At 35.7% G+C, this 71,851-nt stretch overlaps 7 protein-coding genes and 1 pseudogene across 8 annotated transcripts; 2 read left to right on the forward strand and 6 right to left on the reverse strand.

Annotated features, from left to right (window-relative positions):
- LOC132162317 (DNA (cytosine-5)-methyltransferase CMT3-like) overlaps positions 1-724 on the forward strand; it is a 12,332-nt pseudogene extending 11,608 nt beyond the window's left edge.
- A 3,471-nt stretch (positions 725-4,195) lies between these two features.
- On the reverse strand, positions 4,196-9,937 carry CBR (NADH:cytochrome B5 reductase 1). Its single transcript, XM_059572083.2, has 9 exons — positions 9,604-9,937; positions 7,908-8,049; positions 7,599-7,689; positions 7,403-7,480; positions 7,182-7,262; positions 6,932-7,021; positions 5,962-6,027; positions 5,337-5,423; positions 4,196-4,534 (listed from the first exon to the last, which is right to left on the reverse strand). Exons 1-9 carry the CDS (start codon positions 9,710-9,712, stop codon positions 4,442-4,444), a joined length of 837 nt encoding a protein of 278 aa, XP_059428066.1. The 5' UTR covers positions 9,713-9,937; the 3' UTR covers positions 4,196-4,441.
- A 748-nt stretch (positions 9,938-10,685) lies between these two features.
- On the reverse strand, positions 10,686-11,156 carry LOC148583360 (uncharacterized). Its single transcript, XM_088511379.1, has one exon. The coding sequence runs from the start codon at positions 11,154-11,156 to the stop codon at positions 10,686-10,688; it is 471 nt and encodes a 156-aa protein (XP_088367505.1).
- Positions 11,157-15,741: 4,585 nt separating this feature from the next.
- On the reverse strand, positions 15,742-17,841 carry LOC132161871 (alpha/beta-Hydrolases superfamily protein). Of its 2 annotated transcripts, none has more exons than XM_059572082.2 (4): positions 17,294-17,841; positions 16,712-17,052; positions 16,364-16,560; positions 15,742-16,264 (listed from the first exon to the last, which is right to left on the reverse strand). In XM_059572082.2, exons 1-4 carry the CDS (start codon positions 17,718-17,720, stop codon positions 15,943-15,945), a joined length of 1,287 nt encoding a protein of 428 aa, XP_059428065.2. In that variant the 5' UTR covers positions 17,721-17,841; the 3' UTR covers positions 15,742-15,942. The 2 variants fall into 2 exon arrangements, with proteins under 2 accessions (XP_059428065.2, XP_059428064.2); XM_059572081.2 differs by having other exon boundaries at positions 16,712-17,067.
- Positions 17,842-18,192: 351 nt separating this feature from the next.
- VAR3 (zinc finger (Ran-binding) family protein) lies at positions 18,193-24,976 on the reverse strand. The gene is made up of 5 exons (XM_059572080.2): positions 24,477-24,976; positions 24,251-24,368; positions 20,375-20,658; positions 20,152-20,250; positions 18,193-20,048 (listed from the first exon to the last, which is right to left on the reverse strand). Exons 1-5 carry the CDS (start codon positions 24,929-24,931, stop codon positions 18,308-18,310), a joined length of 2,697 nt encoding a protein of 898 aa, XP_059428063.2. The 5' UTR covers positions 24,932-24,976; the 3' UTR covers positions 18,193-18,307.
- A 7,187-nt stretch (positions 24,977-32,163) lies between these two features.
- On the reverse strand, positions 32,164-33,562 carry LOC148583361 (uncharacterized). Its single transcript, XM_088511380.1, has 3 exons — positions 33,143-33,562; positions 32,711-32,942; positions 32,164-32,618 (listed from the first exon to the last, which is right to left on the reverse strand). Exons 1-3 carry the CDS (start codon positions 33,560-33,562, stop codon positions 32,164-32,166), a joined length of 1,107 nt encoding a protein of 368 aa, XP_088367506.1.
- A 3,070-nt stretch (positions 33,563-36,632) lies between these two features.
- LOC148583362 (uncharacterized) lies at positions 36,633-37,675 on the reverse strand. Its single transcript, XM_088511381.1, has 2 exons — positions 37,364-37,675; positions 36,633-37,283 (listed from the first exon to the last, which is right to left on the reverse strand). Exons 1-2 carry the CDS (start codon positions 37,673-37,675, stop codon positions 36,633-36,635), a joined length of 963 nt encoding a protein of 320 aa, XP_088367507.1.
- A 21,843-nt stretch (positions 37,676-59,518) lies between these two features.
- Positions 59,519-62,426, forward strand: LOC132162093 (Peroxidase superfamily protein). Its single transcript, XM_059572343.2, has 3 exons — positions 59,519-59,833; positions 61,016-61,364; positions 61,953-62,426. Exons 1-3 carry the CDS (start codon positions 59,609-59,611, stop codon positions 62,369-62,371), a joined length of 993 nt encoding a protein of 330 aa, XP_059428326.2. The 5' UTR covers positions 59,519-59,608; the 3' UTR covers positions 62,372-62,426.
- Positions 62,427-71,851: the final 9,425 nt, after the last annotated feature.

The raw sequence follows: 71,851 nt of genomic DNA on the forward strand, positions 1-71,851 counted from the left end.
TCTCCAAACCCTTGACCATTTGAACATTTCCTCTATGATCATTGTCCATTGAAATTGAATGAGAATAATTATCAACATGTTTGTAGGATCTTTAAGGAAAATGGATAAATTCAAAGATTTATATGGTGTTCGTGTTTCTCCTGAAAATAAATTTGAATAGGAGCCTAACATAAAGAGGGTACTTGGAGTTAGGAAAACCTTTGGTACCTAATTATTAAATTAGTTTTGTTAATGGCAATTCAACAAAACCCTTTGGATGTTTATGGCAATTCAACAAAACCCTTTGGATGTTTATGGCAGGAAGAATTGTACTCATAGTTGTTACGTGAGCAGAGCTTCACAGCCAAACGATCTTACACCCTAAAAGAGATAGGGTACTAACAATACATAAAAGTGCCACACTTAAGGGCTCTCTAGATTATTACAAGCTTTTTCGGCCTGTTAAAGAGATATATGTTCAAGTTGAGAATGTGGTCTTAGTTCCAGTTGCTCGAGCTTTGGGCTATGTCTTAGGTTTAGCATGTCAAGCCTCTAGTATTCTCGATGAATCCTTATTCAGGTTGCCTCCAAAATTTACAAATATTTTGGATTTTATTCCTCTATAATATTAGAAGGTGATGTTGATACTTTATGGGAAAGGGAGATATTGTATTTCAACATTATTTATGTGATTGTAAATGCCTTTGTACACTCAGATTTATATTCTTATCACTCTAATATCTAGCATTGTTACATAAACTCAGTGCAAACCAATTGCGTATTTAATGTCTTTCTCCCTTTGGATAAAAATGCAAGTATTTGTTAGTGTTAAAAAAGTACAATCTCACTAGAAAATAAATACCGCAAATCCGATTAAATCAATATCCCACTTATATCGCCACTTAAATAAAATTTAAAAAAAAAAAAGAACTATAATGAATAATTTATTCTTCACAAAACCCTTTGTATCACCTTGCATAGGAAAAATAAGGGAGAATAGAAATTAGGAATAAATAAATTACATAATAAAAGTAAAAATAAATTATAAGTAGATAAAGCATAGTTAGGCTCATAGGCTTTGATAAAGAGAACAAGAAAAAAGAATGCTAATATTTTAGGGTGTAAAACTTTGAAGATTCAAATATTTGACATCTAATTTGAACAAGACTGATTCTTGTTTCAATGAGAATGAATCTCTAAGTGTTAGTGGGGTTTACGTACAAGAAGAAATTAGCGGTCGAGATCAAATTTAGAACAATCTTGTTTGAACATGTAACATGTTGTTTGAACAAGAATGACATCTCCACATGTCATCACACGCAAAAGTAGTCGGCAAAAATCAACGATTCATATTTTCACATGTTTGAGTTAGATGATATTTGACACTTAATTTAATATGCATGCCACGTGCTTGTTCGAACAAGGCATAATCTCGTTCGAACGAGATCAATTTTTTTAAGTGTAAAAACCAAGGGTTTAAAACAAACAAAAAAATAAGGAATATCATTTCCTTCATTTTGTTTTGTCCAAGTAGAGGGAGAGGCCGAGAGTGAGTGGGAGAAAGAGAAAGATAGAGAGAGAAGCTAAGAGAGAGAAATGAGGCCTTGAAGAGAGTTTGGGGAAGAGCTTAAAAGTGGTAAGACTTTCTACCATTTTTCTTCGTTTTCGTTGTTAGTTTTTAATGTATTGCTATTAATATTTTGATAGATGATGATTGTTAAGAGTTTGGTGAGTTTTATGGAGGGGTTTTTTTTTTTTTTTTATGGAGTTGTAATTTGTAGTATTGAAGTGAATGGTTTAAATAATATGGTATTTTGATGTTAAAATTGTTAGTGTTGTTTAGATGTTGAAGTTGTTGATTTGGGTAATTGTAGGATTGAAGTTGGGATTGTGTTGTTTGGATGTATGATGGTGTGTTGTGAATTGGAGAAAATGAGGAAAGTGAGATAGGGTTTGACTAAAAGGTTTGGTTTTTAGTACTTTGTATGCTATTTGAAGGTGAAGTTTTGATTGATAATGTGTTGTATAGATTGGAGAAAGGTATTGGTAAAAAATAAACTAGAGTCGATGTTTTCACGTCGAAAAACACTAGGAATTTCAATCTTGTTGAAATAAGGGTGGTTCTTGTATGAATGGGATTGTCAGAAAATGTCTCGTTCAAAGTTTGTCTAAACGAGATTGCCATAATGGAAAAGTAAAAGGTTTCTACAAGGAAAAATAGAATTTTAGGGTTTTTAGTGAGATAGGTTTCGTATGGGGGATTCGAGAAAATTTAAATAGGCTCTTAATCCATTATGAAAATGGGATTGGTACATTGAGGATTTGAGGAATAAGACTCAAACTAAATAAGACATAAATTAATTTAAGGACCATGGAGAGTATGTAAAGTACTGAAGATTTAGTTTGGGGTCTAACCCTAATTTAAAATAAGAGAGAAATGTTACATAGGGGTCCAAACAAGAATGATGGCTTTGGGAAATTAGTTGAAGAGATTAAGGAATTCAAGCATCCTTTGAAGATAGGGTTTTAATGGGACATATTAATTAAGGAAGTTCTGTGACATGATTGAAGGTCAAAGTGATCTCTACTTGACATCTGAGTTCACAGTGCTCTCAGGATTTAGAATCAATATCATAAGAAATTCAGGGAGTTACAGTCATTCTTATTGATAGTATTTTTGAATTAAAACAACTCCCATAGTTAGTACATTATACATACACATCCATATGAAGTTTCCCACTTCACTTGATCAAGATAAATCATCATGGTTGATGTGTAACAGTCTTCGCAAATTGAATGCCTAATTCCATTACCGATTACAAACAATAAAAGGTTTAAGACTACAAGGTTTATGGCCTAAGATCTTGTGTGATAATCTCATTACTCATACCATATACCATATTCAATGTAATCTAAGCATTTACGTGCACAAACAATGTAAATAATAAAATTAACATGTAAAAAGGATCAAATTCCATATGCTCAATTAAATGGATCAGTGAATAATAACTTTATTTATTACAAACTGGAATGTCATTCAAAGATAAAAAAAAAATTGGGATTTAGAGCACAATCCCCAACATTGTATTGAGTGTTTGATGAAATGTCTCTTTGGTTGTGTTGTAATATGCTTGTTTGATGAAATTCCTTGAACGTCCTCTAGAAGCCTCTATATGCATTTAGGAGTGAGACATTTACGACAGTCAAAATTATCGGTGTGTTGAGTGATCACAAGTAGCATTGTAAGAACACCTTTCTCAAAAAGGAATCAAAGTCTTTTATTCAAAGAATAAGAAATTTCCTACCGAGATAGATTTTATGTATTGAACTATTGTTAGTCTCTAGCTAGGGAATTTTGGTAAAGATAACCAAAATACTTATGTATATGGTGAAAAGAGTTTTACAAGTACGAGAATAAAAAATAAAATTAATTACTCAATGATGAAGATATGGAGAATTAAAGTGAGTGTCATCATCTTCAATTCTGCTTCGAAAGATTTCGTGTAGGAATCAACAGTCAATATTAAGAAATATCTATGAGATTAATTGACTTTAAGGAAAGAAAATACAAATTAGAGTGCAATTACTATTATTTAGTGGAATCAATTGTAATTAAATAGTGATTTGTGATAGTCAAGCCTATTTGTTTTCCCAAAAAGGTTTTCTATCAAAACAAATGGAGGCTTAATATCAAAAACACACGCATATATAAGCGTGCGGAGCGCACCCCATGGATGACTTGCAAAACACACACGTATATGCGCGCGCACCCCATGGATGACTTGCTGTTTTCTCCCCTTCCATGTACTAAAACCCAAAGGTGGGTAGGAGTAAACAGGTCTCCCCATGTGTGCACTATTGCACTTCAAGACCATCAATGGGGTGGGCAAATAACTGCAAAAGCCATTCCAATAAGGATTTTTTTTTTTTTTTGAGCAAAAATTCCCATGCGTGCTAGGTTGAAAGTTTGAAATGGGGGTTCAGAAATGAACCAACGAATCAACCCGACCCTTAACTTGCACATGACTGCATCAAACGGCCTTCTTAATTCCCTCCCTCACCTTGCATACGACTGTATCAAACTGAACCAAGGGAGAGTGAAGACTCCGACAGAGTATTTTCCCCCACTGGTCCCTGTTGGCTATGTCATGCCCAACGACGCGCGACCCAACTTCTGAGCCAAAGGTGTCGATATCAACTTATCTTGGAAGAAAAATTTCCGATACGGTCGGGTTGGTGACCACCCTTGCTATCATTGGATATTTTGAGGTTACAAGCAAGATAGTTGCTTAGCAAAAAAGAAAACAAAATGAAAGCAAGATAGTTTATGACTCCCTCTAAGGCTTAACAGTGCCATTTAATGCTAGAAATTAAAATATAAAGGATAAAATGTCTTTCATTTCAACCCATGGAAACAATAAAAACTGGTCCGAACCAAAGTGAAAGACCTTGCAAAAGCGGATCAGAATTGGAACTGCATCTCAGGGGCATATCCAAGGGCATCAAGGTGAGCACTCATGGCCTTGTTCATGGGTGGTGGACCACACCTCAGAACCTGAGGATTAAAGGATCAAAATTAGCTACTATCCATGGTTATGTAATCTGCTATCTTCTTTTTCATCACAAAGTATAACCAGCACAGGATATATAATATGCTTGAGATATTTCAAGGAGCAAAACGAGGGGGGTATAAGGCAACCCTCAGAATTAGTTCAGCCTGATTGGAACTAAATCTAAAATAAAATCAGATCAAATATATATATATATATATATATATATATATGTGTGTGTGTGTGTGTGTGTGTGTGTGTGTGTGCGCGGGCGTGTGGGTGATTACCAAGCCATGCCAGTGGTAAGTTTTGGCATTTTCACAATATTGTATATTAATTTGGTTGTGATGACTTATTTGCAAATTATTGCCCACCTCAAGTTGTTTACCAAATTTTGTGATTTTATTGTGCTGAGCCACATTTATCACTTTTTTTCTGATTAGATCATGAGAATCATAGGGTTTATGCATGCGTGCCAGCAAGCAAAAAAGAGAGAGATGCCTGTCATCTCCTACACATTTTTTTGGCTCAATACCACAAGTTGATTTTGGTGAATCCTAACCAACCAAAAAGGAAAAACAAGAAGTTTTGACTTTGTTAGAAAGAGAGAGGGGATTTGGTAGGAAGGGAGAAGGGGGGAGCAAGCATTTACAAGGTTGAAAGTCCCAAAATATTTAGGAGGGATAAATTATTTTCAGAAACTCTGAAAGAAATAACAAAACAAATTTATAACTAAATTTTGGGGGCAATATATGTGGAAATGCCAAATTTAAACTACTTTTTGTAGGAATATAAAGAGGTCCTTACCTGAATATCAGGTGCCGGTGCAGGGCAGTGGGTTTGAATCATTTCCTTTGATACAAAGCCAACACCGCCATTCCATACTTCAGGAGGCTGAGAAAGTAACATTATTCAAGCAGTTAGTTCAAGATAGAAAATCAGCTAGGCTGCTTGAATCATGAGATTGCATGCATTACAGCAGCCATAATACTGCTGCCAATGATACCCATAAATGATTATTACTTTTTTCAAAACATGAAAAACAAAAGCAAAAATTTAAATATCATGGCTAATTAACCCGTCAGGCAAACCGTTGCAAATATAGAATACATTCCAGGCATTTCAGATGACAGGGAGATGCAGCATTTAGTGCTCTTAAAATCAAAGACAAGAAACTCTTTCATGTCAAAAAATGATGCCATGCCTCGGGGCCAGGGGGGCATTATGTATACCTATTCTAAGCAAATGGTTTGGTAAAGTTAGCTATAATTCCACTATCTGGGGAATATGGATCACCGGCTATCACACAAGAAAATGAAAAATGAAGAATAAAACTGAAAAGATTTCATGCTCTTGCAAAACCACACGAAACAATAATAACCACAAGGAGGAAGAATAACTTAGGGACAAACTGCATAATTAGGAAACAAACCTGATTCAAGACATAGTAGACTTTAAAGCGGTCTGGGTAGTTAGTAGTAAGACCATCCAATTCTTCCTGCATATATTTAAGATTCAATCATCAGTTTTATTCGCATCAATGACAAATTTTATATCTTGAGATCTTTCACGTCTTAGATCTTATCTATTTTAGTCCCATTAATAGTCCACATAAACTTCATACTCAGAAATTCAAGCCACGACAGTCGGCAAAAGTGTTAACTTAGATAAACATCAACTGAACCACAAGAAGTTGCTTCAATAGTTGAGGGGGCATTCACAAAGTTCAACTACGATGATTTGAAAAACTTGAATCCAATGAACTGAAACAAGGCCCCTTTTATAGGAAAGGCAAAAGAGAATAAGCATTTACTTAGAGATGCAATTGAAAGGGCTCCCATGAATGAATCTTTCTTCAACAATTAGAAAACTTAGTACACAAGAACAAACATAATCAATAAATCTCGTCCTACATATTCACTCCTCTATCAACATATATACGACCAAATTTATTCAAGGATGATCCTGAACTATGTTGAATGGATTTAGCTACGATTCTTGGGACTAGACAAAAATGATATCAGTACATTCTTATCCGGGACCCCAAAATACAATTATGGACTTAGCCAGGCATATTGGGACTAAAGAAAACTGTCAAAAATATTCAGTTCTTATTCTTAACCCCCAAAAAGAATAGTCTGTGTAAAGTATATCATTTAGGAAACAGTAATTCATTACACTGAAATCCCCTCTACAAAGTGGCCATTGTCTCACAAGGATCTGTTAGGTCCACTGGCGGACTGAACATGCTACCTTTACAAACACAAGTTATAATAGGACATCATTGTTTGCCCCACATAGACTCAATTGAGTCTCAAAAGCTCAAGTATTTCAATAAAGTTAGGAAAATACTGAAGCAAAAAGATACAAGGACACATTATAGAGAGCATAACAATAATTACCTTTAAAAGAATATCCTCATATGTAACATTGGCATAAATAAGGTGCACCTTCGTTGTGTCTTTGGGGTTTTCTAATATGGCTCTAGCAACCTAGAGTGAGAGTAAGAAAGAAGCAAAATATGTTATTAATACCAAAACCTTCTGAAAGATATATATAGTTTTTTTGATAAGTACCAAAACCTTCTGAAAGATGATAGTACCAAATCTTAAAATGAACAAGTACGCAGAAAAAAATAATTTCCATACGTACTTGGAACATTGGAGTAATTCCAGAGCCTCCAGCAAGCATGCCAAATGCTCTAACTTGGCCGGGTTGATACTTGAAGCGGCCCTGATAGCAGTATCACTTTGTAAACAACTTCTAGATTTGGGAAAAAAGGAAGCAACCTTCTAGAGGGGGAAAAAGGAAAGAAAAAGAAAAGGAAGAAGCCAAAAGTGATTGGTAGATAAATATACATAAAGAAACTGTACCTTGGGTCCCTTTACAGAAAGATAATCTCCATCTCGCAACTCACGAAAATGGTGTGACATCCTTCCTTGTGGATACATCTAATTACAGGAAAAAGCAAAGCAGAAGAGCAACTCAAAAGGGTTGAAATCAATAGCCATGTAACATAATCCAACAGAACAAAGTCAAATTTACCAATAAAAAGTTTCAAATATGAACCTTTATAACTAGCTCAAAATATCCGACATCAGAATCCAAAGTAGTTGGCGTATATGGTTTGATAACGTCTTCACCTTGGCTGTCCTTGCCTCTGTTTTAGAAAGGAGCTACTGATAAGACCCAAAAACATTGATATATAGAAAGGAAAAAATTACGAACATCCTGCTGATTGATATCACTGACGAATATTTGCTGAGACAAGTGCCCGGCAATCATTTAAGAAATTATGCTATTCGAGTTAAGGACCTCATAAAGTTAGGAAAAAAGAAGGAAGTTGAACTTCTAGAATGCAGAGAAATAGAACCAAACCTGCAACTTATATGTTGTCCAATTGGAAGACCCAGAACTGCAGTTGGTGCAGGAAGTTCAAACTTGAACTTCGCCACATTATGGCTCAATTGTGTGCGCTTTACAAGTTTAAACTCCTTGAAATTCTCAGGATCTAAGCAGCCTGTGAGCACAAACCATGATGTGGGACACAGAACACAAATAAATGTATATGGTGCAGAACAAAATGACTTCAGATAGAAGCAGGGCCAAATTAGTCTTCCCAAAAGGGCAGGGGAAGCAAGAGACAACACAGTTTATATGTGAATGAATAGATCCATGTGCAGATGAGCATCAGCCAACAATCATGTAGCTTGCAAAATATGGTAATTTTAAAGGAGGGAAATAGTTGCTATGCTTAGCTTCTATAGCATAGAGACTGTTTTATACATTTAGGAAGTATTTAACCAGATATAGATAATAAAATGAGCTGTGATCAGCGATTTTGAAAAGACAAAAAAATAAGAGATCAATGAAGGATAGAGGATACATGAAAGTGGGGGTACAAAGAAGTCAGACAAGCCAATCTTTTCCATTTTCTTTTCTTTTTCCTTTCTTATTTCAATAAAATTCCTGCCAAGCCAACCATTGAGTTGATCCAGCTTGGTTTGATTGGAAGCGGATAGACATAACTCAAGCGTGAGCTTGAGCTGCCCTAAAGATCAAACACAGCTCTGTATGCCATTACATAGGGGTGATTCTACAAAGCTCATTCCATCTTCTGTCATATATCACTTGTAAGTATTATACCTCAACTATCAAAAGCATAAACTAGAAAAATTTGAAAGTGCTCAAGGTACGCTTGTGCAACTATCATGCCTTACGCTTAAGCCTGACATGTATTATTGGCAAAATGGACCTGAATGAGCGTCTTAACAAGCCAAGCCAAGAATGCTCACAAGTGGTTTAGTTGATTACTAGTCCTTCAAGATATCATCACAAATATCAAATATGACTCCCTTTACAATTCCGTTTCTTTCAGGAAACTGGAACTAATAGAGTTGAAATTATTTCTCCCCAAGTATCAAATATATAAAATCAGCTTTACGAAATTCCCAACTGACCAATAATGAGAAACAACTCACTCATAAGTGCATCGGAGGTAAATTTATTAAAATCATAAAGTTTTTTATTTTCAGGATCCAAGTGACTAACTTCTGCAGAATGCAATAATTAAGTATTACCAATTCATAAAGATGCATCCAATGACAATTACAAAAACTCAAATAAACATAATTAAATAATTAAAAGAAAGAAGCAAATATAATCAACCTCTGATTCAGTTATAAAATATGCACCTAAGGATGCTGATCTAATGCATTTAAACATTCTTCATACTAACATATAGATACCATCGCCAGGAGAAAAAGACTTTGTAAGCACATTCTAATCAGATTTTTTTTAAAAAAAAAAAAAACCTGAAGACTATTTTATAAAGCAGAAAATAATCTTATTAGCCGTTTCTACATCAAAATCACCCCTCCATAGCATTAGGGGAAAAAGGAAAAGTATGATTATGCAACAACCCTGATTAGAATGAGCGTATTTCACAGAAATGCACAATTCGTAGCTCCTCCAAACAAAAAACATTAAAACAAGACAGAAAGTCTGTACTAAAAACATTCAGCTATCGATGACATTTCATCTCAAGAACATATTTCGAAGAAAAAGATCATACCTTTGGGTTTCTTGGAGGAATAGAAATAGACAGCACCAGCCCCAATGGCAACAAGAGCCACTGCTGCACCCACAAGAATCTGGGTATCTAGTGTCTGTAAGAAATCCATGATATGATGCTCCCGATGGTGCAGAGCAGATTTAAGGGAAATATCAGCAAAAACCAGCTGAATTAAGAAATGGGAAAATTCCTGGGTCTCTCCTAATCCTGGTTGCCCTGACAACGACTGGGGAAGAAAAAAAGAGAGTGAAAATGACAAATTTGGTAGGTGAGAAAGACTGTGTCCGGCGAGCGGAGAGGAGAGGGTGGGCTTAAGACTATCAAAGGAGTCTGGTGCACCTACCCACCTCTAGTGTGCTGACGTCATAACCCTCATATTAAAAGTAAAAATAAAATAAGATTTATCTAAAAAAATATACTAATAAGAATTAATAAAAGCATAACCCAACTCCACTAGAGCATTAATAAAAATTAAAGTGATTAATACTAATAAGACATATGTGAGTATTTTTTAGTGTTTGATGGACAAAAATACTAGTCAAATTAAAAATATTGTTCCTTCAAATGAAAAAACTTAGTAAATTATTTTTCGATTTTGAACGAATTAAAAATATTGTTCGTTCGAAAGATCGGCACAAGTGCAAATAAAGCAATGAGATCAACCGTTTTATTCCTAATGTATTGAATAAATAATTAAATAAATTATGTCATTCCAATTAAATCATGAATGTTATGAATGTTAATTTTTCTTTTTTATTTATTTATTTATTTATTTATCTGGAATGTTATGGTTAATATTCATTCAACAATGAAATGATGCCCATGCCTCCTTATTGACATTAGTTGACCCAACAACCCACGCTACCTAAAACGGCGTGTAGCCAACGGTTTTGTATCAGCCGCACGTTGTTTATATTTTCTATGAAATATAATAATAATAATAATAAAAAGAAAAGAGCAATTGAATAATACTCTTTATTTTATTTTGGGTAAAGTTCACGTACTCTCTCAAAGTATTACCAAATTGACAATATTTTCTCAATTTTTTTTTTTTTTTTTTTTTTTGAAATTGGATTCCATAATCATATAATAATAACTTCTTGCTCAGCAAGAACTGTTTCAATAATACAAACAGGAAAATCTGTAAACCAGATCTGTAAATCATTTTGATGCAAACCCATTTTTGCGAGTTGGTGTGCAGCCTCATTGGCTTCACGACGCACATTTTGGACTTTCCACATAATTCCACACTTCATCAATTCTTTTGCATCTTCGATTATCTGTCCTTGAGGTCCCATACTGATTTCTTCTTTCGTCAGTGCTTTCACTACTTCTAAGGCATCCCCCTCTAAAATGATCTTCTGCCATCCCATATCTTTGCCCAATTCAATTGCTTCTCTTGCCACTAGTGTCTCTGCCATCGCTGGATTAGAAATGTGGTAACGTGATCCACATGCCATTGCTACAACTGATCCCCCATAATCTCTGGCTATGATTCCCAAACCTATCTTTCCATTGGTTTTATCCACCGCCGCATCCCAGTTAAGCTTCATTGTGTCTTCCGGAGGTTTCTGCCATCTTTCTACAATGTGTTGCCTACCATTAGTCCTGGAACACTGTTTCTCCTCTCTGCATCATCACATGCTTCCACTTGCTCTCTTGCCAACCGCACTAACGCTGATGGTGATAAAAATTCCCCTCCGAACACCACCTTATTCCTACGTAGCCATAATTGCCTAGCTACTGTCACCATGAGATGCAGTTCATCCTCATCCAACCTCTGCAAAAGATTGTTTAAAAGGTCCAAAAATCCTACTTCTCCAATATTACACTTCTGTAGCTTACCCTTACATTCAGCCCAAACATCCTGGGCAGAGGGACAACTCCATAAAATGTGCCCTGGTGTTTCCGTTTTCCTTCCACAAATGATGCAAAGAGGATCTGGTACTGTTTTTTTTCCGATACAACTTGTCTCTAGTCGGCAGTATGTCACTACACGCTTTCCACAGAAAAAATTTGACGACCCTGGAACCTTTTATTCCCCAAATTTGTTTCCATAGAGCTTTTTTCTAGTGTATCAACGAACAACTACCATCGTCTCTCCCAAATCTCTCTGAAGCCAAATGATATGCACTGCGTACAGTGAATAACCCATTCTTCGTATGCTCCCAAGCCAATCTATCTGTCCCCCTTCGAGGACTTACCCCCATACTACAAATCATAGCAGCTTCCTCTACATTGAAAACCTCTTTCACTAAATCAGTTTTCCACCAATTTGTGTTTTCATCCAACAATGCACTGACCTTAGAGTCTCTACTAATAATACTCACTGTTGACCGAGCTGCATATGCTGTTGGATATGGCAACCATGGATCATCCCATATTCGGATACTTGAGCCATCCCCCACCCTCCATATAAGTCCTTCCTTCAACAGTTTTTTAGAGTTCCAAATACTCCTCCAGGCATAAGAAGGCTTGCGCCCTATATTTGCATTCATAAATGTGCCATTCCGATAATATTTGTCTCTCATTACTTGGCCAACCAGAGATTCAGGGTGTTGAATTAGCCTCCAACCTTGCTTTGCGAGTAAGGTCATATTAAACCATTCCAAATCACGAAATCCCAACCCCCCTTCTGCTTTCGCCTTCCCCATCTTTTTCAAGCTCATCCATGCTATACCCCTCTGTTTCTCCTTGTTTCCCCACCAAAAATTTGACATCATACTTGTAATATCCTGACATAAAATTTTAGGTAGCTGAAACACACTCATTGTGTATGTGGGAATTGCTTGTATGACCGCCTTTAATAGTACCTCCTTGCCGGCTTGTGACAAAAACTTTTCTCAAATTTTTAATTGTAATAATATCCTCTCTAAACTGAATAGAGATTTCCGGCAGACATCTGACCTTTTTTTTTTTTTTTTTAATTTGTTTTATAAATTGAAGAAGACAGTATTAAAGGGGAATCCAAATTTGAGGTATTAGCACCAAATTTAGGATGATAAAATCCTTTTTAGGTGATACCATGACTAAAGGGTTAACCTTCCACCCCTAAGTTTAGTTTTAAATCCAAAAATAGGTTTTGAGGCATTAAAAACTAAACATTAACTCATAAAAATTTAACCAAAAAAAAAAACATAACAAAATTTATTATTATTATTATTATTTTAATATTTGTCCAATGCTAGCATAGTAGGACTCCCTCCCAATGGAGTAGAGATTTTTGGCAGCCTGGGGTCATCCCAGCGTCTGCCAAAGTTGACGTTGTCAATTATTATTATTATTATTTTTTAATTGAAGAAGAGAGATATTAAAAGAAAATCTAAATTTGAGGTATTAATATTAAATTTAAAGTATTAGCACCAAATTTGAGGCATTAACATCAAATTTAGGATGATCGAATTCTTTTTGTATGATACAATCCTTAAAGGGTTAACCTTCCGTCCTAAGTTTTAGTTTTGAACCCAAAAACAAGTTTTGAGGCATTAGAAATTAAATATTAACTCATACAAATTTAATTAACAAAAAAAAAATAACAAAAAAATTGTTTATTATATTTTTTAATATATGTCCTACGTTAGAGACAGCCGCATAGCAGGACTCCTCTAAACTATCAAAACATTGTCAATGTCCCCTCAAGACTAGCAATAAAACAAAAATGCCCTTATAGATTTTTCAATAAGACAGAAATACCCCTATAAATAAAAAAAATGATTTTTTTTTTTAAAAAAAGGAATATTTTTAATTTAAAAATAATATTTTTTAAAAAAAGAATTTTTTTTTAAAACGAAAATTTTTAATTTTTAATTTTTTTTAACGGAAATTTTTATTTTAAAAAAAAATTTTATTTAGTTTTAAAAACGAAAATTTTTATTTTATTAAACGAAAATTTTTCTTTTTTTAAACGTAAATTTTTATTTAAAAAAATTATTAAACAAAAATAAAAATAAAAATCTAAAAATTTTCAATTTTTATATAAAAAAAATGATCGAAATTTTTTTTTCTTATAAAATGGATTTTTTTTTTAAAAAAAAAAAACAAATAAAAAAATTTGGCCAACGTTTGGATTTTTTTTTTATTTTTTTAGAAGGTTTTAGTATTTTTATTTTTATTTTACTCATGGTCATTTCGTTATTGGAGGGAATTTTGACAATTTTTTGTAGTTTGGGTGAAACATTGTCACAATTGAAAGTTTGAAGATGACATTATCAATTGAATGGTAGTTTAAAGGGGTACGTGAACTTCCTCATTTATTTTCTTAGACAAAGTGCATATAGCCTTATGGCTCTTGGAAAAGCCAAAGAAATGAGAAAGTGAGTAAAGAGAGTTTGTACGTACTGGCGTTTAATCTTCTGCGTATACATCAAATATATATACAGTAATTATATTACATAGTTTGGAATTAAAATTACAAACTTGTGGTGTCCTAACAATTTCACATTCTATAATCGGTCTATTATTCCTACCATCAATTTATGAAGATATCAGTTAGTCGTACACTTAGATTCGACTCAACTAGATCAGATCATGTTGGATTGGCCAAGAGTGGATTGCATTCGGCCGACCTACAGGTTTAGTTGACTATCCGTCCAAATAGAAATAATTCGATAAAAGCTTTTTGGGTTTCGTTTAGGGGTGTTAAACGAGCAACCCGTTGGCGAGCAAGCTCGAAATCAGCTCGTATAAGTTCTGCTCGATTATTAAATAAGGCGTTTCGTGAACATAAATACTGACTCGAATATTAAATAAAGCAAGTTCAGCTCGACTCGATTAGGCTTGTGAACAATTCGAATAAGGCTTGAATTGGTAGTTATTCACATAGTTGCTCATATTAATATTAAAAATTGATTTTTTTTTTTTTTTTCATAGCATCCTTTTATTATAAAATAATGCATATCCTTTCTCTTCAAAACTAAGTGTCTTACTGTCTTGACTCAAGCTCTATACTTAGCTATCCACGCTAAGCAAATGTTCATATGCAAGCTGGCTTCTTGAACTGTTTAAGAGTACTTGAAGTTAAAATTTATAATAAAAAAAAATTAAATATACGAGTCGGCTCGGCTCGACTTATTATGAGCTTGAGTTCGGGCTTGATTTTTTGGCTCATCATTAAGCTCGGCTCGAGCTCGAGTAAAATTTAAACGAGCCGAGCCCAAATAAGGGAAGCTCGCTCAAGCTCAACTTGTTTAAACCCTATGAAGACTCTCATTTTACTCATGGATGACTCACAAATGTCACACCCCCAACTTCTATATAAGTCATAAAAAGAAATTATTGCAATTTCACATGAAACTACTACTATATATATACTTCTACACTCTAACAAATAATACACCAGAGCTTCTAACTAAATTCACATATAAAAATCAAACAAATTGTTACTACAACATCATAAACTACTATTGTCTTTTCTAACAATTCAAAAGATGTCACGTTAGAACTTCTACACATAAACAAAATTGACTTAACACAAATCAGTCTTTCAAAAGTGAATGGCCTTTTGCCAACCTCATGGATAGAAATATATATAAGAACGCATACGAGTTGTCTTTATCATCCTCCCCAATAACCCTTTTTGTTAGAGCTTAGAAGTTCTGATGAAAAGAGACTAGAAAGAAAAAAAGGAATCAGGACTAAAGAAAGAAGAAACCCTAGATGTCCCTAAAAGAAATAAGTATTTCTAGAAAACAATAAAGGATATTTTGAAATAGGGTTTTAGATGTGAAAACAATGGAATTTAACATCGGAAATGAGCTCACCCTAACGGATACTTAGTGATCATCACAGCGTGCACTCTAGAAAGAATTTTTTCGGATTGGGGTCAACTTAAAGGGGCGTTTTACTGTACAAGCATTTCTAATTTTTAGTGGGGTCGTTTGCACAGTAAAACATCCCATATGGACACATTTTATTAGAAGGCCTCTATTTCAAGCGTTACTAAACATGATTTTTTTTTTTGGTAATGGTTATTTGTGCGATTCCAACACATGTAGCAAAAGTTATGACCAAATTACTGTCAAAGTGCGTAAACTTTGAACGAGTCATTTACTCGTCGGAATGAACATGGAAGCACATGGAGAGAGCATATGTTAGCTTTAGTGATGCACAAAATCTGCTTTATTGTACGCTGGATCCAAGTAAACCTCAGAAATGAAGTCACTGCAAGCAATGGGAGCCACTCCCGCAAACAAAAGTATCACAATTAATCCGTTGAGACCCACAAAAAGAAGCTACAGAATTCAACTTCTGATTTGTTGTACTAATTCATGTCATCTTCTTTCCAACAAAAATGCTTTTCATGTATTTTCTGAACAACATTCCAGACTGGTAGGAATATTATCAGCGAGAGATAGACGCCCATGTACGCTCTAGAGATCCAGCGAATTCCTTCTCTCTACCATGGATGACACTGCCATGGTCACCATTTTTGATGACATTAACCTCTGCCTCTGGAGCTTTCATCTTGATGTTCTTGGAGCACTCCAATGGGACAACCTGGTCCCCATCACCATGAACAACACACATTTTCACTCCGGCCTCCGCCAAAACTGTGAGACACCCATCCACTACTTTCGCTCCACCACATATCACATTATGCATCGTATGCCAAGCTGAATGATGGGTGTGTCTACTCAAATCCATAATCGTGAAGTGGAGATCCCTGGAGAATTGGAAATTAAAGAATGGTGAATCATAAGAAAACAAAAATCAGTTAAATTTTCTCCCATTTCAGCCAGGATATATAAATGTGGTCTTTTACCTTTTCCAAGTAAGCAGCCTCAGCATTTTCTCCCATGTCCTGTGGTTTCGGCAAAAAAGAAAACATACACATCGACCCAAGTGCTCATACCATGACATAAATGATGAACCAAACGATAATGGCGGCCACAATCTCCTCCCAGCAACTTTATTAAGCACCATTAAACTTTCTCCATCTTTAGAAGGACCAAAGTAAGGCTAACCCAGAAAAAAACAATAATTAGTTATGATGTTGGATGCATGTCACAGAAGAAACTATTATGTGATTACTGCCAATAAAAATAAAAAATAAAAAAAAAATAATTGAAACATAGAGAGCTATGTATAGTATATAATTTTATGCACTTACAGGTGCTACGAGGGTGATTGATTTGACAGAGTTTGAGTACTTGGCAGCTAAGGCTAGAGCAATTATGCAACCCATGGAGTGTGCAACTAAATGAAAAGAATCCAACTGAAATGGACGACTCACAGACTTTTCAATCATTTGGACATGATTATTCAAAGTGTATGAACAGTCCCTTGGCTTTGGGCTTCTTCCAAATCCCAAGAGGTCAACAGCAAACAACCTATAATTGTGGTCAGAAAGATTTGGAAACACTGTTTCTGTCCAAAATAAGGAGGAAGAAAGGAACCCATGCAAGAATATCACGTTCTCAGCAGGCTTTCCCCTACAATCTTCAATCATTGCTGTTAAACATAAAACTATAAACACATTAGTAAAATCTTACCATCCATTCAATAAAAACAACATAATTTCCCCCGTGTTGTACTCTATTGACAGCTTGGTCATTCTTCATACAGACCAGAAAAAAAGCAAACATAAAATTTGTAGCTTTGTCCTCTTCCATTTCCTCAGCAACCAACAGCACAAATTTCAATTCAACAAACATAGTGAAAGAAATAGACAAATGGGTACTTCTCAAATTACCTTTTGAAGGCTCCCTCACTATAACATGAAGTTTCTGATCACCCTTTTTCATCCAAGAAACACAAGATTCACACCCACACTCAGACCACCTATTTACCTCCACTCCACCACCTCTTTTCTTGGAATCTTTGCGTTTTCTTGGGAATCCAAGAAACCCCATTTCCCTGAAAACATTTTTCCTTGCATACAGAGTCTCTGACATTTCACCTTCTAGTTTACCTTCTCCATCATGAATAAGCTCTCTCCTCCTCTTTCCACAATAGCACGGGGAGGCGTCTCCTTCAAAGTACTCATCAAGAATCCCATACAATATGCAAAAAAGAGTGTCAAGAAAATCAAGTACAAGGAAAACAACAACGCTAACAACTGACATGAGTTTTCCGGCAGATTCTCCAAGCCATTTCCCTGAGAAAACTGCCGGAACCATGATGATGCAGAGAGAGCGAGAGGAAGGAAGAATTGTTTTGGGGTAGGCGTGATTCGTGAAGGCCCTGATAAACGCTGAGCCACGTCGTAGAATCCAATGGCGTATTACCTACCAACAAGGAAAGAATCTGGTGGAGGAAAAAGAAACCATTAATTTGCGAGGAAGCTGCTAAGTGGTCCTCCGCAAACATCCAAAAGCCATACACTGAGTCCCTTTTTTTAGCACAATCGATCAGTCAAAATTAATTGATTATATCGTTTTTGTTTTTCTTTTGGCCTGATAAAGCATTGTATTTGTATATATTCATATCAAATTATTTGTTTGTTTCAAGAACATCATAGAAATGACCAACTTTTTTTTTTTTTTTTTGAGTTTTAACGAAATTTTCGAAAAACTTGGAGAGATTTGAGATTTGACACCTTATGGCACCTGGAGACGATCTTTCAAGCCAAATAACTAACCATACAAGGTGTACAACAGAAAGTTTCCAAGGTTTTTCATTTCTAGTTTTCTTTTAAGATAATTCTCGAGGAACAAGATTTGGCCACATAATTAATCGTCTCCCAATACAAAAATTCAATCTTCTTTCAGCTACCGTCCTCTTCCTTCTTCACTGGATCAGAGCTCACAATTGGTAGATTTCTTCTGTACTGAGGAGATGTCAACCTCCTCTCCAATGGCGTCTTCCGCTTACTCACAACAAACCTGTTCACACCCTTTCGCATTGGCATTATTGATGGGAAATCCTCATCAGGAATCTCACTCAGCTCTGAGATGTCCTTAATCTGGGCAACACGCCGGAACCACCTCTCTGCCTTGGCCTCCTCTGACATGTCCAGGGGATCTGGTTCCTTCACTGCTGACCCCTCCAAACTCTCTCCCGTCCACCTCTCTCTAATGTTCCCATTTTCAGATGGTTCCGGCAAACTTGTCGAATTCTGTGTCTCACTCCTATTCTCCTTCCTGGGATTCCAACTGCTCACACTGTCATTAGACTGGGAATTAACATAACTCTGTGTTGAATGTCTAGTGGATTGTTCCCCATGAACAGCACCTGTCTTGTTCTCACTCAAGTTCTCTCCAGGTGTTGCGTTCCAGCTCTCCATACTGATGTTTTGATTTCCTGTCTGCTGAAAATTGTCCACATCAAGCGCCCTGTTCCTAGCATCATATGACTTCTCCGGTAGCTCCTCTGCCACGGCAGAAACTGAAGAAGTTTCCTCAGCAGCTTTATTAGGCAAATCTGCCCCTTCTGGCTGTTGTTTGTCCTTGTTAGCAAAGTAGTCAGGTGGAAAGGGTACAAATGGGACATAATTGGTACTGCTAGCTTGCTCCATAGCCATACGTCGCTTGTAAGCAGGAGAAGTCAAAGAACGATCCCTCTTCTTACTGACCACAAATCTGTTCTCTCCTTTACGCATTGGCATGATCTCAGGGAAGTCCTCATCTGAAATTGCACCAGCGAGATCTGTAACATTGTGCAGCTCCGCTACCTTCTTGAACCATCTGTCAGATTTTTCAGCTTGTTCTTTCTCCTTATCCTTGCTCTCAGTCTGACTTGTTGGGTTCTCAGCATGCCGTATGCTGCTTCCCGATTTATAAGGCTCATTGCTCCCAGAAGCATTGCTCGTCCGCTCAATAGTGTTGGAAGCAACAGATTTCTGGTCGTCTGTCACTTCCTTCTCACTCCCCTCTGTTTTTGACTTTTCAGGCTTCTTGGCAAACATATCAGCAGACAACGGGACAAAAGGAACGTAATTTGAATTGTTTCCTCTGGGGGGTCCTTGCTGTAGAGAAGCAGTACCAGAGATATAAGGGGGACTATCTGATTGAAGGTTCTGTCCAGCAGTTACACTCTTATTATTAGATTCAGAAATGACAGATGTACGGCCAAGAATCTCATCTAAACTTCTACTGATTGTCGTGTTTGGACCTGCATTTTCAGAATTATTACCCTCAGGAATGCCATCACTACCCAAGTTTCTTCGGTATTGAGCATTGGCCAACCTCCTTTCCAAAGGCGTCTTCCTTGTGCTTACAACAAATCTGTTAACTCCTTTTCTCAATGGCATTATTTCAGGAAAATCTTCATCTGCTATGGCACTGCTCATATCAGAAGTACTATCCAGCTGAGAAACCTTACTGAACCACCGCTGCGCCTTCTCTTCATTGGCAGCCAACCTGCCATCAATGTCAACCTTATTGGTACTTTTCACAGTTCCATACCCTACTGATGTGTTGTTGGTAGTAACAGGCGAGACTCCTCCAGGCCGCTTACAGTCACACCTTAAGCAGACCATATTCCTCCCATAATTAAAGAAATCACATCTGAAAATGAATAAGTCAAAATTGAAGTTTACCATTTGCATTCAGAACAGATGGGCCAACCAACAAGGCTGAGGAGAAACAAAACAAAGAGGGCAATACTCACTGAGGACATTCCCACTCCCCTCCAGTCAACTGTCTCTTTGGTCGTGCCTCCTCACATTCAAGGCATTTCATGTTTCTCGCAAAATTCATGAAACTACATCTGCTCGACAAAGATGATAATAGAAAACAGCTCAGATACATCAATTCACAAAAATATCAGTCAAAAGAACTAGAAAACAACTTTCCCTAATTCAAGAAACTTTATGCCATAAAAAGGATGCTACCTTGAGCAAATCCAATCGCCTCTTTTCATTTCAACTTTTTGCCCTACAGGCGTCAGTGTTTGTCCAAATCTATCAGGGGACTGATTTTGCACGGTCCCAAAAGAGTTGGACTCTGAAATGCTATAGCTCAGCTTGGAAAATTCCCTCAATAGACTCCGGACAGATGATTCTACACGTTCTTCATTCTCAAAATTATTTCTCTCTGAAGAAACCGATGGATTGCTGGCATAACTCAATATAAATTTCATCAAATCAACAGTGAGCGCTTTATCGGTATCCAATACCTATAAATTCGCAAACAATTGAAGAGCATGGAAAACATTACTTTTAGTGATTGTGACTATGAAATACTTTTAAATTTAAGTATTTGTGTCAAAAACCTAAAATGAGAACACAACTATAGAAGTGGAAAATTCGAATTATTAAGTTTTTAAATAAGAGAAAAGGATAATCACAATAGATGTATAGCGCATAGCATCTTTCTATTTTTCAAGTCATCTATACTCGAAATCATAAAGTCACTCAAGTATAGGAACACATAGCATCCATATATTTTTAGCTTAAGAGTCACTAGTATCTCTATAATTTTTAGAATTTCTAGATATGGGCTTTACATATGAGCCGTGATTCATGTTGTGGGTTTCATATGTTATAGGTTTTATTTGTGGGTTATATTATGTTATTGATTTTTCTTAATCGTAGCTTTAAAAATTCTTTACTTTAGACTTAGTGGTCAAAGCCCATAGAGTCCAAGTTTTTTAGGGTTAAGCTTCATTTTCTATAAATATTGATGTAATGCTTTCAATTCAATAGAAAATAAATCTGAATTATCAGTAAACAATACTCTTAGGATTGTGTGATACAGCCCCTATCCGAGATGTGATGCCGAGGAACTGTACTTATGATGCTTAGGAGAAAAAGGTGATGCCAAATTCAATCTTCTTCTATCTGATTACAGCAAACTCATACCTTTTAATTTTCAAGCAATGTCAATCTGATTACAGCAAACCCATACCTGACTTGTGTTCTCATCTAATCCTAAAAATTCAAATCTTAAAAGCCCGAAACCACCCCTTCATCAAATTAGCTTCTACTCTACCCAAGAATTCAAATTTACAGTACTCAAATACTATTCACAACACCCAGAACAGAAGTCTAAACTTGAGCTTTCCTCCTAGTTTGATCTCCAAATCCTAATTTTATCTACCTTTGCCACCAAGAATCCCGAACCCAAGTTCTTCTTGAATCTAGAATGAGTTGTTGTCTGGAAAGTTCTACATCAGATTTGGTATCACAGCCTTAATCCTACATAATAACACTTTCCTTTTTTTTTCTTTTTTTTTTTTTTATATATATATTTATCTTCATATCAAACATAATCTGCACCACATTCATTGGTCACTTTGGATTACTCTCTGAATGTTGTCATGTGCATGCTTGCTGCATTTTCTCACCTGAAATAATTCATACTATACAAAAAGTGGCATATTATTTATTGAAACTAAATTTTGAGGCAACCACATAGAAGAATACATAGAATGTGAGGGCATACTTCAGCAGTTGAGAATTAAACAATTTAAAAAATCAAAAGAGACGGCAAAACTGAGAACTTAACATGAAGAAGATAACAGATTTCCAATTCTCCCTTATGCTCCCATTTACAGAAATCACTAAAACTATAATTACTAAGTTATTAGATAAAAAATTTAAATAAGGTACCACTTAGCTTGGGATTATATTCACTTTTAGCTTCAATGTAAGCAGCAATAAGTTTTTCACTCAGTTTACTGTTCAACATTTTAGTGGAAGTGGTAGGGCCTGCTTAGTGTTTGATGAACTAGCACTATCTTCTCGTCTAAGAAATAGACAAATTACTAATATTCTTGTGGCCAATAAAACCCATGGTGATGATAGAGTTCATGAAGTACAAGGATATAAATTTAAGACTGAATCCGAAACAAGCATATGCAAATTGCGAAGTATGCTTATGATCAATTTGTGGGGCTGAAAGAGGTTGTTATGCAAATTCTATTCACCTCCAACAGGCTGAGACTTTTGAACAAGTGCTAAATGATGCTTGCAATGAGCTAATATTAGATCTAATAGACATAAACTTCCTCATTTTGAGAAAATTACAATTAACCCCCAAACTAACACCCCTCTCTTGCAAAGACACCTATATATATTGGAGTCAAAATTTTATATCCCCACCTTTACTCATTCTAATTTAAAATAAACCTTTCAAGAAAATATTAGCTTTCCTTGGTGACTACACGCGGAACCTAACTTATGGACCTTAAAATGTAATTCAGCGCACACCTCCTTAATCTCCATTCAGCAGTTTGCCTATATTTAATTTGAGGACTGCAAAATCGTTAATCATATTTGTCATTCTCTTCTTCTTCATCCCACCAGATTCTCTATGAATTGCTTGAAGACAAAATTAAAAGATTAGTTAAACATATCTCTAGCAGAAAGTGACCTGTGTTAAGGAGGCATATGGCCTTACTCCTTTGCACTTGCATCTAATATCAAGATTAAGAATTATTTATTCCATCAATCTCCACTCACGGTGCTCTCATACAATTGGTTTATCATAAGATGTTTCTTCCCCCAAATATAAAATATGTAGTAATTATCTAAAAAACCCTATAGATTAAATTGGGTTTTTTTTTTTTTTTTTTTTTTTTTGAGTAATTCAATAGCATTTAAAAAGCTCAAAGGGGCGAAACCTACACATAAAGAATACAAGCTCCCCCCTTTAACCCCTAACGTCTTCATTAGAGTCACGTCATACAGTGCTGACAGTACGACATAGCATTACTAGGTGGCTTTGATATCATTGGTAATGATCCAGAGAAAAGCGCTAGCTAGATGTGCACTATCACCCCAAAAACTAGTCAATTTGGAACTTTTCTAGAATCACTTATAAAACATAGTTTCACTTAGTAAGTAAGCAATATGGGACTTAACATCAATGAGCATCTCTTATAAATTTCTCACTCTACATAAGCTACTCATCTCTTCCCAATATGGGATTGGGGTGTTACAGCTGATATCTAGGTATAGCATGTTAAACATAATCCCTTGTAGCTCTATCACCAACGTCTCAACATCTTCAAAGCTCCGAACATTCTGCCCCCTCCAAATGCACTACATTAAACACAATGGAACCCACCTTTTTACTTCCTCAATATTACCACACCCTACCGTACCTCCCCAACTCACCAACAAATCTCTCACCTTCTAGACATAACCCAAGTAACACCAAACATATTAAGAATAAAGCTCTATAATAGCACTCACATTGGGCAAGCTATTTTGGCTAGCCCTATAGCAAAAAAGTCTCAAGAAAGCTCCACATCCGGCTAACCAAAATAGCTAAGGATTTGTTGAACTACTATAGTGCTCAGCAAAATTTGTTGTGCATTGTATCTCAACAATACATAGTTTCTATTAATAAAAAAAGACAATCTTGTTTTCTCTCTTCTTTCAAAATAATATTAAAAAACTTTAAAGGTGTGAAAGTTTACTGTAGCAAATTTTGACAAATTTTTATTTTGAAGTATGTGTTGGAGGAGTAAAATGGCCCATAATAGCTATATTTAACTATTATGGGCCATTTAGAGCATATGTTGGAGATGCTCCAAGTGCAGCTTACACGGGTTTCCATTACTTTCAGTTAACTCACTAAGCTTCAAATATGTAACAATTTTGGAACAATGTCACAACAGAATTTGCATCAACTTTAATTACCATGTATAACGTCTATATCAAAATGGATGATAATCAAAGAACATTCAAGAAATTAAATTTAAAAAGATAAAATAATAATAATAACGATGACGTATAAATATTGTAAATCCTAACACTTACATTGGATTCACCGTTGCCCAGAAATGATCTCATCCTCCTCACCGAAACATCACCATTTTTGAAAAGAAACGGTGCCCCATGCTCTACCACCACCTCAATATCCCTCCTCGAAAGCAACCTGAACGCACAGCCAAAAGTGGAGGAATTGGTATAAAGGGGAAGCTCAAAAAGAAAGAAATAAGAACACCCACTATCCAGAAATCGGATTGGGACTTAAAACACAAACCCCAAATCGCTGGCTCTATCTCTGGCGAATGCAAAGCACGCACCCGCCGCGCGCACGAAATCATCCGGAAGATCAGCGGCCGCCACGAACTCGTCCTCACCGCCAATCCCAAGCGACCCAGGCCGATAATCACTAGTATCATTGAAGTAGCCGGCGAGAGAGAGGTTGTGAAGGAGAGTGGACCACTCGGGCCACAGGTGGGGAGGCAGATTGGAAGAATGAATAAAATGCTCGTCTCTGAGGGCGGCGGAGGAGCGAGTGTGGAGTTGTTGGTGGAAGGCTTTGGTTGGCGGAGAGGGAGAAGGGGAGGGAGTGGCGGTGAGGCGGTAGAGGCGTGGAGAGGAGAAGAGTTTGCGGTGGCGAGAGAGGCGGAGGAGGGAAGGGCAGCGGTGGTGGAGGAGAGGGAAGGGGTTGGTGGTGTTGAGAAGCATCAGGAACCTGGTGGCGCCCCCCATTCTCTCTGCACTAGGGATAAACCCTGGTTAGAAAGTTTTTGGATGGAAATTATCCCTCTCTACAAAATATCCACTCTCCCAAGAAAAAAAAAAAAAAGAAAAAATTAAAAAACATTGTCCATTTAGCCCAACAATAGCATGTTTGGCAATGGTCAAATTATTATGCTATACTTAATGTCTCCCAAACTTTAATTTGTTTTTTTAAATTGTAAAAAAAACTGTCAATTTCCCCCTTGAAGCTAGCAAAAAATATAAAAATATTCCTAATTTTGAAAAAATAAAAAATATCCCTATAAATTAAAATTATAAGTGGGAACACCTTCATTTGGCCAAATGGGGATGGCCAATGCACTCCAAATGACGCTTGCTGATTCGGCCACCCCCTTAGGCCATATCTAGTTGTAACCGAACCACCCTATAGCCATCGAAGGTGGTTTAGTCACTCCCGTCATTTTTTTAAAATTATTTTTTTATCATTTAGAAGTGACCCAACCACCACGACTATTTGGAGAGTCAAAAAGTAGTTTGTCCACCATCAAACTAGCCAATAAGAATAACCAAACCACCCTTATGGCTTTGAGGGTGGTCCGATCACCCCCCATTTGGACAAATGGAGGTCATCGGCCTCTCCCTATTCCAATTTCGGTTTTGTTTTATTTAGTTTTGTTTTTAGTTTTTAGTTTTATTTATATTTTTTGAAATTTTATTTTATTTTTATTAATGTTGTTTTTGTCATTTGAAGGGGACATTAGCAATTTTTGATAATTCAAGGAGACATTGACAATGGGGTAATAATTTGAGGGGAATATATGAATTTTTTCCTTGTCAATCTAATTTGGATTTTTTTTATTTGATTTAAGAAAATATTTTGGTGTCAAATAAAAGTAAAAAAATTGATTTTTATATTTTGAAAATGTTTTGTATTTGAGTTGTTTGTTAGTAAATTTGTCTTGAAAACAAAAAATAAAGACAAAAAAATATAGTGTGTGAAGTGAAATGTTCGAATTTTTAATTATCTCTGGATTCTTATTTGGATATTTATTTCTAGATATTTGATGAAGAAAAACATGTAGGAACTAACGGATTACACTTTACTCATAGTTCCAGACTTCACAACTAAACAACAATCATAATTTGTTTTTCACGTTCAGGCTTATTAGTTAAGAAAGAATAAAAGTTTTAGAAAAGAGATTAGCATGTGCGTAAGCTAAGATTTTAGTTCAACTAAAGAAAATTACTTTTACAATGGTACATGAGATAAGCAAAAAATGAGAATTTATGATCAAAGTTTTAGCACGTGACTAAGTAATTAATGTTTTAATACATTTGGCCTAAAATTCATGTTTGACATTCTATATTTTTTTTTCATATTATTTTCTCGGCAACCAAGTAGAGAAAGTGCAAATTCAAGTGCTTGTTATAGCTGGTAAGTACGAGGTCGATCCATAAAGAATGGTATACATAAGCCCAATCTTCCGCTCTCGGAACATACACATACAAACCCAACTAATTTTATACATACTTATATATTATATAGCTTAGTTACATCTATAGACATACATTCAATATTTTGGGTGAACACAAGTTCATAAGCATAGCTAAATAATAAAACATATAGAAAGTCATCATGCATCATCTATCCATAACGATATACATATGCGCGGTTACATTTCCCAACACATATACATACTGATATATCTAGCATAAAAATCATCATATGCAACCATTCGTAACGAGATGCATATGCGCAATTACATCTTCTGACACATAGGCATACTGATACGCTTAATAAAAGCTCATATAAAACAAATCCTCATCATCATAAAATCATATACCATGCATGCTCATACTTGGTACCCAGTACCATATTTGTGCCTCTTCCTTCTCATCTTCATCATTCCATGTCTCTACTTTCACATTGATACCTAATACCTCTACTCTTAACCGGTACCAAATTCCATATTAGTGCCATTCATGTCATGCTCGCTATCAAACTCTTAAACTCATATACCACTACAAGAATAAAAAATAATAAAAAAAATAAAAAAAATACACCTTTAATGACGTTTGGATTTATGAAAACGTCATTAATTAATGACATTTCACTGTTCAAACGACACTATTTAAAAATAGTGTCATTTGAACAGTAAAACGTCACTAATTAGCGACTTGTGAATAGTGAACTCGCCACTAATTTCAAATTTTGAATTCAGAAATTTTAAAAACTAATATTTTAAACTTATATAAGTGTACAACTGGGTCGTAGACCGTAGACGCATTTTCAACGTCTTCTTGCAGCTGTTTCCCTTTGGACATTGAAGAACACAACAGTTACGGGAAGGCCAAGTTCATTTTCTTTTACAAATTTTCTGCTGTTACAAAGATCCCTTGGAGGGGGGATAGTGAAGCCTGTCTGCTTGCATTTCTGCTTGAATAGGAGGAACACAAACCTGTGAATCCCTATGTTTGAAGTTGTCGTATTGCCTTGTAGCTTCCCTACTGTCAATGGTTTCTATATACCCCTCTCTTTTTGGTGCTGGGTTCTGGGAGAACTGCGGGGGACCAGCAGCGACAGATAATCCCGTTGCAGCTTCCTTCAAATTCTCCACGGCTTCGGCAATGTCGGATGTTGGTTTGCCGAGTGTGCCTTCACGAGTTGTCGGCGCAGCCCGCCATGCTAAACGGCTCGACCTGAAGGAAAGAAGATTTAGAGATCGATCTGAGGCAAAGAAAAAACTGAAAAAATAAATCGAAAAAAAAAAAATTGAAAAAAGAAACTTTAATGATGTTTTTAGAAGGTGACGTGCCACTGACGTGTGAACAGTAAAAATGACACTACCCCTTTTCTAGTCAACCCCATTTTTTCCATTTCAAAAACATTACCAAAGACTCGTCACTAACCATATGGTGACCTTTTTGGCCCAAAACGTCACTATATAGCAATCATTAAACCTCAATATTTTTGTAGTATACTAAATGTATATTGTATCATCAAATCATAGGGCCATGCCATAAACCATGCAAACAATCAAAATATTCATAACAACATAATCATTATATTAACTCATAAACTCATGAAAGCTCATATAAATCGCTCATCTAACAATCATCATAACACTTCATGAAACGTCATCAATTCATCAAGATATCATAAAACATGCTTTATTTCAAGTAATGTAGGCTTGAAGTCTAATATTAATTATAATTTTTAAAACAGTTTTTGAAAACAATAAACAAAGAATATTTGCCCAGTAAGTAAAGTACTTACCTCGATTTTCTTAGTTACATCTAGTGAACTTTGTCCTACTTGCAATTACCTATGTATTTACATGATAAACACATAGTTAAACTCCACTCTAAGCTTAAATAACTCAAACTTCCCAAAGATACTTGATCAACAAAAGTATCATTCTCCACGAGGGAATCCATAGCATTCTAGGGCTTCCATTTGACACCACTTTAGCTAATAACACTAACGCATAGAAAATCTCTATGGTTAGACACTCCAAAATACCCAAATCAACACTTAAACAAAAACTAGGGTTTTGGGTCTTACTTTCATCTTTGGTCAAATTCAAAATTTCAAGCTACAAAAATTCAACCCGACATTCAAGGAATGTTTAGAAGTCCTCTAAACACAAAAACCCCAAAGAAAATTGAGAAATTAAACAAAACCCTCAAAAACCTCAAACTCAAAAAAAACTGGAGTTTGTGGATTTACCTTAAACCAATCAATAGAAACGATGATCTAACGGCAAGAAACTCATTCCCCATGTTAAATTTGCCTTTGGAAAGCTCAAAGATTCAATATCTAGGGTTTGGGTGCAAACCCTAAGAGTGAGAAAGGAGAAAAATTGAAGGAGGAGAGAGAAAATGTGATTTCTCACATGTGCTAGGTATTTATACCAATGCACCTCGTCCGAACGAGTTGTAGACAAGGCATTCTGTGACAACCACTGGAACATCTCATCTAAAGACCGATCGAATGAGACTTCCGATGAGACCTTCTGTGCTACCTCAGAGTCACTTCATTCGAAGAGCATTCGCACAAGACTGCAGATGAGGCATTTTGTGACACACTGTGACATCTTGTCCAAAAAGCGTCCAGATGAGATAGTAGACGAGCCAACAAATAAGCAGATTTCTAGTTCAACTTCTCCCGCAGGCTTCAGGCTTCAACCTACGATGCATCATCACTTATTTCCATTATAAATTATATGACCATTTACTTTAAGTTTACAATGTAAATATGGAAATACCCCCCATTTGGACACAAATAAAAATACTAAAAAAAAAAAAAAAAAATCAAATTCTCACTATATCAAAATCTAAAAATCAATTTTAGTACAAAATATGATTTTTGGTAGCTTTTGACAAATGATCCATTGATGTTCATTAATGTAAATCCTTTAATAAAATTCCATAAAATCACATTTGACTATCCAGTGTATGAGGAAAAAAAGAGGTAAAAATCAATAAATGAAAAACTCATTTTTCATACTTAGCCAAATTTGGACTGCATAGTTTCCTACGTTATCTTCTATTTGGCCTTCGACCCACGTGTTTAACTTCTATTTTTTACTTAAAACTTTATTAACTCTTAAGTAGTTCTCTTGGGCGTTACACTGCTAGAGAAATCCTTGTTTCAATGTGTAACCCTAGCACAATTCGAAATGTAAAGTTGCACAATGCAAATGCCACATAATTTTCTACAAAAAGCCAAGGATTTGAGTCTAAACTTGGAGACCAAGTTTTCCAAGTCTATTTAAGGCCTATTCATGACGATTATTAGAGGACTTTTATGTCATAGAGCTTTGTATTATCGGAGGTTTCTTAGATCCTGCTTTCATGCTGTTAACCTACATAATCGAGATAAAGTCCCCACATCACCTTTGAATGAAGATAGCAATCTATCAGGTAAGAAACAACAGCATGAGACACCTAGGCCTTGTTTGGAAGCAGTTTTGTCTATTTTATGAAATGTTTTTGGTTTCAAACCAAACTCCAATGCAAAACCATCATGGGACTAATTTTGAGTAATATGAAAAAATTCAGATAGAAATGTTTACAAAACTTGCATTCAAACGGTTTCAATTTTGTGAGAACTTGGGGATAATCATTGGCAATTAATAACCCTAACCATTCTTAAATGATGATGCACAAAATTTGATGTTGTTATTCTTTTTTTCCCCAATAGCCGACAATCTACTAATATGGCTTTGTTATTAATTTTTTTTTTTAAAAAAAATCAATTGTTGGTTTTCTACATCATATATATATATATATATATATATATATATATATATATATATATATATAAAATCTTCTACATAGGTAATGTCCATTCGATTAGTAATGTGCATTCCCATAGAATTGCCACATTGGCATGATCCCTTTTTTTTTTTTTTTTTTGAGAATTTTTAAAATTTAATAAAAACTTCACATTTTGCCCATAAAAGTCTAAGTGGCAAGATATCACATTATATTTTTTATGGAGGAAAAAAGACAAAAAAAAAAAAAAAAAAGATGACGTGGCATCTTGCCACTTGGACTTTTATAGACAAAATATGGAGCTTTTATTAGATTCTAGCATATCTCTTTTTTTAAAAAGTTAAACCGGTTTTTTAAAGCATAAATTTTGAACCGGTTTTTTAAGAGTGAACCGATCATTAAATTAGTTTAATTAAGAGCTTAATTATATTTCAATAATTTTCCTTATATGTGATTCTATTATGTTCAAAAATTTAATGTACTATAATATTTTCTCATAATTTATTACTTTCCAAAATATATAAAGACAACATTTAGAATTAAAAAACATACTACATTAATTAACAACTCATAATCGGCCATATATGTTTTTCCAATAGATATCATGCTAAAAATATTAAATATTCATACTAATTTTTTATATTATAATTCATGTATTTTTCTTACTTTTATTTTTTATTTTTTATACTTTTCATTTTAAATCATATATACTTATACAAACAAAGAATTAAACATGTTTTAGTTTATATAAATTAAACTAAATCCAATGGGCTTATGTTTTAATTCTTCTGTGTGTGATTGTATCATTAAGTACATGTTCAGTACACTTAAAAAAAAGGTGCATGTTCAATAATGTACTGGTGTATAACCTTTAGTACGTCTTTTCGTTAAAAGAGGTATAATAGATTTTTTCACATGAAAAGTAAGATGAGAATTCCTTTAAAATTTAAAATTAAATTATAAAAAAAATAAAAAAATAAAAATTCAGCACATAGCGCAGGTCATGTGCTAGTTCATATAATTACTGATACATGTAATGGATGTTTTTTTTTTTTTTTCTGATAATAACGGGTATTACAAATTACAAATTTAAAGTTAATACATCCCAACTACAATCCTTGTTAATTTAACATAGAAGGCAGTGTCCATAGGATAAACTACTCACTGCAACTCAAAATACATTGTGTGACATCATGCTCATTCAAAATAACAAATTTTTGGATTTTGCTAACTAATTTGCAACACCTCAACCAAGCATGATGAAAATGATATGGATTAACATCAAGAATCCTAAAATAACATGTTTGTAGTAATAATTTTCTTAAAATTCTCTTCATCCTCAGCTAAAGATCATGACAATTGACAACCTCGTAAAGAAAAAACCACATGTGCTGGCCATTTCCATTTTCATACAACTTAAGAACATTTTATTGAAATCACACTCTTTGTGCCTCTAATATCTCAGTACTCACACCCAGATTTGATGCAAACTCAAAATATGATGCAAAAGATGATGATGAGGTAATTACTTACAGTTACAATGCTAGACGGGCTGCCTTCCAAAACCGCGGCTCTTAAAATCGTACAGTGACATTACCCACGTAAACATCCTAAAATGACAGTTTTTTTACTATTATATTACAAAATATAAGCAATTATGTAATGACAATAAAATAACCCACGCAATTGATAACAAAGGAACACCACATCAGATAGCAAGTCTGAAATTACATCACAGTCTCCTTACAACAAAAGTCCAAAATATAATAGCGTTATACCAAATACTTTAACTCGTTATCATGGTTATGCATGGATAGGGACAAAACAACAGTTTCTGTAACGAAAGTACAAACTGTTGAAAACAAATCCAGCATACCCCCCAACACCAAACATACATAATGGTGTTCCGAACAGACACACGAACAACTATTTAAACTAGCATATAGGTGTTAGGTAATGAGCTAGGGATGAGGGATGCTATCCCACATCAGCTGGGCAATTGTATCCCTAGTGTTGGCCATTGCTATGGAGGAAGCTTCAGAAAAGTCAAATGCATGGCCGTACTCCAGGCCATCACCATCAAGTGGTTCAACAGGAGGGGCATGTGCAAAGAATGCATCGTCACGATCAGCCAAGCGAATATAGTTATGCAAGGTAACACATGCGTTCACAAGAATTGGTTGGCGTGCAACTTTATACTTTGGCATTCCAGTTAGCACATGGAATCGAGATTTCAAAACACCAAAACATCGTTCAATCACCATTCTTAAAGATGAGTGTCGGTAATTGAACAGTTCCTTAAAGCCAACTGGGTCCTCGGAGTTGCGGAACTGTTGAAGACGATACCTCTCGCCCCTATAAGGTGGAAGGTAACCATTGGAGCACGGAAACCCAGAGTCAACAAGATAGTAGAAACCTACGCGAAACATTCAAAAGATGATGGATTATAATTGCTGCAATAAAATAGAGTTAAAAGTTATGGTCAATATTGAAATAATGCATGCGTACCATCAGGGGGTATTGGGAACTGACTTTCAGACCGGGTCACTGCATCATAAAACACGCGCGAGTCATTTGCTGTGCCCTCCCGTCCAGTGTACAAAAAAGTGAAAAGCATATCGAAATCACATGCGGCAATAACATTCTGAGATATGTATGCCTTGCGCCCCCTAAACGCACTTTGACTCGCCATCGGAACCCAAGCACTAACATGAGTACCATCAATTGCACCAATGCATTGCTACCAAGAAAAAATGAAATGGGTTAGCATTAATGACAACTATTATGAAATGGATGGAAAAAGCATTGAGAACTTTAGGAAAGTATATACACCTCAAACCAGGGGTAGTACTTCGGATTAGCAGCAATGTATGGGTGTACAACACCATGGTGGGTTGGCCTTATGATTGTTTGGCCTAAGTGACAGAGAGCTCGCATTACCATTTTGAAATGACGGGAAATTGTTTCAGTCGAGTGCTGAAAACGATCCGCCGCAACACGCATACCCTGTCGATGTCCAGTTATTAAGCAGAATATGGCTAAAGACTCCTCCACCCGTAACAGACGGCTGTCTGCTAGGTACCCACCTCGTAGGGTAGTACACAGTGAGTTGAAAGTATCCCGCTTCATCCTAAATAGTTCATAGCACGTGCCCGGATGACCGAACAAAATCTCGTGGATGAAGTCATTTCCACGAAGAGCTGAGGTACGCTGTGGGACTCGTTCTATACGTGTAGACTCGATCACCAAGTTTTGAAGTTGTAAGAGTAGTAAAAACATTTCTTCAAACCAGTCATGGTCATCAAAGGATGGAATCGATGTACCAAAGAAGATGAAGTCAGCATAATTCGGCTCATCCATGGATGCTGGATACAAATTCAACAAAGGCAGCCTTTATCAATAATGTTACTAATTAAATGATGTTACTTATAAATAATAATGATGCCAAATAAACGATAGTACACATAGTTGAAGACGCTTATGAATGTGATAACTAACATATAATTGACGATCTGAGAATAAATTGAGTAAAAAATAGTTTGGTAAACAATATAATGGCAATCACTAACAATTGGTTTTTTTTTTCTTTTATCTCAAACCATGTCTGTACTTTTGTATATAGTCCACGGTTTGCAGATATAAATAGGATGTGGATCACACCCTATTTATTTTAATATATACATAATCCATATAATTTATATAGAAACAATTGACTATGGTGGTTGCCGGCTACTATAAATAAGTCCATCTAAGGTTATTTCATTATAATAGAGGTCAAAACACTACCAAGTATACTAAAAATTATGTTGATGTATCATTAATTAAATAATTATTTTCAACATACATACCCACACACTCATAGGGCATTTCAAGATAAGTACACCCTCATGGATCCAACTTTGTTTAAATTTTTTATTATGAAAATTATATTTGTTTAATTACAAACTGTAAAGGAATATATATATATATATATATATATATATATATATATATATATATATATATATTATCAACACAAAAAAAACTACCAATGACATTACAATATGAGGTCTAAAACACAACCTCATATATAGAGAATTACGTTGTTGTATCACCAATTAAATAATTTGTTCTAATCAATTTTCATAATAAAAATTCTAAATTAAAAAATAATAATAATAATGATCAACACAAAGATGCAACCAGTGACATCATTACCGTGAGAGGTCCAAAACACCACCTAATATACAGAAAATTTAGTTGTATTAGCAATGATTTTTGTTTTTTAAATAATTTTCAGCATACATCCCCACGCACTCGTAATGGCCATTTCAAGAAACAAAAAAAATACACCCTCATGGATCCAAGTTTGTACAATATTTATCAACACAAAAAAAACTAACAATGGCATCACTGTATGAGGTCTAAAACACAACCTCATATACAGAGAATTACGTTCTTGTATTACCAATTAAATAATTTTTTCTAAATAATTTTCATCATAAAAACTCTAAATCGAAACTCTAAATTAAAAAAATAGTAATAATCAACACAAAGATGCAAAAAGTCAGTGGCGGAGCCACATGGAGGCCAAAGGTGGCCACGGCCCCTACGTGGGAATTTTTTTTTAAAAAAAAATTCTACACAGGCTGGGCCCCCTTCAAAATATTAGAATTTAAACATTTAACTAGAGAATTTGACACAATTCTAAGCTCAATTCATCATTGTATTTAAGTACCAGTGATTAGAAAAAGAATAAAGAGTAGAAAAAAGTACTAGTTCATTACACGGTGCAACAAAAAAAAAAAAAAATCGTAATAATCAAAAAAAAAAAAAAAACTTAAGAAATTTTTTTTTAGTTTAGCGGCCCCTTCAATATGTAAAGGCTGGCTCTGCCACTGCAAAAAGTGATACTACCGTATGAGGTCTAAAACACCACCTCATATACAGAAAATCATGTAGATGTATTATCAATGAATGTAATGAACTTTTTTTTTTTTTTTTTAGAATAAATATAATTTAACTAACATATAGACCCACACACTCGTAATGGCCATTTCAAGAAACAAAGTTCACCCCATCTAATTTGACCGTTTGGTTTATTTTGTATTAGAAAAATTATATTTGTTTAATAACAAAGATGAAAAAATATTTATCAATACAAAACGAGCATCAATTTCATTACCATATGAGGTTTAAAACACCACCACATATAGAAAGTTCTTTAGATGTATGACCAATTGAACAAATTAATTTTTAAAACATATGAAGAATAAAAACTCTCACACAGGTTTTGCCCATTTCAATAAACAAAAGTCATGCAAAATAACTCACATATTGAGAATATTGGTTGTTAGAATTTAAACATTTAACTAGAGAATTTGACACAATTCTAAGCTCAATTCATCATTGTATTTAAGTACCAGTGATTAGAAAAAGAATAAAGAGTAGAAAAAAGTACTAGTTCATTACACGGTGCAACAAAAAAAAAAAAAAATCGTAATAATCAAAAAAAAAAAAAAAACTTAAGAAAATTTTTTTTAGTTTAGCGGCCCCTTCAATATGTAAAGGCTGGCTCTGCCACTGCAAAAAGTGATACTACCATATGAGGTCTAAAACACCACCTCATATACAGAAAATCATGTAGATGTATTATCAATGAATGTAATGAACTTTTTTTTTTTTTTAGAATAAATATAATTTAACTAACATATAGACCCACACACTCGTAATGGCCATTTCAAGAAACAAAGTTCACCCCATGTAATTTGACCGTTTGGTTTATTTTGTATTAGAAAAATTATATTTGTTTAATAACAAAGATGAAAAAAATATTTATCAATACAAAACAAGCATCAATTTCATTACCATAGGAGGTTTAAAACACCACCACATATAGAAAGTTCTTTAGATGTATGACCAATTGAACAAATTAATTTTTAAAACATATGAAGAATAAAAACTCTCACACAGGTTTTGCCCATTTCAATAAACAAAAGCCACGCATTGATGCAATTGTGTTTAATTTTTTTACTATGAAAATCAAAATTGTTTAATAACTATATATAAAAAAAAAAAGAGAAAAGAAATAATACAAAATACTACTACCAACAGACGGTACCATATCAAATAGCAACAAACACTAGCAAGTGGGAAATCACATATAATTGCAGATTTCATAAGTGAACACAAGTAAAAAGTAACACATAAAATAACAAGCAAACATTAACTTAGCAAATACGCAAATATTACAGAAAATTGCCAGCAATATAATTGCTAGCGGATAATAATTCCGTTACACATAACCGATAAATATTAAGCATACATGACAACCTTGAAATAAAGGATAAGAAAGCAAATAGCAGTTCCATAAAGCAACAAACATTACGCAGCACAACAGACCACAACATAACATACTATTGACCATTTTTTCCAGCAACTACCACCTAGCCTAGAGGCGCAAAATCCATGAAAGCCTCCTTTCTGGGGGCATGGATATAAATGCTTTTTGTAACTCCTTGTCCCTCAGCAATTCAACCGCCTTAAAATAGCGGTCATCATCAAGTTCAGGTGCAGTTTCAGTCAAGAGTGCAATACACTTGGTCATAGGGTCAAATACAGCTGAGCTACCGGCATCCTGGCTACCCCTAATGGCTTCAGCCATCATCAAGTCTTTTTTCAGTCGGGTTGCCTCAGTAAACTCCTTGATTGCATCACTCATGTAAGAAGATGCGGGTTCCTTACCCTTCCTGCGAGACCTACTTCCAGACCCACTACTAGCTTCAACTACTGGACGCTTTCCCAAACGTCCACTACCATTTATCACGACCCCGCCATTAGGAGAGGCATGAGGGTTGCCACGGTCCACAACTTCAGCACCACCACTACCTCGGGGTGCACTGCCGCCAGCACTCCCTGCCGAGCTTAGAAGCATACCGAACCTTAGTTCGTCATCCAGCTCATTCTCCTCATCAGTATTGGGCGGATCCTGTGCACATGAGTGCTTCAACACACCTCTGGCAGTGGACCCATTGAATAGTATCCCCAACAACTCAAAATTTGGGCATCCCTTCCTACGGAAACGACTGGCCTTTTTGTTAACCTACGGGATACAATATTAAAAGGAATTACCTATTGGTCAAAAAATCTATAAGTAAAGAGGATAGGTGTTGGTACACTTACCCTCATGTACTGCTGCCACTGGGTCTCAGTCCCGGTAACAGTGTTTGAAATAGGGTCCCATCCGAACCCTGTTTCGCTCATCAGAAGGTTAGAAAATTCACGGTGATTCATCCGCAGTCTTTTATACTTGTCACTGCATTGTCTTGCAGTGTATGTCACTCCAAACATGTCCGACAATTGTGAGGCAATGGGAAACCATTGATTTGGGTGCATATGGCCATCCACTAGTCGGCCTTGGTTCATGAGCTCCACCAACATTTCAACGAATTTCGTCTCAATATTGAGAGGCCATGATGCATCCTGGTTAGCCATCTAGTGGGGATTGAAGTCATGGAAGGGATAACCAAAAAAAAAAAATTATTTATGCTCAAAATTCAAATTTTTTCCTACATACACTAGACAAAATTACTAACATAGCTTTAATCTCAACATATAAATCGACAGAGGCAAACACAATTGAAAAAAATATTCATGATAATATTACAGTATACTAAACAACTCAAGGCTATATTTACTACAAGTTGGAACCTTTTTGCGGATTTTCGAGGGCGGTGTCGATGGAACAAAAGGGCGATTGTATTTCGTGCTCCTGGTACAGTATGCCTACCAATGTAAGTAAGAATGTGTTAGAATGGCATCAAAGGTTTACAGTTACAATGACCTCAATTTTTTTTTTTTTTTTTTTTAAAAAAAAAAATTCAAAGAAAAAGGTCCAGTGAGAGGATGCAATTGTGGACCTTACCTTCCACGATCGTGTCCTCGGTGCTGTAACGGTTGAGGTGGCCGAGTTGCGAGTTTTACGCTTACGACCAACTTTACTATGACAGCTACAAGTGCAGGAGGATTCAACCATTGTATCTGACTTGTGGGAACGAAGGGATTAAGAACACCTCAAGATTACTGTGCGCATCAACTCAACTCCCGTACATGTAGGGAGTAATTAAGTTGTAAGGATTATGCAGAGTAGGGACGGCGGAGAAGACGCCCTCGGTTTATGCAGCTTAGGCATTGGAGAGAAGACACTGAGAGGATGGTGAAGGGAAAGGTTTGGGGTACGAACTGAGGATTTGATGCAATAAGGAATATATTTGAATGCAAGAGTTGTATACGTGAAAGAGATGAGGAAATTTAAACGCATCGTTTAAGTATGTCATCCTCAATCGTTTACTTTGGGTTATTAACGTAACTGGGGAAATTTTGTTAATTATGTTCACAATTTATCATCAACCGTTGGATGCTAGATTTTCATTTGAAGGAGCCATCTTTGCCGTAAGTGGAGTATACCAGGTAAAGACAAGATGATATGCTACATGTGAGCATTATAAGCATTGTAAGTGAACCATAATCAGACGGCTAACAAATGCACACATGGAAAATGCATAATCCAACGATTATGGGTAAATTGAGAGAATCGAGGCGGCAGTTGTCAAAATTTTTCAATTGAGGATGAGCTGGGTTACAGTGTGGACATAGCATTGCATTCACTTTTAATTGTTACACGTGTATGGCTACAACAATATACTACTTCAGATGTTAAACCATCAAACTAGATCAACAATAGTAGCCAATCCTATTGGATGACTTGATTATTGGGCATCACATGGGATTATACCATCAATAAATATCACATGCGTATCGCTCCACTTTCCAAGGGAGAAAGATTTCCAAATCTCAACAAATCTTAACTTGCCAGCTTTATCTCGCGCAAGTCTTATCTCCTTTGGCCGTTGGAATTTTTCTTTTCTTTTCTTTTTCTTTTTTTGTTTTCTTACATACAGCAATTCGAGGCACCTAGAACCGTTGGATATAGATGTGCGGCTGAGGAGAGCTGTAAGGATGAGTAGCCCGCAAATCAAAGCAATTGTAGCCGTTGGATATAAAAAGGACAAATGCTGGCACATTAACTAGGCGTGAAAAGAAAAAACACAGAAATGTCAGATTAAAAGAAAACTGAGTGCATGGGGATATGAGATTAAGGGTGACTAACGAGTAAAATTGAATTGGGGTAGGTCGGTACTGGGTTGGTAGAAGCAGATTTATTACTCAACAAAAATTGTACCCGACCGGCCCGCACATTCATTGAGCGGCCTGTTGTATCAGGCTGACAAATTAATTAAAGGCCAGCCCAGAATTTCATGGTTGTCACTGCCTTTTGAAACCAGATTCTGAGCCCGGATGAAATGGTCTGAGTACAGGCCCAAAAACATCTCAAATTATTGCGGCCCAAAACTTATATAATACATTGGGTTTTGCAATTTTGAAACCAAACCCAAATCTAAACCCAAATGAAACTGCTTCCAAACAAGGCCCTAGTTACTCTCCAAGTCTATCAGCAAGATCAAATCTATCAATAGATTTGAATTCAAGTCATGAATGCTTATCAAGAGATGCCACAGCTCATAAGATTTCTCATTTATCTTCACAAGCGTTAGATAATGATTGACAATTAGTTTGAATGTATTATGTTCTTATATATCATTGGTTTAAAACTCAAATGTATTTTTATCTCCATTGATTGTATTATCTCTGTAACAAACTACTTTATACATTAAAAGCAAAACATACGGGCTTGGTATCTTGCCAAAACCCTTTGCATCATTCACTCTTTCATGGTATCAAAGTCTATTTAGTGTAGTTGCCCAAAATAATTAACTAGGTTTAAGACAGCTTGGTTAAAGGATTAATTGGACTTTGGGTCACCATAGACAGTTGGAGGGGCATTTTCAGAATTTTGGACTTTCTGAGGTACAGTACACGAATGCTCGTGTGGGAGACCACACGAGCGCTCGCCTGCTACAGTACACGAGCGCTCGTGTGAGGACTAGGTCGAGCTCTTGTTGACTTTTTCTTGACCGATGGTTTTTACCTAATTGTACACTTGAAAAGCATTTTTAACCCGTAGTGAACAGTACACGAGCGCTCGCACCTTTTCAAAATCGTACATCTGAACAACTTTGACTTTTTGTGAATAATACACGAGTGCTTGCATGAATAGTACGCGAGCACTCGTTGACCAATCTTTAGACCCTTGGATAATACCCAAATCGCACACCTGAAAAGCATTTTTAACTCATTGTGAACAGTACACGAGCACTCAACACCAAAGTTCACGAGTGTTCGCACCTTTTCAGGATTTCTTCTGTAGCGCCCTCAACTTTTTCCACCTATATAAACCCACCCCCACTCGACCCTTCCGGCTCATTTTAGCCTTTGTTACTCTCTAGAACTGTTGTGGGAGTGTTGTTGTGAGCCTTGAGTGTTTCCTTGGGGTTTTTGGAGAAATAAATGAGAAAGTTTGAATCCTTGCTATCTTCTAAGGTGATTTCTTGACCCTTCCTTTGTGGTCTTTTAGTTATTGTTACTACTCTCCTAGTGTTACAAGTTTTAAAGATGTCATAACAAGTTCTTGTACCATTTTCTTGTAAAACCAAGAACGATTTCGAAAGGTTTTCAACCCCATCCCTGTTCTCTTTAAGAGTTGCATGATAATATGTTTTGCACTTGGATGTGCCTATTTCTTAACAAAACCAAGAATGTTTTCAAAAGGCTTTTAAACACCTCTTTGATTCTTTGTGTTGTGTTTTCTTGGGATGTATGTGTTTATTTCAAGCCTAGGAAAGAAGATACCAACCCATAGCCTTAGATATAAGCCTAGAAGCATTTTTGGGATTTCTGGCCAAACCCTAGCCCCTGGCCGAACGCTCGCCTTAGGGAACGAGCGCTCGACTAGAGGGTGGGTTACATGCCCCTTAGCCCCAAAAATGTGCACAAAGGTTTTAGCAGTCCCTTTTTGTTAGATGGAACCTCGTAGAGTTCTCTAGTATTGCTTATAACAATGAGTCATATTTTGTTATAGTAGGGATTCGTGATGTCGAAGGACTCAAGCGAGCGTACGAGGTAAGTAAATACTTACAAACACTTTCCTTAAAAACATGGGATGTGAGTTGACTGACTACGCGTATGATATGAACATGTCTACATTTTTGTAATAACTTGGTAACTAGTTTAATAACTGGTTGATAAGATGCATCGTATGACATGGTACACTAGTGCATGCGGAATAATGGCCATGGACTTACTATATAGACTTGATTCTATGGTCAAATATGTGTGTTGTTATATGGGCCTTGGATCCAATAGTTTTCGTGACCGGCATAGCTATTGCCTAATGGTTGGTCACTATAGGACGTACATCACTAGTAGCGTGGGCCACCCAAGGTCGAACTTGGTTGGGCTACTAGTGTTATGGACAGTAGCATACAATGGTCGGGGCACTGGCATTGTATTACAGGTCCCTCAGGACAACGCCAACCCTGTTGAGAAGGGGTAATATTTCGGGTAGACCATACATGATAGTTATGACCTATAAAATATTAGTTTTTCTGCATTAAAATACTTAGGCAATTGCCGCCGGGAGTACACCACCCTTTATCAAACCAAACAATATTTTCAAGGTGTATTAACGGAGACAAGACCTCTTTTCAATGTTTATGAAAACTGTACGTTTATTTTTGCTTAATAATAATGAGCTCATGTTATACCCAATTGTGAGGTTTACTTATTAAGTCGTTAGACTTACGCGGTTATTACTCTTATAGGGAGCTTGTTCCTAGAACCCAAGGGTGGTGCGGTTGCAATTACAGACTTTGCTTTAAGATCTTCATGTTGTTATCAGGTTTGCTTTATATTATTGTTAGTTGCTCCAAGTCTTTAATTTGAGGATTATAGTTGTACTTGTAATGATTTATAGATTTTCTAGATTTATCTCACATTCCCATGCATTAACTTTGATAATGCTTAGAGGGGTGGTTCCCTATTTAGCCACCAATTGGTTAAACTGGGGTAATTGCCAGTAAATCTGCTAGGCTGACCAAGGTAAGTTTTGGGGACGTTAAATTTAGGCATACGTCAAAATCATCCTATTTCAATGGCAACTTCAAACAATTTCTCACTACCCAGCTTCAACTAAAATCCAATAAAACTTGAAAACAACATCAATTATTTGAGGTCGCAGATGCAAGTTAATCCTGCACTGAGCAACAATGAATTGATGGGCGTTGTTGATGGTTCTGAACCATGCCCTCCAAAAACTTATCACTGATTATGAGGCAAAGGAAATTCCCAGTCCAAAATTTAATATATGGACCTGTAAGGATCAATATATCCTTAGTTGGCTCACTACGACATTGTCTCACTCAGTATTGTCAGCGGTATATGGATTGAATACTTCTCGACATGTTTGGTCCATTCTCTCAAGCAAGTTTGCATCACAATCTCAATCCAAGGTCACTAACCTGAAGAAGCAACTACAAAGTTTGAATTAAGGGCCGAAGTCATGCTCAGAGTACTTGCAAAGTGCCAAGTCCTCAGTAGACCAACTTGCTACCGTTGGTCAACCTATTCCAGATGATGACTTGATCTCTCATATGATGAATTGTCTTAATCCATCATTCACAAATTTTATCACCTCATATTCGATTGCTACTGAAGAGAAGCACTCAATTGTTAGGACTTTCATTATGAACTGTTAAACCATGAAATGTTATTAAACCAGCAACGTACAGTTGCTCTAGATCCATCCACTTTTGCCTTTTTCTCACAGAAAACCTGGCAATGGAAATCATCAATTTTAGAAGAACAGAGGATACTCATAGCCACGTTTTGCATCACAGCAATGGTTTATCCCTATAGGTTCTCTCCACAGAAAAAATTTACTCAAAGAAATCTTATTAAGAATCAGCCTCCAGCAAGGTCTAATGCTTCTGATGCTCAAGAAAACTCAAGTCTCTTCTCAACCACCAACCATACTCCTTGCCAAATATGTGGCAAACTTAATCACCAAGCAGTAGATTGCTACCACCGTATGAACTACGCCTTTCAGGGACACCATCCTCCTCTCCAACTTGCAGCTATGGTGGAACATACAAATTATGATTATGAATAACAACAGTGGCTGGACAACTTGCACATCCAGCAACCATTTTGGAGCACTGACCAATTGGCTATTGGAAATGGCGCGGCTTAGCTATTGAGCACACTGGTTCTACTCTCTTACACTCACCCAATTCCTCATTTCATCTTCAAAATATTTTGCATTGCCCTCAACCCTCAACTAATCTCCTTTCCTTACATATATTTTGTGTTGATCACTCATGCTATTTTATTCTCACTGCTTCTCATTTCTTGTTAAGGACCTACGGACCAAACTAATACTCTTGGTAGGGAGGAATGAGAATGGGCTGTATCCGTTGTGGTATGGAAGGAATAAACTTGAAGGAGTCAATACATTTACTATTTTATTAGGAATTAAGACATCTTTGCTAGTTTGGCATTTTAGATTAGGTCATCCCTCTTTTGAGTTGTTCATTGAGTCATTAAGGAGAAACAATTACTTGTTACTGTTAAGTGCTAAAATATTCATATTTTCAGCCATTAACTTGCATGTTTTAATTTTTTGGTCTTAGTTAATTAGGTCATTTTAATTCCTTTTTGTGTTTTCCATACTTTTGTAGGCTTTTGGAAGAAAATGAAGCAAATCTGGAAGATTTGGGCTCAAAGAGAGAAGATGGGAAAAATAGGAGCCCCTGACACTACGATCGATCACAGGTTACCTACGATCGAGGGCAGTACCAAAGAAGACATAGCACGAAGCAGGCAACCAGTGATCGAGCGCACAACAGAAGAGGCTCGATCGCAGACCTGCAATCGAGCTCACACAGGTTGCGATCGATCGTACCTGTGCGCAGGAGACATATCAAGTGGCGGCCAGATTGCCATTATTTTCATATTAAGGTTTTCCAACTCCCAATTGTAATTGGCTTTGAAACCCTACGAAATTCTTAGGTTTACTAGTTTGTCAAGAACTTCTAAAGCATATAAATAGACCCTTAAGCCTCTAGAATAGGTATGCTTTGTAAGGAGAAGAATTGGAGCTCTTCAAGTTCAAGTTTCGGGTTTATTCTTTTCCTTTCTTTTCTTGTATGAAAATGTTTAACATCAACTCTATGTGTAGCTAATTTATTTAGTAGGGCTAGATTGAAGCCCTAGTTATGTTTTGTTAATATTCAATATTGGCGCATTTGTGATGATCTTGTTATGATGTCTAACTTGATTAATACCTAGTTTCATGAATTCCTCATATGTGTGTGCCTGATTAACATATACATGTGGTATGAACTAGTTAGTTAAATCAATTTGGATGACCAAGTCCTGGGTTTAACATAAGTAACAAAAGATATCTGCACCAGATTCTTGGGTTAATCAACATGGGGAACCGGAAGTAGATACCCATGCCCTAGGCCTCATGTGTTTGTCGATTTCCATAGTTTTATGCTTTCTTAAAGAATAATTTAGTAGACACCCATGCTAAATCCTTTAAGAAAGAAAAGAATTAGAGTAGACACCCATGCCTAATTTGTTGCTTAGGGAAATCAATAGCTTAAGGAGCAGACACCAATGCCCTTAGGTTGACAAACATTAAATATTTATAACATGATCAAAATATTGGCATATTGATATATTAGCTAAATATAATTAGTGGTGGATATCAAAGCCCTACCTTTTTATCATTATCAATTTAAATCCAATCTCTTGTTTTATTTCACTTTGAGAATTAAATTTAGACAAGATTCAGTAGTTCTCGTGGGAATGACCCCGTATTTGCACACTATACTACTATGTTGACCTCGTGCACTTGCAGGTAAAGCATCTAGTTATTTGCCTATTAATTTAGGTGGGTAATTGTGGAACAACAGTTACCTCATCTGCTTTCAATAAAAATTCTGTATGTATTTCCTGTCAAATGGGAAAGAGGAAAAAGCTTCCCTTTCATTGCTCCTCATATATTTGTTACTCCTTTGGAAATAATACATTCAAATATTTGGACATCGCATGTGCCTTCTGTAAGTGGTTTCAAATATTATGTTATATTCATTGATGACTTTTCTTGATTTAGTTGGAGATATCCCATTCACCTTAAATTTGAAGTTCTTACTAAATTCATCCAATTTAAATTGCTTGTAGAAAATCAATTCTCTACAAAAATCAAACACTTACAATTTGATGGAGGTGGAGAATATACTTCCTTACATTTCCAATCATTTCTTAATAAGAATGGAATCGTCCATAGAAAATCATGCCCTTACACATCCCAACAAAATGGTCTTGCAGAACAAAAGCTTAGGCAAATTATAGTCTTACTCTTTTAGCTCACTCTTCCCTCTCCAACAAATACTAGGCAGATGCCTTTGTCACTGCAGTATACATAATTAACAGGCTGCCCACACCTACTCTTGATCATAAGTCTCCTTATTTCAAGATATATTCCAAAGAACCTAATTATCAGTCTTTAAGAGTGTTTGGTTGTCAATGCTTTCCTCTTCTCCGACCCTATAATGCTCATAAACTTGAATATCATTCCAAACCATGTGTGTTCCTTGGGTATAATTTTGCAGGTTACAAATGATTGGATCCTATTACTAATAAGGTGTACTTGTCAAGACATGTTATCTTTGATGAAACATCCTTTCCCGCAAACGATATGGCTTCTTCTCACCTTCCGTTCAAGATTAATACTACAAGTGACACTGTTTTTTTCTCCTTATTCTCCTTTAGCTTTAACTGATTTTATATCACCTCCTACACTTATTGTCCCTAGGTCTGAATCTTGTACTCCTCCAAGTTCTTTTCCTACACTTGACCACACTCAAGATAATGGTCCACTTAGTCCCGAGACAGTAGCCCCATCTCCACTATATCTCACTACTTCTCCTCCAACTAGTATCCATACTAGTCCTCCACAACAACCCATACCCGTAGCCTTAGACCCACCTATTTCCAACTCTAATTCTCACTCTACGGTTTCACGGTCTAAAACAGGTTCTCTCCGTCTCAAGTCCTATTCTGACTACCAGCTATTTCATTCCACCAAGTACCCCTTTATTTGTCACTCTACTGTCGTTCAGGAAATGGAACCAACGTGTTGTAGCAAAGCTGTTTGTGATTCATGTTGGAAAGAGGCTATGCAGCTTGAGTTTGATGCCTTGATTTCGAATGGCACCTGGTCATTGTGTCCTCAGCCAGCTACTCATAATATCATTCGAAACAAGTGGGTTTATAAGATTGAAAGGAAGGAGAACGATTCTGTTGAAAGATTTAAAGCCTGGTTGGTGGCTAAGGGGTTTGATCAATAATGTGGAATGGATCATTCAAAAACATTCAGTTCTATAATCAAACCTTCAACTATCAGAATTATATTATCCTTGGCAGTTCACTTTGGGTGGTACATTCGACAGTTGGATGTATCGAATGCATTCCTTCATGGATACCGTTCTGAAGAAGTATATATGGAGCAACCTCAAGGATTTTGGGACAAGGGTCATATTGATTATGTCTGTCGCCATCATAAAGCGATATATGGTCTTAAACAAGCGCCTCATACTTGGTTCACTCGGCTGTCTAGCTTTTTACTTGAGCTTGGTTTTCAGGCGTCAATGGTGGATACGTACCTTTTTATCTTCATCATTTTTAACGGAAGTTCTATATCATCCAAAGAGTCACACATTCAAACAGACTCTAACCCTATTCATGATTATGAATTATATAAAGATAAGAATGTATCGATCTTTTATTCTATCTCATACTCATAGCCGATGATAAGCTTAGACTTGTGATAGGAATTGATTTATCCTATCTCATATGCATAGCCGGTGATAACCTTAGACTTGTAATAGGAATCAAACGCTTGGTGTTAAGTGTTAGTATAGGTGTTGAAATCTATGTTATGTTCTCTCTCTCTCTCTCTCTCTATATATATATATATATATATACAAACTGACTAGATCAGTAACATGAATAACATATTTACACCTACCATTCTTTGGTCTTTTATGGTATCAGAGCAAATCTAGACTAACATCTTTTTTGGTTCCATGCCGTCTTCATCCTCCACAACATCCTCCACAGATTCTCCTCCATCAATCCATAACAACTCCCCATTTTTTTCACAATACCCAATATGAATCATTCCCTCTACATCAGACTTGCTAAGGATAACTTCATGTCTTGGCAAACACAAATTTTGGCCTATCTCATGGGTCAAGATGGTTACAAGTTTGTGGATGGTTCTTCTCAACCTCCACCCCAAGTTGTTCCAAGCACCAATATTGAACCTGATGCTCCAGAAACTATGTCTAATCCTGAGTATCACACATGGATTCAAAGAGATCAAATGATCCTAAATGTGCTGATATCTACACTCACAGAGCCTTTCATCATTCATGCAGTCGGATGTGCTATTGCCTATGATCTCTCGACCACCTTGGTCACTATGTTTTCCTCTCAGTCATGTGCTTGGGTGATGCAGGTTCACCATCAACTTGCCATGTCCAAGAAAGGTAGCTTCTCCATCATGGACTACTTTCAGAAAATCAAGGGTCTCAGTGAGACACTAGCTGCTGCAAGTCAGCCACTCAATGACTTTGAGAGTGTTTCTTACCTCCAGGTTGGATTAGGGTCTGAATATGATCATTTCATTACATCTATCACTGCTAGGGTTGATCCCTTATCACTTGAAGAAATTTATGGACATTTGCTCATGAGATGCATATTGAGCATAATGTTCCATCTGTTGAACCCACCCAGCCCTTTGCTCACTATACTGCTCGAACTCATGTTCCTCGAGGTAGAGGCTATCGTGGCAGGAACTCCTCTTATGGTGGCCGCAACTCTTACTGTGGCAGAGGCTACTTATCACAAGGACTTGGTTGTGGATCCTATTTCCCACCCAACCTTCATCATCCCATCTGGTCTACTAGATTTGCGGCAAAGTGGGACATACAGCTGTGACTTGTTATCAGCAACATGATCCACCTTCAACTGAGTCACTCAGCATCCACAAGCCTTTTATTCTTCTCCAAATCTCTCCATTGATGAGAATTGGTACCCTGATATAGGAGCGACTCATCATCTCACAAAAGATCTACAAAACCTCAATGTCTCATCTGTGGAATACAATGGCCTAGATTAGATACGCGTAGGAAACAGAACAGGTTTGTCTATCAATCACATTGGATCTGCTTCTATTCCTTTCTCCCATTGTAAAGTTATCTTAAATCAACTCCTTCGGGTACCCTTAATCTGCAAAAATCTATTTTCTGTTCATCAATTTGTTTATGATAACAATGTCTTCTTTAAATTTCATTCCGTTCATTTTGTTATCAAGGATTGCCAAACCAATAGTCCTCTTCATTAAGGCCCACTTAGGAATGGTCTCTATCAACTCTATCCATCGTCTACTTCATCGTTAATAAAATCAAGGACTTGTAGGTGAGCGGACTTCCACCGATCACTGGCACAAGCATTTAGGTCATCCGGCTTTCCGGACCATCAAACATGTCTTAGCTAAGTTTGGTCTTCCCGTTCTTCCTAATACGGCACTTGCTCCTTCTCAACTTGTTCTCAAGCCAAAGGACATCAATTGTCATTTTCAATTTCTTCTACTTATTGTAACCTGTTAGAGTTGATATTTTCGGATATTTGGGGTCCATCCCCTTTTGCTTCTATCAATGGAAATCGTTATTATGTATCTGATGTGGTATTTTTGGACCAAAAATATCAATTATAAAAATAACCACTAGCAATAGGACGAATCTTTGTAGGATACGGCTATAGAGAGGGTATCGAACTTCAAGGACTGCAGGGATTTTGTTATCAAATTTGAAAGATTAAAATTAACTTAATTAAAAAGAGAATTGATTTGATTTTCTTTAAAACTTAAAGTGCATGAAAATAAAAGAGATTTAAAATAAGAGAGAGTGTAGGGTATTAACTTCACCTCTATCCGCACAACAATGGTTAATCATAATTAATCCCAGAATTTCATTTTATACATGTTATAAATAAACAAGAAACTACCTTATTAAAGAATGAGCATAATCTATCTTTGGTTGGCACGGGTCGTCCACCTGACCAAAAAGATGCGGTACGGCCCGTCTTTCCTAGGTATAAATTATCAAATTCTTTAATAGGATACATATAATCAATGAATAAGTGTAACCCATCTTCGGTTGGAACGGACTGACTACCTAAATTACACTAAACTAGGGTGTAGTACAATCCGTCTTCCCTAGGCATGGCCTATCAAATTCTATTGATCATATGTCAATTAAACTCATTGTATAACCATCATCCTCATAATCACAAAAAACAAGAATGATTTGAGATCAACAAAAGTAAAATACTTTCTAGACAAGAGAAGAATTTCACAAATATTGATTTTGAAATTTAAGAACAATTGCATTTAATAATTAAGAACAGAATCAAAAGGTAGCAATTCTCATAGTTATACAATTAACATGCATAAATTAAAAATCTATAAATTAAATACAATCAAACCATAGTGTTTGGATAGGGTTACATCAACACCCCACGAAAGGGTTTAGCCGCTCATGATCTTCTAAACTTCAAAGACAATTTTCTGATTTTTACCTCTAGGAAGTGGTGTGTCTTTTTTTCTCAATGCTTAGAGGCCTATTTATAGGGATTAGGAGAACCCTAGAAGCCCTAAGAATCCCAGAAAAATCGTAATTCAGTCTCCCAGTCGGATTGGGAGACCTAGAAAAACTTCCCTTCTATATTTCGGACTCCTTTTTGTCTTTGCCGCCCGTGTGCGCTCGAGCGCATTGTAGCTGCGCTCGAGCGTACTGTAGCTATAGTAACAATCTACAGTGACTTTGCTACAGTACCGCTACAGTACCTACTACAGTACCCGCTACAGTACTTGCTATAATACCCGCTACAGTACTTGAAATGCATTTTGAGCCTAAAATCAATGATTTTCTTGTATCTTTATTAAACGCTTGAAAACACAAAAAAAAAAAAAAAAAACAAAATCAAACAAATAACAATGCTAAGGAATTAATATATACAAATTAAGGGGCTTAAATATGCAACATTCGGGGCTTATCAGTATCTTTTGTCGATGCCTTTAGTAGATTCACTTGGGTGCTTCCTATTCCATCTAAATCTGATGTGTTGCCTGTTTTTCTTCGATTTCAAACCATGGCCGAAAGAATGCTTAATACTAAAATTAAAAGTATGCAAATTGATTGGAATTGGGAATTCAGATCTCTCACTAAGCATTTTCAATCCAATGGCATTATACATAGTCTCATGCCCACACACCCATCATCAACAAGGGAGTGTGGAAGGGAAACATCGTCATCTCATTGACACTACATTGGCCCTTCTTGCCGATAGTCACCTTCCCAAATCCTTCTGGGATGATGCTTGTCTTACAACTTGGTATCTAATAAACCATTTACCCACTCCTTTGCTACAAAATCTATCACCATTCAAAAAGTTATTCTCTCATGCTCCTGACTATAAATTCTTAAAAGTTTTTGGGTGCACATGCTTTCCCAATCTTTGGCCTTACAACTCAAACAAGTTTGCTTTTAGATCCAAAGCATGTCTCTTTCTCGGCTATAGTCCCAACCACAAAGGCTACAAATGCTATCATATAGAGTCAAGATGGATGTACATATCTCGGGATGTCATATTCCATGAAACAGTCTTTCCTTACTTTAATTCCCAGTCCACTAGTGTCTCATCTCCCGATCCTCCAACCCCGGTTATTGTCTCCACAACAGCCCCCATCATACTACCTCATTCAGCCATCTTGTCCACATTCCCAAACTCCTATGTTTCAGTTGATTCCCCTCCTACTCTAGCAGAACAAGATGTGGTTGATCCTCTGTAGTGACCCAAAATAATTAACTAGGCTTAGAAAGCTTGGTTAGAGGGTTAATTTGGAGTTTGGGTCATTAAGAATAGCTAGAAGGACATTTTTGGAATTTTGGACTTTCTAGCCGAACGCTCACGTGGGCGACCACACTAGTGCTCGCCTATATACAGTACAAGAGCGCTCGTGTAAGGACCAGTTGAGCGCTTGTTGACTTTTTGTTGATTGCTGGTTTTTGCCCAAATGTACGACCTATAACCTAAAAACCCCTGGGTAATCAGTACGCAGACACTCGCTTTACAGTATGTGAGCACTCGGCCCTTTTCAGAACTGCTCCTACAGTGCTCTCAGCTTTTTCCACCTATAAATACCCACCCCCACACAACCCTTAACTCTAATTTAGCCTCTGTTGCCCTCTAGAATTGCTACTTGAATGTTGTTGTGAGCCTTGGATGATTACCTTGGTATTCTTGAAGAGAAAGAGAAGCTTGTTAAGGTTCTCGCCGTGTTGAGGTAATCATCTCTCCTTAGTGTTTTCTTTCGATGTTATGCTAGTTTGTAGCTTAGTCGTTAGAATCTAGAAGTTTAGCTTTAATCTTATTTAGAGCGTTTCTTTTCCGTTAAACATATTTCTTTATGCATGAAGATGTTGTTTTGGGTTAGGAAGTTTTAAAAACCATTTTTCTAGTCTTAGGAGGACATTAGACCAAATGAGGTTCTGCCTAAACCTCTCTAGCTAAACACTCAGAGATGTCCTAGGGAACACCATCTTGGCCCGACGTTAGCCCTTGTTCTTATGTCTTAGGTTCATTCTAGTTGGACATAGGACTAATGTTAGGTTTTTCACAGATTTGGAGAACCCGAACCTCTTGGAAGACTTTTTGGAGGACTTGTACAACCCGGATGGGTACTAACTCATATAATGCTCGCCATTTCTTTTCCTGTATTACACGACTATTTTGTGTACCAAACATGGATATTTACAACTCTCATGAAATATATTTTGCTACATCATAAACTCTACCATTTGTGAAAATATGCTACTTTACAAGATAATGACGATGAGACTTGTAAAAGCATGCATGTAAAATATGGACAAGACTAATTGCATTGTATGACATGGTACACCGGTACATGCAAGATGATGGCCATGGGCTTACTATACATGTTAACTTTATGGTCAAATGTGTGTATTATATGGGCCTTGGATCCAATGATTGTTTCATGATCGGCGTGACCTTAACAGGCAGTCAGTACATGACGTATATCATTAGTATCTTGAGCCACCCGAGGTCGGACTCGGTCGAGCTGTTAGTGTTATGGACAGTAGCATACAATATCTGGAGTATCGGTATTGTATTACAGGCCCCTCAGGACAGCGACAACCTTACTGAAAATGGGTAATATCTTGGGTAAACCATAATGTTGAAATATTGATGTGGTCTTTTTAAAGCAAAATAATATCAATAATAATAAACCACTCACAATAGTACGAATCCTTGTACAATATGGCTATATTGAGGGTGTCGAACCTTAAGGACTGTGTAGGAATTATTATCAAGTTTGTTAACATTAAAAGTAATTTAAAGAGAAAGTTGATTGATTTGTTTTTGTTATTGGAAACTAAATGCATAAAAGTAAAAGTAAGATAAATAGTATGAGAAATAGAATAGGGGGTTGATTTTTCCACTAACTGCATAACAATTGTCAATCATAAATTAATAAGGGAAATTCATAGTATGCATGATAGAGGGCTTCACTCACTCGATTAGTCAAGAAATTAACATCATTAAGAAATAAGTATAATCCATCTTCGGTTGACACAGACCGCCCACTTAACCACTAAGATGCGGTACTATCCATCTTCCCTAGGTATGGATTATCTAATTCCTTAATAGGCTACACACAATCAATGAATAAGTATAACCCATCTTCGGTTGACACAAACTGTCTACCTAAATTACACTAAACTAAGGTGTAGCCTAGGCATGGCCTATCAAATCCTATTGATTATGTATTAGTTAAAACCATTGTATAACAATCATTCATATAATCACATAAAATATGAAGGATTGAGTTCAATCAATGTAAAAGACTTTCTAAGACAAGAGAAGAAATTCATAATGCTTGAATATAAACATTAAAATCAATTCTCATAGTTATACAACCATCATGCATATAGAAAAAATCAAATTAAAATACAATTCAATCATTGTTACTTGGAAAAGGGCTACAGCAACGCCCTATTACAGAATTAGTTGCTCATCTTGATACTAGGATGGCCTCCTGCCATGTTCCTTTTCTCTTCAACTCTTCATACCTTCAAGAAGATATTTACTGTCTAAAACTAAGCACACCTCTCTTCAAGGCTTAGAGGCCTATTTATAGAGTGTAAAAAACCCTAGAAGCCCTACGAATCCCAAAATAACCATAATTCAATCGCTTAGTCGGATTGGGAAACCTAAAAAAGCTTTCCTTATCAATTTCAGCATCTTCTGGGCTTTTCAGCACGAGTGCGCTTGAGCCCACTTGTGGTACGCTCGAGCCCACCTACGCATGTGGGCTGAGGTGCGCTCGATCCTACTTGTGGTGCGCTCGAGCGCACGTCAAGCTGATTTGTGCTCTTATCTTATAGGACAATTTTGGCATAACAAATGTCTAAATTAGGAAATTTGTATTTCGGAATGATTTGTAGAATTTTAAGTTAGCTTTCCACTGCCACTAGTTTCACCCCAATCCAATACTTAAACAGAAAGTTATGGTCAAAATACTGAGATATGTGCTAGGTCTTCTCAAAGTGTGCTTTAAGCCCAAAATCAATGGTATTTCTTGTATCTTTATTAAACACCCGAAAACATTAAAACAACACAAAATCAAACAAATAACAATGCTAAGGAATTAACATATGCGAGTTAAGGGGCTTGAATGTGCAACATTTGGCGCGTATCAACTCTCACTGATTCTCATGATTATAGCATGTACTATATCTATATTACATTCATGTTGTATACTTTACCAAACGGAGTTCATCACTAAATGGCATGGGTGCGCATTATTACTCACTAAGTCTTTGAACTTACCCCTTTTATTTTCTTCCCTCCATTATGTATAAATTGCACGGTTTAGCTAGTATAGAGGAGGATGCCTTCAGACGTAATAATGCTGGTGGCCCAGGACCTGATTCAGGTCATTTTTGAGGATATGGACCTAGTATGACTAAAGTCCATGTAGGACAATGGAAGAACCATACGGGCGGAGATGATCGAGATTGTTATCATGTTAGAACTACTCAAGATTAGGCGTTGGTTTTGTTATCCTATGTTCAGACAATTATCTTATGGCCTGTAATATATTTTGATGATCAGTCTTTGACTAGTACATTTGGGAGATCTATCTATGTTATAGTATTTTTCTTTATTCTAGTGATTATAATTGTGGTATTTAGTTATTGTTGTATTATTCTTGTAGTTAAAGTCTTCCACGTTATTCTCTCATTTAGGAGAGGTTAAGATCCATGAGACTTGTCATGTGAGGAATTAGGCTGGGAGACGAAACATGGACTCATTTACCAGTTAATTAATTTTCACGGGGCGTTACATCCTCAACCGGTCTCAACTCTTCCTACAAGAACACATCCAATGACAACAAGGGCTCAAAATAATATTAGGACAACCAGACACCTCATGGATGGCACAATCCGCTATCCCATTCCTCTCGCATTGCTGTCCATGAGAAAGCCTGCAATCACAAAGCCTACCTATTTCTCTATTGCAGCCAAGGTTCCCAAATGGCAGCAGGCCATGCAACTTGAGTTTAATGCTTTACTCAAAAGTAACACTTGGTCACTAGTTCCTCCATCTAAAGCCAAGAATATTGTGGGTTGCAAATGGGTGTTCAAGCTCAAAAGGAAGGCTGATGGTTCCATTGAACGACACAAGGCCAGACTTGTCGCAAAGGGTTTTCACCAACAAGCTGGACTCGACTATGTTGAAACTTAAAGCCCCGTTGTCAAGCCGACAACCATCCGGACTGTGCTGTCTATTGCATACTCAGCAAGTTGGCCTCTTAAACAAATTGAAATTCAGAATGCTTTTCTTCATGGATTTCCTATCAGAGGAAGTTTATATGATACAGCCACCTGGATTTCATCATCCTACACTCTCTCATCACGTCTGCAAGTTAAACAAAGCATTATATGGGCTTAAACAGGTGCCTCACACATGGTTCTCGCGCCTTAGTGAGAAGTTACTTAAGCTTGGATTCATTGGTTCAAAGGCAGACTCTTCCATATTCATCTACAGATCAGACTTAGTCACTATATTTCTGCTTATTTACGTGGATGACATCATTATTACTGCATCTATACCTGATGTTGTTACTGAACTGTTGCAACTACTTAGCATTGATTTTGCAGTCAAGAATCATGGAGATCTCCACTTCTTTCTTGGTGTTGAAGTGCTACCTTGCAAGTTCGGTCTACTACTTTCCCAATGCAAGTATATCATGGATTTGCTGAAGAAAACCAATATGCTAGAGGCAAAATTGATTATGACTCCTATGGCTTCTTCTACTATGCTGTCAGCTTACATTGGTGACCCTATAGATGATCCGTCATTATATCGCAGCACTGTTAGGTCTCTCTAATACTTGTCTCTCACTCATCCTAACCTAGAGTTTGCAGTCAATCGTGTATGTCAATTTATGCACCGCCCAACTACATTACATTGGCAAGCCGTCAAGAGAATTCTACGCTACCTTAAAAACACCGTGTCTCATGGGTTGCTTCTAACACGGATATCATCATTATCTCTTGAAGCCTTCTCCGATGTAGATTGGGTTGGATGCCCAGATGAGACGATCTACAAGTGTTTATTGCATTTTTCTCGGCTCCAATCCTTTATCCAGGAGTTCTTATAAGCAACCCATTGTTTCTCGTTCCTCCACAGAACCTGAGTATAAATCTGTTGAAAACAATTCGGCTGGAATTATTTGGATTCAGTCTCTTCTCCGTGGCCTTGGAATTCATCCTTCATCTTCGCCCAAACTATGGTGTGATAACATTGGCGCCACGTACCTCTATGTGAACCCTATTTTCCATGTATGAACGAAACATGTAGAGATCGATTTCCACTTTGTTCATGATAGGGTTGCTGACAAGTCATTACAAGTTCTATTTGTTCCAAGCTCCGACCAGTTGGTAAATGTTCTCACTAAACCGATAGTCTCCAAAAGGTTTCATGATCTTTGTGTCAAGCTCAACGTTAGGTATGCCACATTGACCTTGCGGGAGGGTATTAGCGGAAGTTCTATCTCATCCAAAAAGTCACACTTTCAAACAGACTCTAACCTTATATGTAATTATGAATTAGATAAAGATAAGAATGTATAGATGTTTTATTCTATCTCATATACATAGCTTGTGATAGGCTTAGACTTGTGATAGGAATTGATTTATCCTACCTCATATACATAGCTAGTGATAAGCTTAGACTTGTAATAGGAATCAAACACTTGGTGTTAAGTGTTAGTATAGTTGTTGAACTCTATGTTACGTTCTATATATATTGACTAATCTAGTCAATATATATATATATACAAATTGACTAGATCAGTAACGTGAATAAGATATTTACACCTATCATTTTATGGTCTTTTAATCTCATGTACTATTTAGTTTTATATGCTAGTATATGTAGATGATATTATTCTAACTAGGACTCATATTTCGGCTATAAACTCATTGATTCGTCGAATGCAACAAGAGTTGACTCTTAAGGATTTGGGTCCTCTTAGTTTCTTCTTGGGAATCCAGGTTACACATAGCTCCAATGGCTTGCATCTTTGTCGAAAGAAGTATATTGCCGATCTACTCCAACACACACATATGGACTGTGCAAAACCGGCCAAGTCTCCATGTGCATCTGGGCCTAAATTGTCCAAATGTGATGGAGTTGCTTTGGATGATCCAACTATTTATCGTCATATTGTAGGATCTTTATAGTATTGTATGTTAACTAGACCAGAGATAGCCTTTTTGATGAACCATCTTTGTCAACATTTACATTCTCCCACTTCTGTCCACCTTTCAGCTGCTAAACGTGTTTTGCGATATTTGAAAGGCTCTATTGATCATGGTCTTTGGTACACAAAGAGCTCCCTCCAACTAAATGCCTTTCGTGATTCTGACTGTGCTGGAAATCCAGATGATTGATGTTCTACTTCTGGTTTTGCAGTGTTCGTGGGAGATTGTCTGATTTCATGGAGTGCAAAGAAGCAAGCTGTTGTTTCTTGGTCTAGTATCGAGGCATAATATTGCTCCTCAACAATTGCTACTATGGAATTGTATTGGTTGCACATGCTCTTCAAAGATATTCATGTGCCTCTACCTCTTGCACCGGTCCTTTAGTGTGATAATGTTAGTTCTCTTGCTTTAGCAAGTAATCCTGTGTATCACGCTCGTACAAAACATATTGAGGTGGATTACCATTTTGTTTGGAAAAAAGTTCTTAACCGTGAGATTTATGTTGAATTTATTTCTATGCATAACCAAGTATCTGATATCTTCACTAAGAGATTAACTTCAATCAGATGTCTTACTCTCAAGTCCAAGTTGATGGTTGTTACATCCCCTATCAACTTGAAGGGGCCTATTAACCTTCGTAATGGAGATGAAGTCCCCACATCACCTTTGAATAAAGATAGCAATCTATAAGATAAGAAACAACAGCATGAGACACGTAGTTACTCTCCAAGTCTATCAGCAAGATCAAATCTATCAATAGATTTGAACTCAAGTCATGAATGCATATCAAGAGATGCAACAGCTCACAAGAGTTCTCATTTATCTTCACAAGAATTAGATAATGGTTGACAATTAGTTTGAATGTATTCTGTTCTTATAGATCACTGGTTTAAAACTCAAATGTATTTTTTATCTCCATTGATTGTATTATCTCTGTAACAAACTACTCTCTATGTTAAAAGCAAAACATACGGGTTTGGTATCTTGCCAAAACCCTTTGCATCACTCACTCTTTCACATGTCTCTCCTCTCTTAGATTTTTGTTTAGGTAACAAAACATTTTCTACATAAAAATCATTCTGTCACTAGAGTTTTGGGATTGGAAGAAAAAACTCTTAGAAGAATTGTCGAGAGGTTCTTGAGCAATTGTGGTAGAAACAAACGGGTTGTTTGTTTGATGTAAATATGATGTTCATTACAAAGGTTTTGTAGGAATTTCTTACTTGTAATTGAATTCTTTTATAGTTGATGAGTATTCTAGGTTTGGTTGCCCCTCAGTCGTTCACTTTTAAAGAGTTTTTTAAAAAGTTTTTAACTTTTTCATCAAATTATTTGTGTTAATTGATTTTCTGTTTTATAATATTTTGTAATTAATTGTATGGTTATGAAATTTTAAATTCCATAATATATTGGCATACCCGTATTCAAAGAAAAACCTTGCTTGCCTTGTGGGCCAATATGTTGTCAGTTTTACTAGCCGGAGTTGTCCTCGTGACTCTAAATGATTAAATTATTTGATACGGACGTTTGGCCGGCCACTTGCCATCGTCATCCGTGATCTTACACTGAGCATCCGTGATCTTCTATGGCATTGGATATTTGTTAAACTAAAAAAAGAAACAAAAGAAACAGACTTATTGTTGCTGGCCCATATATAGGCACAAACGTATACAATATAATGATAATAATATAACACTAGTTAATTTGAGAAAATTTCACTGAACATTATTCACGGGTTTTGTTAAACTAAAAAAAGAAACGAAAGAAACAGACTTATTGTTGCTGGCCCATATATAGGCACAAACGTATACAATATAATGATAATAATATAACACTAGTTAATTTGAGAAAATTTCACTGAACATTATTCACAGGTTTTGATATGAACTATCTAAAGTTTTAAAACTCTCAATTTTACTCCTCAAATTTTTAATTTGATGTAATCTCTCATCGGACGTTAAAACAGAAGGTAAAAATGATAAAATGAAAAGTTTTATAAAATTTAAGAATTACCTTTAATTTACACTTTTTTTTTTTTTTTTTAAGAAAACGTAAATTGAATGGTATTTTTGTATTCTTCATAGCCTCTGTTAGGATTTCACGCCGAATCTTAACGGATGTGTAGATTGCATCAAATCAAAAGTTTGATGAGTGAAATTGAGAATTTTTGAACTTTCGATGATCCTTTCAAAACACGTGAAGATTTAGATGGCCTTTGAGAAGTTTTCCCGATTAATAATATAATATAATATATTATTATTATTATTATTATTATTATTATTATTATGATTTGATTTGTATGCATGAATTCCGTTTAAAAGCATAAGCATCCAAAATGTGTTGATAGCCGCCCTTGATATTGCAAGTGATGGCCACAGTTATTTGCCCATTCTTCCCACCTCTCCCTCTATATAAACTCTCAAAGCGAAGCCCAACAACAGCAGAAGAAGAAGAAGAAGGAAGCCATTTACATACAATACATATGTATATCCCAAGAATAATGCAAATGAAAATTACAAGATTCCTAGTGTTTTTCTTTGCCCTTCCTCTTCCTCTTGTGTTGGCCGATCTGCAGGTAGGTTTCTACAAATCTATGTGTCCGCAAGCAGAATCAATTGTACAACAAGTAGTGCAAGCTGAATTCTGTCGAGATCGATCCATCACCGCTGCCTTGCTTCGCATGCATTTTCATGATTGTTTTGTCAGAGTAAGATGTATATTCAACCATTGTTATATTATTATTTTGGTGGCAAAAAATACCCAATCATCTCATTTATTTATTTTTATAAGAGTAATTAAGATTGATGTGCTTGCTAACTAATTTAGATTATTGCAAACTATCTCGTACAACCACCTCTTACAAAAATGCTAAGAATGTATTACTCTCCTAGTCACTCTTCTGTTAGCAGCAATCCTTTCTGATGAACACAAACGGCATTAGAAAATATATATATATATACAAAGTTACATGTTGTGTTACGATTCTAGTGTCTTACATGAGTTAAGGGCTTGTTTGTGATTGTATTAGAAAGCTTAAAAAGTACTTTTAGTACTTACAAAGTCGTGCCAAACAAATTAAAGCTAACATGTTTGGTAAAAAAATTTTTAAACTATTTTTTTTTTAATTTTTAATTTTTTTACTTTTAACTTTAAAAATTGCCAAAACATACTTTTGACAAAAACTTAAAAATAAAGTTTTTGCTAAAAAAACATTTTTTTACTTAATGCTCTATTTCTCAAACACAATCTTAAACAGGCTCTAAGTTTAATATTCACTATGTATGTATAAGTTCTTGAGCACTCCCTCATTGCAAACTGATTTTCAATTATAAGTTCTAGCTAAATTGAGTTCTACAAACTAATCAGATTGGTTAATAGAATTACATTTGCCTTCTTCTAGAACCTATAATTATTAAAATAGGTAAAGTACAATATCTGCTTAGTTTATCATTTATAAGCAGTTAAATTTGAAGAGAAAAAATTAATTTATCAAATTTAGAGAGCCACTTTTAAAATAAGTCAAATATCAAATTCTATATACCTTTCTCTATTTTAGTTAAATATTATTATTTTATTAGTCTGAAACCAATCAGTTAAGAGAGACGGAGGTAAAAAATAAGTTTAAAAAATTATATAACTTTAACTTTTTAACTTTTGAAATGTAGTGAGCATCTATGACAAGAGTTAAATATAAAGTAGAGAAATTAGCTTGTTAAATTGGCGCTTTTATGAGTTTTGTTAGATTTTTAGAGAAAATCTAAATATAAAGAGCCCATTGTAAATACTCTATGACTTCTAGACGTTTCTGATTGTTGTTACTTAAGTCTTGCGCCATGTGAGAGAGGCACTTTTGTGACATGTGTACTAATTAACATGTTGTCTATATTAGGGTTGTGATGCCTCTATACTAATAGACTCAACAAGTGAGAAGGCATCAGAGAAAGATGCTGGGCCAAACCAGACTGTACGAGGATTTGAAGTTATTGATAATGCCAAGAAAAGATTAGAGGCTGCTTGCCCTTCAACCGTTTCTTGTGCCGATATTATTACTTTGGCCACCCGTGACGCTGTTGCTCTAGCCGGAGGCCCCAATTATACATCAGCAACGGGAAGGCGCGATGGGCTTGTCTCCGATCCTGAACAAGTGTTGTTGCCGGGACCAGCACTTTCTGTTTCTGGGGCATTGCAATTTTTTACTGCCAAAGGGATGGCTCTCAATGACATGGTCACCCTTTTAGGTGCTCTTAAATCATCACTTATTTTAAAATTTTGAGAATAAATTTCACAACATTCTTTTAAATTTTTATCCGTTTTGAACTTACTTCTTAATATTCAAAAACTCTTAATTTAAGGTATCGAACTTTCAAATTTTTGCAATATCTCATTGTGTTAGGATTTTCAGTTAGGTCTTGTTAAAATTCCCAAAATACTCATTTTATTTTATTTTATTAAAACAAATAAAAACAATTGCAAAGATTCAGGCATATATATTTTTGCAAATTCTGTCAAATCCTTACCAATGCCTGAATCTTTGTAATTTTTTATTTTATTTTTTTATATTGAAAACATTAATTATGGTATTTTAGAAATTTTGATAGTAGTAACGGAAAATCCTAACCAAAGAGGATATTGCAAAAAATTAAAAATTTGATACCCTAAATTGAAAGTTTTTAATACAGTGACTCATTTAAGTGCTCTTAAATCACAATTTATTTCAAAACTTTAAAATGTTAGGAAATAATAAATTTAATTATTTCATCAATATTTTTCAGGTGGGAGCTTAAAAAAAATTAATTAATTATTTAATTAAATATTCTAACATGCAGGAGCACACAGTGTGGGAGTAGCACATTGCTTCTTCTTTGACTACAGGCTTTCCAACTATGAAGGCTTCGGGGCTCCGGATCCTTCCATGGATCCTGCTCTGATTGCAAAGCTCAACATGACCTGCGCGAGGAATGCGGGCGCTACTGCATTTTTGGATCAAAGTACGTCGTTCGCCATGGACAATCAATTCTTTAAGCAAATTCTTTTGAGGAAAGGTGTTTTGCAGATTGATCAGGAACTTGCGTTGGATAATTCAACCGCTCGCTTTGTTTCTGGTTTTGCATCAAACGGGGTCGTATTCCACCAGAGCTTTGCAAAAGCTATGATCAAGTTGGGCAGCGTCCAAGTTCTTGTTGGGAAAGCTGGAGAAATTCGGAAGAACTGCAGAGTTTTCAATACACCCAAGAAAAGTAAATAAATTCGAGCCTTTTAAGGATTTTATATCCTCTTTTTTAAATATTCATGAGTAGAGAGACGACTGTGGTAATTCTATTTTTTCTCATTTTTTTCTTTAATTTTTAATTTTTAATTTTCTAATTTTTTTTAAGATTATTAGCTTAATATATTATACTAGAATTATAATGAAATAAATTACTTTCTTACTGTTATGAATGCATTCATGCATTTGGTGGATGACCATTTAGTTCCATCTCTTGGAATTCTACACATTCATATCATCTTTTAGAATTCCTATAACATCCATGTAATACATTAATGTACCCTCTTGTTTCATATTCCCCTTTTCATATTCCTTAACCTCCCATTATGATTCTATGCCTATAAAAGGGAGTATTGAGTTGTATGTAAATCACACAATAATAGAGAAGAATAATACATAGTTCTTGAAGAACTAGTTTCATATATTGCAATCTTTTATCTTGTCTTGTTATTTTCTTTAATTTTACAACACGTTATCAGCACGAAGCTCTAGCCAATTGTTGTGTTCTTTTGATCATCAACATCAAAAGCTATCCGTGAGGTATTCTCAATTCATTAAATTTTTATTGTTTTATGATTCATGTGAGATTTATTATAAAGCTATCATAATACTTGCATATTATGATTCATGTGAGATTTATTATAAATTAGAATTTTATCATACTAATGTTATGAATATGATGTCTTCTAATTTTATATGCTTGAAGCATATAAAAATTGAGTACCTTTCGGTAAAGAATCCCTTGATCTTGTGGAATAATTTAAGGGAGAGATACGAGCACCAGAAGATAGTTATCCTCCCAAAAGCTCGTTATAATTTGATGCACCTGAAGTTGCAAGATTTCAAGAGTGTCAGTGATTAACTCTGAACTCTTCAAAATCAGCCCACAATTAAAATTGTATGGAAAAAAAGTCACTGATATGGATATGTTAGAAAAAACATATACCACATTTCATGCCTCGAATGTGCTCCTGCAGTAGCAATATCGAGAGCGTAATTTCACAAGATATTCTGAACTGATATCTTGCATTCTAGTGACTGAGCAAAACAACGAGCTATTAATGAAAAATTATCAATCTCGTCCAACGGGTTCTACACCATTTCCTGAAGCAAATGGAACCTCATTTCATGGTAATAAAGGAAACCATGGTCGTGGATGTAGACGTGGTAGAAGAAAAAAAACATTATAAAGGTCAAAGGGAACGAACTCATAATTTTTACAAAAGAAATGCTCCATACCACCAGAAGTGGAACCACATTGAGGCGAAACAAAATGAAAACAAAGGTTTACAGAATAAACCTACAAAGAACTATGAAGATAAATGTTACATGTGTGGTATGAAAAAGATATAGATCACGTACCTGTCGTACGCCTAAACATCTGGTAGACCTATATCAAACCTCCTAAAAGAAAAGGAGATTGAAATGAATTTTGTTAATCACAGTAATCCTAAAGATTCTCCAATTTTTGGTAATACTCTAAATGGAAAGGGTAACATTCATCTTAATGTTTCTGATTTCTTTGTAGACTCTAACACAAAAACTGATCTTTTCATTGGTGATAAATATGTCTATAACAATTAAAATGTTTTCATTGTGTCTTAATCACATTGAGTTTACATTGTTAAATTTAATTGTATTTTGTTATTTTCTTTTTGATTAATGAAATTTTAATATATATTTTGTTTATATATAGAGGTATGGGTCATATTGATGGAATGATTAATTTCAAGATGATTGGTGAAGATTTGTGTCTAGCAGACAGTTGTACAACGCACACAATTCTTAGAGATAAGAAATATTTTCAATACTTGATATTAAACAAAGCTAGTGTCAATACAATATCAGGTTCATCAAACCTAATCAAAGGCTCTGGAAGAGCGAATATTATATTGCCAAAAGGAACAAAATTTTGTATTGACGATGCTTTGTATTCTTCTAAATCTAGAAGAAATTTAATTAGTTTAAGGATATTCGTCTAAATGGTTATCATGTTGAAACCACTAATGAAGGCAGTGACGAATATCTTTATATTACTTCAATAATTTCGGGCCAGAAGCTCATATTGGAAAAACTGTCTGCTTTCTCTTCCGGGTTGTATTATACAACAATAAGAACAATTGAATCACATGTTGTGATGCACCAGAAGTGCTCTAATCCAAAGATGTTTATGCTTTGGCATGATCGTCTTGGACATCCGGGAACAATTATGATGCGTCGAATAATTGAGAACTCTCATGGGCATCCCTTAAAGAACCAGAAGATTCTTTTACCAAGTGATTATCCTTGTGCTGCATGTTCTCAAGGTAAACTTGTTATCAAACCATCCCCTTCTAAGATAATTGTTGAATCTCCATCATTTTTACAAAGGATTCAAGGGGATATATGTGGGCCGATTCACCCTCCATGTGGGCCATTTAGATATTTTATGGTTTTAATAGATGCATCATCTAGGTGGTCACACGTTTGCTTGCTTTCTACTCGTAATGTTGCATTTGCTAGACTTCTTTATCAGATAATTAGATTACGAGCACAATTTCCTGATTATCCAATTCAATCTATTCGGATGGATAATGCGGGTGAATTTACATCTCAAGCATTTTATGACTATTGCATGTCAATTGGAATTAATGTAGAACATCCTGTTGCTCATACTCATACTCAAAATGGTTTAGCTGAATCGTTTATTAAACGACTTCAGTTAATTGCTCGACCTTTGCTTATGAAAACAAAATTACCTGTTTCTGCTTGGGGATATGCAATATTACACGCTGCATCATTAGTTCGGATCAGACCAACAGCTTACCAAAAATATTTCCCTGTGCAACTTGCATTTGGTCAACCACCAAATATTTTTCATTTTCGTATTTTTGGTTGTGCTGTATATGTTCCAATTGCGCCACCTCAACGCACTAAGATGGGACCTCAACGTAGACTTGGAATTTATGTTGGTTTTGATTTTCCTTCTATCATTAGATATCTTGAGCCTTTAACTGGTGATGTTTTTAAAGCACGTTTTGAAGATTGTCATTTTGATGAAAACATATTCCCATCACTAGGGAAAGAAAAGTCGTTGCCAGAAGCACGACAAGAAATCACTTGGAATAATTCGATATTATCTCATTTTGATCCTCGTACAAATCAATGTGAACTAGAAGTTCAGAAGATCATTCATTTGCAGAGTATTGCAAATCAATTGCCGGATGCATTTACTGACAACAAGAAAATAATTAAGTCTCACATTTCAGCTGCTAATACTCCAGCGAAGACAGAAGTCCCTGTCGGACAATCAATTAATACAACAGCAAATGAGTCTAAGGCGCGCCTGAAGCGTGGAAGACCTATTGGTGCAAAGGATAAAATTCCCCGGAAGAGAAAAGCACAAGGAAATGAAATCGGTGCTCCTGAAGAGGCCTTACCCACAAAACAGGCAACGAAAATTGATCCATCCAAACTTTCTGTACAAAATTCTCCTGGAAAGGAATCCCCTGAAGAGGAATCTCTTGAAGAGGAATCTCCTGAAGAGTTACCTCCTGAAGAGGAACAGGTACCTGAAAATAATGAGATCTCAATAAATTATGTAAGTACAGGAGAAATATTGGATAGAAATAAAATTGTTGTCGACAACATATTTTCATTTAAAGTTGCATTTAACATTACCAGAAGTAATGATGATATTGAACCACAAACCGTCGAAGAATGTCGACGTAGAAATGATTGGCCAATGTGGAAGGAAGCAATTCAAGCAGAATTGAACTCACTAGCAAAACGTGAAGTATTTGGACCTGTAGTCCAAACACCTAAAGGTGTATCGCCTGTTGGATACAAGTGGGTATTTGTACGAAAACGAAATGAGAAAAATGAAATTGTGAGATACAAAGCAAGACTTGTTGCACAAGGTTTCCTGCAGAAACCTGGTATTGATTATGAAGAAACATATTCCCCTGTAGTGGATGCAATTACATTTAGATTTTTGATTAGCTTGGTAGTTACAGAAAGTTTGGATATGCGTTTAATGGATGTGGTTACAGCATATTTATATGGATCACTTGATAATGATATATACATGAAAATCCCTGAAGGATACAAAATGCCTGAAGCATATAATTCGAAATCTCGAAGTATTTATTCTATCAAGCTACAAAGATCTTTATATGGGTTAAAGCAATCCGGACGCATGTGGTACAATCGTCTTAGTGAATATCTATTGAAAGAAGGATTTGAGAATAATCCAATTTGTCCATGCGTTTTCATTAAGAAATCAGAATCCGGATTTGCTATCATTGCAGTTTATGTAGATAATTTAAATCTTGTTGGGACTCCAGAAGAGCTCATAAAAACTGCCACGTATTTAAAAAATGAGTTTGAGATGAAAGATCTTGGAAAGACAAAATTTTGCCTTGGTTTACAAATTGAACATTTTCCAAATGGAATTCTTGTTCATCAGTCAACATACACAGAAAAAGTCCTGAAGCACTTTTACATGGAGAAAGCTCATCCTTTGAGCACTCCAATGGTTGTTCGGTCACTTGATGTGAAAAAAGATCCTTTTTGCCCTCGAGAAGATGACGAAGAAATTCTTGGTCCTAAAGTACCATATCTTAGTGCAATTGGTGCTTTGATGTATCTTGCAAATTGCACACGACTTGATATAGCATTTTCAGTTAATTTATTAGCAAGATACAGCTCTGCACCAACTCGAAGGCATTGGAATGGGGTCAAACATGTTCTACGTTATCTTCGTGGAACAGTTGACATGGGATTATTTTATTCAAAAGGTTCAAATTCACAATTAGTTGGATATGCAGATGCGGGTTTTTTTTCTGATCCGCATAAAGGTAGATCTCAAACAGGATATCTATTTACAAATGGAAGTACTGCTATTTCATGGAGATCTGTCAAGCAAACACTTGTTGCTACTTCTTCAAATCACTCAGAGATTATTGCAATTCATGAAGCAAGTCGGGAATGCACATGGCTAAGATCAGTAATTCAACACATTCGAGAAAAGTGTGGTTTATCCACAATCAAAGATAGCCCGACAATATTATATGAAGATAATGCTGCTTGTATCACACAGATTAGAGGAGGATATATTAAGGGTGATAGAACCAAACACATTTCACCAAAGTTCTTTTATACACATGAGCTCCAGAAGAGTGGTGATATTGATGTTAAACAGATACGATCAAGTGACAATTTGGCAGATTTATTTACCAAAGCATTACCAACTGCAACATTTAAGAAGTTGGTGAATAACATTGGAATGCGCCGACTGAAGGATCTTTCATCATAAACAATTGAAGCTCTTCATGCTAAAGAGGGGGAGTAAAATGATTATGCTGATTGTACTCTTTTTCCTTCGCTAAGGTTTTTCCCACTGGGTTTTCCTTTGCAAAGTTTTAATGAGGCAATCCTAAAGCATACGAAGGCACACAAGAATATTGTACTCTTTTTCCTTCGCCACAGGTTTTTTCCCACTGGGTTTTCCTTGGCAAGGTTTTAACAAGGCATATTCTTAGTGTATGGTCATCCAAGGGGGAGTGTTATGAATGCATTCATGCATTTGGTGGATGACCATTTAGTTCCATCTCTTGGAATTCTACACATTCATATCATCTTTTAGAATTCCTATAACATCCATGTAATACATTAATGTACCCTCTTGTTTCATATTCCCCTTTTCATATTCCTTAACCTCCCATTATGATTCTATGCCTATAAAAGGGAGTATTGAGTTGTATGTAAATCACACAATAATAGAGAAGAATAATACATAGTTCTTGAAGAACTAGTTTCATATATTGCAATCTTTTATCTTATCTTGTTATTTTCTTTAATTTTACAACACTTACTGTATTTTTAAAAAAAACATATTCCAACATTTTCGATGAGTTAGACTTTATTTATTTTTATTATTTTGGCTATTTCTTAAAACAATTATACAGGGTTGGCCCTTTAATAGGCCTCTTTATTTTAAGGTAGTCTGAAAACCCCTAAACCTTCCAAACAACAAAGGTAAGCAAGCGTATTTTATTAGCTTTTTAGTGACTTTAATTTTAAATAGGCACTTACGATGCAAAATAGAAATAAAAGTCTAACTGAAATAAATCATGATGTTATCAATAATGGTAACATATTATCTTAAATCTTAATCATAACCCTATTTTTATCAATAATGATTACTTATTATCTATAAATTATTCTAATCCTAAAATTCCTTCCATTATGTTAACTTTACTGTAATGTACAGCTAAACTAAAGAAAAGAAAGAATGGATCCATAGTCTATATTAACAAAATGATACCAGTTTTGATCTCCTGTACATTAGGCCCATAACACTCTATTTCCATATTATGTGCCATCGTAGCGCATTTGGGGTTGCGTTGGCTAGTAGGGTTTTTAAAATAAAAAAGAACTTCTTACAAAAAAGGCTTCAATTTGAAGTTTTTTATTAAAAGTGTGTTTTGGTCATTTTTAAAATAAAAAAGTCAAAAAAGTATTTATAAATTTTTTACTAAACATGCCAATTTTTTGTTTGACACAACTTTCTAAGTATTAAAAGTATATTTTACCCTGTCTAATGTATTTCCAAACTGGCCTTTATACCGGAGGACCAGAATGTTTGTAGACTATAAAAGAAATGTTATTTCCCTTCTCTCTCTACATGGATATATGTAGGCATATTGCGGAACTAAGGTGACATTTTTATGCATTATATTTTTCTATCTTTGTGCATTATGTTTGTGACATGGCCCATGGGCCCTTATTTAATCTAGCTAGTTGTGTGTTTGAAGCTTATGAGGGCTTCTATGGGATACCTATGGCATTGGTAAACATGGTATATATATATATATATACTACCAAGGGTAAGTACCGACCAATTAAGAATGGCCACCAGAAACGAGAAAATTTTTAGGACAAGTTATGATTTGACATTGCATCAAAGATAGAGGTTTTAGGTTCAAACTCTCATTCGGTCAATTCACGCTATTCAAATTAAATATTACATTTATTGGGCTCAATTTATTTAAAGAGAGTTTAAGCTCACGAACGAGGAAGAATATTAAAAGTATTAATTAAATAATTAAAGATATAAATGCTAAAAAAAAAAAAACAACTCTGATTCTGCTACCAATGCTTTATCCATATTGTCATGATTGTCATCTTTATAGAAGTTAAGGCCCACTGGATTTAGAAATTAAGCCTCAGTTGCAAACAGAGTTTGGCCTTCACTCATGTAAACAACGCCTGCACTACTATACGTAAGAGAACTGCAAAGTGAAGTCAGTTTCATTTGTGATATCCACTGCACAAAATGATCCCAATTAATGTGATTTTTAATTTATGTTTTTATTATTTTTCTTTTCTGGTACTGTGGATTGCAATTTCAATGTGGCCGAATGAGGAAAAAGTCAAAAAGAAAAAAAGAAAGAAAAAGAATCTTTATCAAGCCATTTAGCAAATAGTTTTTATTTATTTATTTTTTTAACAAATTAGGATTGACAAAATATCAATCAAGTTGGGGCAAACTGCTCCCTATTTACAATACCATAGATATAGTTTGGAATTTCTTCAATCCAAACTTTATCTACGCCATTTATAATAGCCTCTCTAGCAAGACTATGAGCTGCAAAGTTCGCTTCCCTCTTTATATGTTAAATCATCCATGATCTCAGTTGACTCAACCTCACTTTGATTCCATTAATTAAATGATCAAAGTAACACTAATTTTTTCCCACCAGCTTGACCGCATTAACAATTTGTAAGGTGTCTCCCTCCACAATTATATCAAAAAATTCCATCTCTCTACATAGATCCACGGCATGTATAGTAGCCATCGCATCAGCAACGATAGGTTCGACCAAGCAACATCGTGTAGTGCTTCGTGCCACCACCAACACAATTCCCTCATGATCCCGTATTACAATACCAATCCCAACTTGCTCTTGAGCATTATCCACCGCTACATCTCAATTAACTTTATACATACTTGTGGGTGGTTTCTGCCAAATTATTGGTGGTGCTTCATATTAGGGCTCCCTCCATCCCTTTCTTATGTATTAATTAACCCTTATGAAGTCATCAAGAGAGCTACTTGCGTCGCGGCAAACTTGATTAGGATGAGTGAAATCTCCTCCATGTATGGCATTTCTGCAAAATCAAATTTTTTGAGCCATCACTGTCATAAGCTCAATTTATAAGGTGGCATTTTACTCTTCAAAGTTCAAATGTAAGTATTTAAAAAAAAAAAAAAAAAAAACTAATAAAAATAATTTTTACCAAAAAATATTTAATAATTCCAAAAAAGGGGAAAAAATATAAATAAAACAAAAAAATCAAATTAATTGTTTTTTTTTAAATAAAAATAAAAATTAGAGGGGTGACTACAAACCAAGAAGAGGGGGTGGCTAGTGCCACCAAAAAAAAAAACTAATAAAAATAATTTTTACCAAAAAATATTTAATAATTCCGAAAAAGGGGAAAAAAATATAAATAAAACAAAAAAAATCAAATTAATTGTTTTTTTTTTTAAAAAAATAAAAATTAGAGGGGTGACTGCAAACCAGGAAGAGGGGGTGGCTAGTGCCACCCTCAGCCACCTCTAGGGGGGGGGGGGGGGGGGGGCTAGTACCAGCCACCTCTGGGGTGGTTTGTGGGCCACCCCTGTGGTGGGGGTGGCCTTCGAGCCTCCCCCATCCCCTCAAATATTTTTTTTTCAAAAAAAAAAAAATTATTTTAAGATTTTAGTGTGTGGGTGAGAGAGAGAAATTGTAGTGTTTTTTAGTGTGTGGTGCTCAGCTTATAAGCCCTAATTTCAAGCGCCAAAGTTGTTAATAGTGTCGTTTGAATAGTGTTATTGTTCAAACGACATATTCTGGAGCGTAAATAATGTCGTTTGAATAGTAATACTATTCAAACGATAGCTTTGTAGTGAATAGTATCGTTTAAATAGTGTTATTGTTCAAGTAACACCACTTTTAAAATGATGTCGCTTGAATATATCAGTAAAAAGAAGCTTTTAGTGACTTTATTTTTATTTTTTTTGTTGGTAGTGCCTACAACTTCATAAGCTATAAGCTATTTTTTCGCTCCCTTGGAGCTCAAGTTTCCATTAAATACAAAGAAATGATGCTTATCAACTTTCTTAAAAGGTAACCTCTATTTTCACTTGAAGTCCATTTTCCTCGAATGTTGGCCAAAGCCTCCACTAGTAGACTTCCCACCGTCTCCAATGCTTAGGTGGCATCCTGTACATTCCTCATATTTTCATTGGGGGGGGGGGGGGGCGCTTTGATATACTTGTTCCTTACGTCATCTTGTCGTGGTTTCGTTGACATATGTGCAATCACAACGATCATTAGTCCTTGCTTCAAAGCACTATGTTGAGCTTTGCTTATCTATACATAACACTTGTATCTAATTATCATAGTTCAGATTATTCCTATCCCTATAGTG

This window comes from Corylus avellana, chromosome 10, assembly GCF_965113065.1.
Source record: "Corylus avellana chromosome 10, dhCorAvel1.hap1.2, whole genome shotgun sequence".
Classification (NCBI taxonomy): Eukaryota; Viridiplantae; Streptophyta; class Magnoliopsida; order Fagales; family Betulaceae; genus Corylus; species Corylus avellana.

Excerpts from the sequence above, each read along its gene's own strand:
- VAR3 (XM_059572080.2), bottom strand. The coding sequence starts at position 24,931 with ATGGGGGGCGCCACCAGGTTCCTGATGCTTCTCAACACCACCAACCCC. Across the intron at positions 24,369-24,476 it reads GATAGAGCCAGCGATTTGGG|GTTGCTTTCGAGGAGGGATA; the intron begins GTTTGTGTTTTA and ends CTGTGCGTTCAG. Across the intron at positions 20,659-24,250 it reads TGGGCAACGGTGAATCCAAT|GTATTGGATACCGATAAAGC; the intron begins GTAAGTGTTAGG and ends GCGAATTTATAG.
- CBR (XM_059572083.2), bottom strand. The coding sequence starts at position 9,712 with ATGGATTTCTTACAGACACTAGATACCCAGATTCTTGTGGGTGCAGCA. Across the intron at positions 6,028-6,931 it reads ATGAGGATATTCTTTTAAAG|GAAGAATTGGATGGTCTTAC; the intron begins GTAATTATTGTT and ends AAATATATGCAG. Across the intron at positions 4,535-5,336 it reads CACCGGCACCTGATATTCAG|GTTCTGAGGTGTGGTCCACC; the intron begins GTAAGGACCTCT and ends TTTAATCCTCAG.
- LOC148583360 (XM_088511379.1), bottom strand. The coding sequence starts at position 11,156 with ATGAAGCTTAACTGGGATGCGGCGGTGGATAAAACCAATGGAAAGATA.
- LOC148583362 (XM_088511381.1), bottom strand. The coding sequence starts at position 37,675 with ATGGCTAACCAGGATGCATCATGGCCTCTCAATATTGAGACGAAATTC. Across the intron at positions 37,284-37,363 it reads AGTGGCAGCAGTACATGAGG|GTTAACAAAAAGGCCAGTCG; the intron begins GTAAGTGTACCA and ends TGTATCCCGTAG.
- LOC132161871 (XM_059572081.2), bottom strand. The coding sequence starts at position 17,720 with ATGGTTCCGGCAGTTTTCTCAGGGAAATGGCTTGGAGAATCTGCCGGA. Across the intron at positions 16,561-16,711 it reads CAATCACCCTCGTAGCACCT|CCTTACTTTGGTCCTTCTAA; the intron begins GTAAGTGCATAA and ends TTTCTGGGTTAG. Across the intron at positions 16,265-16,363 it reads AGGCTGCTTACTTGGAAAAG|GGATCTCCACTTCACGATTA; the intron begins GTAAAAGACCAC and ends CCAATTCTCCAG.
- LOC132162093 (XM_059572343.2), top strand. The coding sequence starts at position 59,609 with ATGTATATCCCAAGAATAATGCAAATGAAAATTACAAGATTCCTAGTG. Across the intron at positions 59,834-61,015 it reads TTCATGATTGTTTTGTCAGA|GGTTGTGATGCCTCTATACT; the intron begins GTAAGATGTATA and ends TGTCTATATTAG. Across the intron at positions 61,365-61,952 it reads TGACATGGTCACCCTTTTAG|GAGCACACAGTGTGGGAGTA; the intron begins GTGCTCTTAAAT and ends TCTAACATGCAG.
- LOC148583361 (XM_088511380.1), bottom strand. The coding sequence starts at position 33,562 with ATGGATGAGCCGAATTATGCTGACTTCATCTTCTTTGGTACATCGATT. Across the intron at positions 32,943-33,142 it reads TTTCCCGTCATTTCAAAATG|CAATGCATTGGTGCAATTGA; the intron begins GTAATGCGAGCT and ends TTTTCTTGGTAG. Across the intron at positions 32,619-32,710 it reads GTTCCCAATACCCCCTGATG|GTTTCTACTATCTTGTTGAC; the intron begins GTACGCATGCAT and ends TGTTTCGCGTAG.